The sequence below is a fragment of the Theropithecus gelada genome, chromosome 14 (assembly GCF_003255815.1).
Source record: "Theropithecus gelada isolate Dixy chromosome 14, Tgel_1.0, whole genome shotgun sequence".
In the NCBI taxonomy this organism is placed as follows: domain Eukaryota; kingdom Metazoa; phylum Chordata; class Mammalia; order Primates; family Cercopithecidae; genus Theropithecus; species Theropithecus gelada.
This window is the reverse complement of record NC_037682.1, coordinates 90,438,314-90,510,402: the sequence shown is the minus strand read 5'-3', so window position 1 is coordinate 90,510,402 and position 72,089 is coordinate 90,438,314.

Here is a 72,089-nt window from a genome sequence, read left to right as displayed (position 1 = left end):
ACTATCATTACTGTCAATGTTGTTCATCTCTATCTATCTCTTTTTAGTAATTTTCACTTTTTGTAATTTTCTTAACCACTCTACACCAAATTAATATAGTTTCTAATATTGATTTAAAACCTTTAAAGTTGTATCTTCCACATATATTTTCATTCTTCCAGGAACTGAAATTTTGTGTAAAGCAAGAATTTGATTTCTCATTCCGTCTCACCTTGATATGTATTACAATTTGTTCACAATGTGTTGAATAGTCCATAATTTCCCCCTATGTATGCATCGTTAATTCTGCTATCGATCAAGATTTCATGTATGAGTGGGTCTGTTAGCCCTACAAATTTCATCGGACAATTTATCAATTCCACAGTGTCTCCATTAATATAATTGATATGAGTTAGGGTAGTTCTCCCCACTAGTTTGTGCTTTTCTGGGAATGTCCCAGATATTCTTTACTCTCAGATGCATTTCTAATCAACTCTTGAAAATATAATCATGTACCACACAACCTTCTGGGGAACCACCAGGAGCAGAACTTTGTTCAGGCCCATGCAGCATCTAGGAGTTGCCCACAACCCTTGGAGATCCAGAGGGCGTGTGTTGCAGTGCACTCTCTTAGCTTTGACATCCACGGATAGCTTAAGGGTTAAACAGCTCAGTGGAGGGTCAGTGTGACAGCCTCTTGCACCCGCACCCAGGTCTTTGTCTAGTGTCCGGGAGGAATGAGATTGCATGAACAAATTGGAGGGTGGTGAATGCAGACTATTTTATTGAGTGGTGGAAGTGGCTCTCAGTGGGATCAGGATCTGGAAAGGGGATGGAGTGTGAACGTGGTCTTCCCTAGAGTTTGGCCATGCTTGGCTGAACTCCTCTCTGACCATAGTCACTGATGTCCAGCTCCTTATTCTCAATGTTCAGATGCTTCTTTTCTTCTCTCCTTCTCTCCCACACCACCCCACTGACAGTGGAGCTTGGGGTTTTCATGGGTTCACGATGGAGTTGGGGTGGGCCAGGGGGGTGTTGGAAAAGGCAACATTCGGGCAGGAAAACAGTAATACTTGTTTCCACTTTGGGCTGCGTGTCCCAGTTTGAGAGTGGGGCTTCACCAGGGACCCTGCCTTCTTCTACACAGTATTTCCCTGCCTACTGTCCATATCATAGAGACACACATTTTAATAACAAACAAAATTGATATGAATACAAGTCAAAATTCACAAGTACATAATAAAGACTTTTCCTATTCCTCTGTTAGATAAGTTAAGGCATAAAATCAGTAGAGACATAGAAGCTTTGAAAAGCACAAGTAACAAAAGTCACCCAAGACAGTGCTCCTTAAAGTAGCCAGGCTACTACCTATTTGTAATATGAAGTGAAAAATGAAACACATCAGAACCAATCAATGTATTATTCTTGATACAAAAAAGGAAAAATGTCCTGGCCTGTGCACCCACTTACTGGCAGCCACCATTCTACTTTCTGTCTCTATGAATTTGACTACTTTAGATACGCATGTAAAAAGAATGATACAATGTTTATCCTTTCATGACTGGCTTCTCTCACTTAGCATATGTCTTCAGCTTTCATCCATGTTGTAGCGTGTGTCAGAATTCCTTTCTTTTTTGAGACCAAATAATATTCCATGACATGTACATATACCACATTTTGTTTATCTGTCTGTTTGTCAATGGGTATTTAGATTGCTTCCACTTTTTGGCTATTGTGAATATGCTGCCTTGCCTTCAGTTTTTGTGGGTGTTTATCAAGAAGTAGAATTGCTCGATATTACATATTCTTAATTGCATCCTTTTAAGCATTCTAATTTTATTTTCTAAATAGACTTGTTTACAGTTTTGTAGTAAAAGATGCAACAGCATTTGTCCTGACCTCTGCACCCACTCACTGGCATGCTCCCCTTCCTGCAAGGAGTTGAAAGCTCTGGACTAAGTAAGCGAGCCAAGCCCTTTGCGAGTACTGCACAGGGGTCAAGGGAACCATCCTGTTTCAACTACATTTAGAATTAACATCTACTCCTGGTGAAGTGGGCAATGACCACCTTTAATTCAGTGTCCTTCTTTCTTTTTTTTTTTTTTTTTTGAGATGGAGTCTTGCTGGAGTGCAGTGGCATGATCTTGGCTCACTGCAAGCTCCGCCTCCCGGGTTCACGCCATTCTCCTGCCTCAGCCTCCCAAGTAACTGGGACTACAGGCACCTGCCACCATGCCCAGCTAATTTTTTGTGTATGTATATGTGTGTGTGTGTGTGTGTGTGTGTATATATATATATATTTTTTTTTTAGTAGAGACAGGGTTTCACCGTGTTAACCAGGATAGTCTCGATCTCCGGACCTCATGAACCACCCACCTCAGCCTCCCGAAGTGCATTGGTGCCAACAGTTTTTATTAATTGGCTTAGAAATTGACTGCTATAATTTTATTCTTCAGCTTATATCTACTTTCTGTTTCTTTATGTTAAATACGTATCTTCTAAACAAAACATAATTGAAATTTTAACATTTAATTCAGTCTGATAATGCTATTAAATTATAAAATTAAGACTGCATTTTTGCTATTATTAGTATGTCTAAATTTGTTTCAATCATCTAATTTTACAGTGATTTGTTAGGCAGCAATAGATAAGTTATATGTAACAGTAATTTGCTGACAGTTATAATTATTGTTTCATAAGGTCAACATTTGTTTAGATTTGTCCACGTTTACCATTCTTGTGCAGCTCTTTGTCTTACCTCTAAGTCTTTCTTTCTGGGAAAACGTTTCTGCTTATGGAAGTATATGTTTTCAAGTATATGTTTTCTGTTTTAGTTTACTGATAATTGCACTATTTCATCCTAAAAATTGAAAGGTAGTTTGTTGGATTGCCATTTAATTTAACAGTGTCTTTCTCTTATAATTTTAAAATAGCACATTGAGATCATCTGCCTCTTTGCATTTATAAATTAAACATTTATAGGTAAATTTTTTCCCACTGGCTGCTATTAAAATCTTCTCTTTTCTTTTTTTGATATTCTGAGTTGTCTAATGATAATCTAGGTATAGATTTCTTGTTATATTTCCTGATCAGAATGATTTTGCTCCCTGAGCCTATAGATGTATATATGCCTTTTTTGTTCAAAACAAATAAAACAGCAAAAAAGCACGTCCTTAATTTATCTTTTTAAAAATATCTTAGAAACGCCATAACACTTATTTTACCTTCTCACTTTATGATCCATGTCTCTTAACTTCACCTTCATATTTTATGTCTTTGTCACATTGTACTGCATTCTGCATAATTTCTTCAGAAACAACATTCAGTTCACTCCTTTTCTACTCAGCTATATATCACCTTCCATTTAATAAGTATTAGACATTAATTATAATTTTGACTTTTTTTCCTTTAAATGTTTTACCAGTTCCTTTTTATAAATTTTCATATACATATCTTACCCTTTGGCAGACTTTTCCCCTTACTTGTGATTTTGATTTCTTCTACTTTTTTTTTTTTTCTTGGTCAGGAACATTTACACTAGATCTGGTATAATACTTCAAAATTTTAATTTTTTATGGATCTCATTCCAGTTTTAATTCTGCCTGTTCTTGTTCATGATCCATGTATATTTTGCTTTCTCTTTTTGTATTATTAATTTATTGTGAAGTCTAGTTTGTCCTAAGTTTATCTGACAAAGTTTTGAGGCTCAATTGAATTTTTGTTGTTGCTGTTTTAGTTTTTGTTTGTTTGTTTGTTTTTCTACTTCAGATAGGATTGGAGTTTATGCCTATTTCAGTTGCAGTGTTTGAAGGCACCACCAAAATAGGTCTAATTTGCATAAAATTATAGACTTTTGGCTAGTTTTACTTGCTCGGAACATGAAAATAGAGTGAATTGCACCCCCAAGCTAATGTGAGGCACATCTTATTATTCAAATTCTTAAAATCACCTTTTATAATTTTCCCTACCCACCCAGTCACATCTAAAACACACATATTTTGTTTTTATTTGTTTCTTTGTTTGTCTTTTCTCTGAGTATGAAAATAGTCAAGAAACTGACCTTTTTGGTCTAAATCAGATGTATTGCATTGTGTAGATGTAAGGCTTTATCTCTAAAAAGACTTAGGTCTCGAGGCCATTAAAACTAAAGTTCCAGGCTATTGGTGAAGCATTATTGACTCTAACGTCTGCTGTCTTGTGTTTCTATTAAGTCTTTCAGCTACAAAAGAGTTTCCCTCTTGTCAGTTCATCCACAGAATTAAAAAAATTGTTACAATATTTGTTCCAACATTTTAGTGTTTGTTGTATCCAGTACATTTGATAATGTTTGATTTCTGATTTTGCAAGAAACAGAGTCCAAGACTTTGAAGCTTTTAAGATAAGTAATGATATACTCCGCTGCATATTTTCAGAAAATCAATATGGCAATGTTAATAGAAAATGACTTGGAAAAAGAAATAAAAATTAGATTCAGGAGTTTCCACAAATTTCAAAAAAATGATGAAAGCAAAAGCTTAAGTACTATATATTTTGTGACTTAGGTGATTTGTAAGTGTAGATAGTGAATCCAAAATAGTTTTTTAAAAGTTTGGAGAATAAGGCTAGAAAAGAGAAAGAAGAGAGTGTGAATAAAATAATATGGTAAGTTAGACATTCTAGATATTTGTTTTAGATGGATTCTATCCTCTCCATAAACTTTGCAATGAGGAAATCTATGGAGATGTAAAGTAGTAGAGTTAGGACAATATGGATGTTATATCCCAGTTACTCTAAAGACTGTTTTAGCAAACTAACTAGAGATTAATTTAAAAGTAATGGTACTTCCCCAAGGCCTAGTCAAGGTTGCATGAAAGAAATGTGTTGTAGATTTGTTTAGGTCACTGTCATGCTTTCTCCTCTTTGTAATTCAGTAGTCATTGCAATAGAGTAAAATCAGGAAAATATGAAAGTAAATAGGGTCATATTTTAATATCAGAAATTGTTAAGGTAGAAATGTCAAGGTTAAAAGGAAGTGAAGCCTCCAATCATAGACCACGACATTGAATTGTACAAGCTTAGTTTAACAATAATGTATTTGCAGTTGAAGAGTTTGTGTCCAGCTGTACACCTAGCCTGAGTGAACAATGTAAAGGTTAAAATTAGTCTGGGGAATACAATTACTCTTATATTTTATTAAGCATAATAATAACCTAACATTCTACATTTTACATTTAAGGTACTAAGATCTCTTGTTAAAATTCCGAATGATTTAGGTGATAAAAAGCAATAAAATCTTAAAAGTCTTAATTTCTTTAGTTAGTTATTATGAATTAGGGTCATGAAAACATGGCAAATAGGAGTTCAGAGAAAAGGAGTTCCCTAGCAAGACAGAAGTTCTCTTGTCTAATAGACGGCTTATATGAAAATATTGAATTAATAAAGAATGTTTTCCAATAAATAGACTTACATGAAGACATGTTTTGCATTATAATCATAGGAGGTCTGCTTATAAAATAAAACTTTTAGTCACATTTGCACATAATACACATTCTCACTCTCTCTAATACTCAATTTAATTTATTCAGGAGTTGGGGAATTATGTATTTTCCAAGTAGTGTTTTAAATTTCCTTCAATGCATCTTGTAAATCTCAAAAATCAAAACTTCTCTACCAATGCCTAATGAAAGCTTCAGGTGGACTAGAGCTTTTTTGGTTTTGCAGAAGAAAAACAGAATTAAAGTTCTAGTAGGGTAAGATTTAGATATGATTCCAAGTTCTCGCCTAAGCAAACTGAAGGTAAAATGACCAAAGCATTGACTAAATGAGAAGCTGAACAGAAGTTTGATAACTCATGAAAAGAGAAAACTTAACTAGAATAAAACTTCCTAGAAGGATCAGAATTATGTATCTAGATAAGAATACAGAGCCAAGGACGAAGAAGCATGTGAAAATAAATATTAACACAAGTGCTATCGTATGTAGCTTTACTTTGGGAACTTGTAGACTCTTAGGGCTTTTTGATGTTTTTCTTGATTCAGTAGAATTTCTCTTTTATCTGTGAAATTTGAGTTCAAGCAAGGAGTTAAATCCCAGCCTAAATATTTTAATTTGCAAATGCAATGATAGTTACCACTGAAAGAATAAAATTGTCACTAAATAAACTCCTCTACATTAGGCCAGGTTTAATTTTGTATTAATTCACTTATTTTATCATATATTTACTTGACAAGTTATATTTTTATATACTAATAGAGTATAACATGATGTTTTGATGTATGTATACATTTTGGAATAGCTAAATCAATCTATTTATTACCTCACATACATTTTTAGCAGTGAGTACACTTAAAATCTACTGTCTTATTAATTTTCAAGTATACACTGTTACGTGACTACAGTCACCATAAAATACAATAGATTTCTTGAACATATTCCTTCTAAATAAATTTTTAATCCTTTGACCAATTTCTTGAACATATTCCTTCTAACTAAATTTTTAATCCTTTGACCAATATCTCCCCAATCCCCATACCCTCTAGCTTCTTGTAAAAATCATTCTACTCTCTGCCTTTACGAATTCAGTGTTTTTAGAATCCACATATCAGTGAGATCATGCTATATTTCTTTTTCTATGCCTGGATTATTTCACTTAGAACAATGATCTTCAGGTTTATCCATGTTGTCACAAATGATGGGGTTTTCTTCTTTATTATGACTGAACTGTGTTCCATTGTGTATATGTACACATACCACATATTTGCTTGATTCATTCATCTGATGATGGATACTTAAGTTGATTTCATAGTTGGCTATTGTGTATACTGCTGCAATAAACATGGGTGTTTAGACATCTATTTAACATACTAATTTCATATTCTTTGGATAACATACCTGATAAAGGAACTGCTGGATCATATGGTAGTTCTATTTATAGGTTTGTTTAGGAAATTCCATACTGTTTTCAATGATAAAAGTTCTAATTTATATTCCCACCAACAGTGTACAAAGGTTCCCTTTCCTCAACATTATCACCAAAATTGATTATTTATCTTGTTGATAATAGTAGTTATAATAGGTGTGAGGTGACATCTTGTTGTTTTAAATTTATATTTCCTGATGATTGAACATTGTTTACTATGCCTGTAGGCCATTTGTATGTCTTCTAGTGAGAAATATTTATTCAGATATTTTGTCCATTTTTTTAGTTGTGTTGTTTTCTTGCTATTGAGTTGTTCAAAATTCTTATATATTTTGGATAGTAACCCCTTAACAAGTGCATGACTTGCAAATATGTTATTCCATTCCGTAGGCTGTTTTTTCACTCTGTTGATTGTTCCCTTTGCTGTGCAGAAGGCTTGTAGTTTGGGTAATCCCGTTTGTCTATTTTTCCTTTTTCACTTGTGCTTTTTGGGTCATATTAAAAAAAATCATTGCTCAGACCAGTATCATGGAGCTTTTCCCCTATGTTTTCTTTCAGTAGTGTTACAGTTTTAGGTCTTATGTTTACGTCTTTAATCCAATTTGAGTAGATTTGAGTACATATTATCAGATAAGCATATAATTTTATTCCTTATATGTGGACATCCAGTTGTCCGACACTACTTATTGAAGAGACTGTCATTTCCAAGTACGTGATCTTGACACCTTTTTTTAAACATCAGTTGAGTATAAATGTGTGGGCTTATTTCTAGGCTTTCTGTTTTGGTAACAATACCATGCTCTTTTGATTACTATAGCTTTGAGGTAGATTTTGAAATAAAGTAGTGTGATTCTTTGGCTTTGTTATTTTGTTCAATATTGGTTTAGCTATTAGGGTATTTTGTGGTGCAACATAAATTTTAGAATTGTTTTTTCGATCTCTGTGAAAAATTTCATTGGAATTTTGATAGAAATGGCATTAATCTGTAGATCACTTTGGGCAGTATGGACATTTTTTACAATATTACTTCTTCTAATCTATGAACACAGTGTATCTTTTTAATTATTTGCGTCTTCTTCAATGTTTTAAATCAATGTTTTACAGTTTTTAGTATATAGATCTTTCACTCCCTTTTTTCAAGTTATCACTACCTATTGTATTTTTTTGTATAGCTATTGGACATAGAGTTGTTTTCTTGATTAAATTTCGGATAGTTAGTGTATAGAAACACTATTGATTTTTCTATGTTAATTTTGTATCCTGCTACTTTATTGAATTTGTTTGTTGTGTCATTTCCTGGGACACAGGCATACAGGTAGCTACAGCATCTCCAGGTTTTGGCATGCAGGCAAGCTCTCTTTGGCAGCTGAGCTACTGACTGGGGTGTGAGCACACTCAGAGAGACATTGGCTCTGGGGCCAGGGGTAAAAATTGGTTTGCTATGGTGATAGCTTTGGTTTCTGAGGCATAGAAGGGCACAGTGAAGCCACAAATCTCGAGTCTTAAGTGTGGGAACTTGCAGTATAGCTAATACTCAGGGGGTCAGTGGCATGCATGAGGTTGGGAGAGGTGGTGGCTTGAGTCCTGGAGTGGCACAGGAGTGGAGTCTTACTGCTTCTTGAAGGGTGGGGTATGCAGCCACATTTTCCTCTCTAGCGCTCTCTAAGAATGGCTGTTGTTTACCTCAGTGGCAAAGCATGTTAGTGTTGTCTGTGGAGCAGAACACTGGGAATGATGGTGGCTCCCACCACATTTCTGATGCCAATAGCCTCTGTCTTTTGTCTTTATCCCTGTTGTCTCCTGGAGTCTCAGGTATTCCAGTCTCACCAACGATCCTTTCTTTGTGAAAATTCTGGTTCCACTGTATTGTTGCAGATTCATAAATGTGCCCAGGAACCCTCGCTGGGCTATTCTGGCTTGTGGATATCTGTCTATATTTGTTTTTGTTTTGTTTTGTTTTGTTTATTATGAGAGGATAAAGGCTGACACTTCACCATCTTGGTAATGTCACTGGCTCCATCATTTTTTGTTGTTGTTATTCTTCATATCAGAATGTGCTGAACATCTTCCTGTGGCTGCAGGGTGCTAATTTATCTGAGGGCGTGAAAATAATATGAAGCATAGATTTTCAAACTTACTAGTGTTCTTTTGTTCAAGCTTTGAAATTAATGGCAAAAACTTGATTTAGAGAATGTTTGATCAAGTAAGATAAAAAAGAGGGTAATCAGACTTAAAAAGCTTGCATGTACCTGTTACCAGAAAATGATATTCTCCAACTCCTGCTGCCTTTTTGTGATTTCCTATATATCTGCCAGAAATATTCTCTTTTGTAATTGCAGTTTAAATCATTTGTGCAATGATTATTTATAGCACACAGATTTATTATTTTTTCACTGATGATGAAGGCAATGCTTCATGACAAAATGTTTGAAAGAAAAAAGGAATAACTAAAATCAGAGCTGAACTGAGAGAAATGCAAATGTGAAAACAACACAAAATATCAGTAAACCCAAAAGTTAGTTTCTTGAAAGAATAAATAAGGTTGATAGATCACCAACCAGATTAATAAAGAAACAAGCGAGAAGACCCAAACAAACACAATCCGAAATGACAAACGGAACATTACCACTTACCCCACAATAGTAGTAATAATAATAATAATAATAATAATAATAATAGGCCGGGCGCGGTGGCTCAAGCCTGTAATCCCAGCACTTTGGGAGGCCGAGGCGGGTGGATCACGAGGTCAGGAGATCAAGACCATCCGGGCTAACACGGTGAAACCCCGTCTCTACTAAAAATACAAAAAATTAGCCAGGCGTGGTGGCGGGCGCCTGTAGTCCCAGCTACTCGGAGGCTGAGGCAGGAGAATGGCGTGAACCTGGGAGGCGGAGCTTGCAGTGAGCCGAGATCGCGCCACTGCACTCCAGCCTGGGTGACACAGCGCGAGACTCCCTCTCAAAAAAAAAAAAAAATTAAAAAAAAAAAAAATAATAATAATAATAAAAACACCCTCAGAGACTCTTCCAGACACTACAATGCACACAAACTAAAAAGCCTAGAATAATAGATACATTCCTGGAAGTATACAACTTCCCAAACTTATTCTATAGGAATAGCATCATTCCGATAACAAAACCTTGCAGAGAAACAATGAAAAAATAAAACTTCAGACCAATATCCCTCATTAACATACTTGCAAAAATCGTCAACAAAATACTAGCAAACAGAATCTAGCAGTTCATCAAAAAGCTAATACACCAGCCGGGCATGGTGGCTCATGTCTGTAATCCCAGCACTTTGGGAAGCTGAGGCGGGTGGATCACTTGAGGTCGGGAGTTTGAGACCAGCCTGATCAACATGGAGAAACCTTGTCTCTACTAAAAATATCAAATTAGCTGGGCATAGTGGTTCATGCCTGTAATCTCAGCTACTAGGAAGGCTGAGGCAGGAGACTTGCTTGAACCTGAGAGGCGAAGGCTGTGGTGAGCCGAGATTGTGCCATTGCTCTCCAGCCTGGGCAACAAGAGCAAAACTCTATCTCAAAAAAAAAAAAAAAAAAAAAAAGGCTGATACACCATGACTGAATAGCCTTTATTCCTGGGATGCAAAGCTGGTTCAGCATGTACAAATGAATAAATGTTCTTTATCACATAAACAGAACTAAAAACAAAAATGACATGATCATTTCAATACACACAGAAAAAGTTTTCAACAAAATTCACCATACATTCCTGTTGAAAACCCTCAAGTAACTAGGCATCTAAGGAATATAACACAAAATAATAAAAGCCATCTATAACAAACCCACATCCAACATCATACTGAATGAGTAAAAGCTGGAAGCATTCCCCTTGAGAACCAGAACAAGAAAAGGATGCCCACTCTCACCACTTGTATACAACATAGTTCTGCAAATCATAGCCAGAGCAATCAGGCAAGAGAAAGAAATAAAGACATTGAAATAGGAAGAGAGGAAATGAAACTCTGTCTCTTCACAGATAATATGATTCTATGCCTAGAATACCACATAGTCTTTGCCCGAAGGCTCCTATATCTGATAAACAACTTCAGCAAAATTTTATGAAACAAAACCGATGTACAAAAATAAGTAGCATTTTTTATACACCAATAACATCCCAACTGAGAGCCAAATCAAGAATGTGATCCCATTCACAGCCACAAAAAAATAAAATAAAATAAAATACCTAAAAATACAGCCAACCAGGGAAGTCAAATATCTCTACAATGAGAATTACAAAACCCTTCTGAAAAAATCAGAGGCAACACACACAAAAAAAACAGAAAAACATGCCATGCTCATGGACAGGAAGAAAAATATTGCTAAAATGAGAATACTTCCCAAAACAATTTATGGAATTAATGAGATTCCTATCAAACTATCAATGACGTTTTCACAAAATTAGAAAAAAATAATTCTGAAATTCATATGGAACCAAAAAAGATCATGAAAAGACAAAGAAATCCCAAGCCAAAACAACAAAGCCAGAAGTATCACACTACTTGAATTCAAAGTATTCTACAAGGCTACAGTAACCAAATAGCATGTGGTCCTGGTACGAAAACAGACACACAGACCAAAGGAACATGTTAGAAAACCCAGAAAAAAAGTTGCACGCCTACAACCATCTGATCTTCCACAAAGGTGACAATAACAAGCAATGGGGAAAGGACTTCCTATTCAATCAATGACTCTGGGATAACTCACTAGCTATGTGCAGAAGATTGAAACTGGACCCCTTCCTTTCACCATGTACAAAAATCAACTGAAGATGTATTAAAGACTTAAATATGAACCTAAAACTACAAAAACCCTAGATGAAAACCTAGGAAATACCATTCTGTACATAGGCCCTGGCAAATGTTTCATGACAAAGTCTCCAGAAACAACTACAACAAAAAACTTGATAAGTGGGATTTAATTAAACTAAAGAGCTTCTGCAGAGCAAAAGAAACTAACAACACAGTAAGCAATCTACGGAATGGGAGAAAGTATTTGCAAACTATGCATCCAACAAACTTCTAATATGTACAATTTCTACAGAATGTAACAACAAGAGAAAAAACCATTAGCAAATGGATAAAGGACATGAACAGACACTTCTCAAAAGAAGACATACACACAGCCAGTGCACATATGGAAAAATGTTCAACATTACGAATTAATATAGAAATGCACATCAAAACCACAATGAGATACCATCTCACACCAGTCAGAATGGCTATACTGAAAACAAAGAAGGCTGGGCATGGTGGCTCACGCCTGTTATCCCAGAACTTTGGGAGGCCAAGGCAGGTGGATCTGAGGCTGATCAGAAGTTCAATACAGCCTGGTCAACATGGTGAAACCCCGTCACTACTAAATATACAAAAACTAGCCGGATGTGGTGGCAGGCACCTGTAATCCCAGCTACTTAGGAGGCTGAGGCAGGAGAATTGCTTGAACCCAAGAGGCAGAGGTTGCAGAGAGCCAAGATAGTGCCATTGCACTCCAGCCTGGACAACAAGAATGAAACTTTGTCTCCAAAAAAAAAAAAAAAAAAAAAAGCAAAAAAACAAAACAAAACAAAAAAATATTTAGAAGTAACAGATGGTGGTTTCAGAGAAAGGGAATGTTTATATACCACTGGTGAAAATGTAAATTAGTTCAGCCACTTTGGGAAGCAGTTTGGAGATTTCTCAAAGAACTATTTAAAACAGAACTACCATTTGACCCATCAATCCCATTATTGAGTATATATCCAAAGGAATATAAATTGTTCTATCATGAAGACATATGTACTTGTATATTCATTGCAGCACTGTTCACAATAGCAGAGACATGGAATCAACCTATGTGCTCATCAATGGTGAAGAGAATAAAGAAAATGTTGTACATATATGCCATGGAATACTCTGCAGCCATAGCAAATAATAAAATCATGTCCTTTGCCGCAACTCGGATGCAGCTGGAGGTGATTCATATCCTAAGCAAATTAACATGGGAATAGAAAACCAGATACCACATGTTCTCACTTACAAGTGGGAGGTAAACATCACGTACACAGGGATACAAGGAAGGGAACAATAGACAATAGGGTCTACTTGAAGGTGGAGGGTGGTAGGAGGGTGAAGATCAAAATATTACCCGTTTGTTACTATGCTGACTACCTGGGTGACAAAATAATTTGTAAACCAAACCCCTAGTGACACAAAATGTACCTGTGTAACAAATCTGCACGTGTACTCTCTGAACCTAAAAGTTGGAAAAAAACAACAAAAAAACAAAACTCTAAGAAACAAAAGAAATATTTTAGAAGAGAAGAAGACAGATTTTTTGTTGTTGCTGTTATCAGTTGCCTACATATTTGCATACAATCATGACTGTATTATTTCTCAATAAGATGAAGGTAAAGATTAAGAAAAACTACATAGTATACTTCTAAGAGTCTCAGTATTGTATTTCACCATATTTAGTTACACTGAGAAGTGTATTTAAACATGTCTACCCTTTACGTATATCATAATGACTTCCAACAAAATAAACTGAGCATAACCTAAAGGGTTTTAATAAATGACTTCTCTTTTTTCATACTCCTGTATCCAAGTGCAGGGAATAGACAGATAACATAAGGATTGAGTCCAAAGTATTCCAGATGGCCAGCATCATTTTTACAATTCACAACTTCTAATTTATATAAACAGAATCACAATAAGGTCAAACTAATCAGCGTTTTAGTTTAGTGTTTGTTTAGCATTTTGTTTTTGTTAATTTAATCGATTGATAGGCACATGAAGCATATGTTCCACTCTTTTTATTATTTTTTAAAGGCACCTGAGAAATCAAAGATGGCCAACATATCAATATCTTTAACACTATCTGGTTTTTAAAATGTTTAATATTCCTATTTTCTTCCAATGTGTTTTACTATGGAAAGGTATCATGCAACGTCACTTCTTAGTGCAACAACTGACTCATGTTGCTCTCTTCTGGGTTGTCATCTGTTGTGCATTGGAACTCAGAAGTAACTCTAAAATGTCACACTAGTTAGGGAGAGGTTTTAAGGTAAAAAGGAGAAAAAATTACATTAAAACATGTCAGAGAGAAGAGAAGAAAAAATTTAAATCCCTTATCCTTGCATTATTTTATGAGCATGCAAAGGCCTGGTGCATTTGCTAGATAAATTTAGTGAGTGGGTTTGTATTCAAGTGAACTGGTACTTTCCCACTCCCCTGTTGGTCTCCCTTCTCATGAGTTAAATATAGAAGCAACTTCTTCAGTGCAATAAACTTAAACTCTGACATCAGGAAATCTGGATTTTTGTGGCAGCTATTGATAGTTGTTTGAACATGTCAACTGCCAAATACTTAGAGCCACTGGGCCCAAGTGAAGACACACTTTCCACTCCTGGCATACTGGAAGCCACAACTTTCATGAAAATCTGAGTTTGGTACAACACCCTTAATGGGCTGAAGGTGTTGGACCAAACCCAATCATACTTCCTGTTTTATAATAATTTTCACAGGGTACATCCACCCCCTCATTTGTAAATGCTTCTTTCTCTGTTCTTCATGTTCAAGCAAACCAATGGGCTTATCAAATAAAAAGGAATTGGTTCACTTAAAAGATAAAAGAGTCACCTAGTTAATCACATCCTTACGTAAGTGCCCACAGGGGGAAAAATGCAGAAGCATATCACAATCATAATACAAGACCTAACATCTGGATACACACATTTTTTGAATATAATTGAATACACACACACACACACACACACCTCACTACACCAGATATTACTTAAACATCATTCAATACTTGTTGCATTCAGATATGCATTAGATGTTTTTTCTTCTCAATTTGTTGTTGGATCTTAAGTATGCACTACATAGATTTTGCTGAATCACAAGCAAAAATAAAAGCTATGGATAACAAGCAAAAGAGTCCAAATATAAAACAGAAAAAAAAAAAAAAAAAAAAAAAACACTTGATAAGCCCAGTGGCCTACTTGAGCACACAGAACCAAAAGAAATATTTATTAACATCTCTCCTCCTCCTTTCAACCTTATAATAAATACAGTACCAACAAAAATTCAACAGCTGAAATCTTGTTGCTCATTCAAGTTTGCTTGGTTACCGAGGTTTCCAGCATATATTAGCCTTTAAACTCATGAATCTCAGTAGGAGAATAAACTTACAATTTGATTAACATGCACTCGGGTTTTCTGTTTAGCAAAAGATGGCTACATACCTCTGGCTGATACATAACCTGTCATTCCAGAAACTCCCTTCAATTCTCAATTAGAACATTTAATGTTAATTTTGTGAGAGGACTTTCTATGGGTAAAGTTGTACTTCTTGCAATTAACTTATCAAGTCATTGCTATGTGTCAGGAGGTAATCTTTGCTGATTATCTATAAATTGAAAAGTACAGTTTTAGGTATCTTTAGGATGGGAGAGTGATATTCAGAAGAGAAAGATAACTGGTGAGAGTTAACTGTGATTAAAAGGAAATAACTGTATCACAATCACACTTTTTGAAAGAGCAAACTAGTGCTTTTTTCAAATTACTAATCCCAGCTACACCCTATACCATAGATAAAATAATTTCATTATTCTGTCTCTTCCTCTCTCTTATCCATAGATGCAAACGCATGCACGCGTGCACATGCGCACACACACAATTTTTGCATAGGTTATATATATTGAGAGAAAAGAAAAAGGAGCTATTTAAAATAGCAGCTATTGACTTTTGGGAAGTTAATTAATTACAGTATTACATCAATTTTAAGAAGTGGAATTTAAAAAATTAGATCTCTTTAATAAATGACATTTTACAATAGCTGTCAGCCAAATGGCTATAGTATTACAGTTTTTATTCCTGATAGCATAACCAGACAATTGTACTCTCAAAAATTCAGTAATCAAAGCACTTAAGAATGATGAGTTTAAATAGGAGTACTGTTTGTTTCTGAAAACCTCCAATAGGATACTTTGAAAAGAAAACCACAACTTCAAAAGTTTGCAGATTTATCAGGATCTTGGAAGAATATCTTTTAGACTTATACTGTGTAGTAGTGAATATTGAGCACTTAAAATGTGGCTAGTATAAATTAAGACAATTTATAAGTTAAAAATACAGAATGTCAAAATACAGTACATAATAGTACTTAAAAATAACATAAATATTTCAGTACAACTTTTTAATATATATTACATGTTGAAATGATAAAATATTGAATAAATTTGCTTAAGTAAAATATATCATAAAATGAATCCCATCTGTTTTACACTTTTATATTTAGTAATAAGAAAACTTAAAATTACACACATAGCTCCCATTATATTTCTATTGCACAGTTGCTTTAGACTATATGGATCATTTTTTGCAACACTGCTGCATCAGAAATATTTTGATGGGCCAAAGGATATTATATGGAAAATATAGACATTGATGGCTGTGAGCCAAATAATAATTCTGAAGATTCTGAATGTGAAAGTAATTTTTGAAAAAAATTTTTTACCTTAAGGGTTTGCTAAGTATGGTCCTTGATCTAAATCCATCTTCCACTTATTTTAATAAATAGATGTTTACTTGAACACAGACATATATATGAGTTTACATATTGTCTATGGCTGTTTATGTTTTACAATGGCAGTTTTGAGGAGTTGTAATGGAGTCATTATGGCTGCACACCAAAGTATATTTACTATGACTCATCACAGAAAATGTTTGCTGGATTCTGCCTTAAACAATTGATTTTGTTTATATTTTACTTTTTTATATTTGCATAGAAATGATACAACTGTATGTAAACACATAAGTAGATAATGAATCCTAAATAATAAAATATGATTAGGCAATTATTTCATCAGCATTTTTATGTTAGGTCTTATAAAACAATGTTTTGTGTAACTTCATGTCTGAGAATTAATTAATAATACTTATGTCAAGAAAAGATTACTTTCTATTTCTATAAATAAATATACAAGTTTTATTTGCTTAGTAAATACTTACTGAGACATTTATATATATTAAGCATTTTAAAATAAATACATAAAATAGATTTTAGGGAACAAGTTTCTACATTTCCAGAAACTTACAATCTAGAAGGAGAAAAGCAGAACACACAATTGCAGGGGGTTAAATGGCATGTAAATTAAAATGCAAGTGTAAGGAAAAGGGAGTTTCCTAAATTTGGTGATGGTTAATAACCTTAATGTCTCAGAAAGAACACTAGAAAAAATTCCAGTAGACTCAAAAACACTAGTATTGAATAAAAAGAAAATAAAAATGTATTAGAAAGTATGACATCAACAGCACAGGCAACGAAAGAAAAGATGGATAATTTGGTCTTTATAAACATTTTTTAAATTGTGTATTAAAACACTATTAACAGAATAAAAAGGCACCCCACAAAATAAGAAACCTATTTTTGCAAATCATGTATCTGATAATGGGTTAATATCAAAATATATAAAGGACTCAAAACTCAGTAAAATAAACAGTCTGATTTAAAAATAGGCAAAGGACTTGAATAAACATTTCTCCAAAAAATAAACACAAATATCCTATAAGCACATTAAAAGATACTCAAAATCATTGATCATTAGGGAAGGGCAAATCAAAAGTACAATGAGGAATCACCTTACACCAATGAGAATGTCTGCTACCAAGAGAAAAGAAAACATAAAATAGGTGTTGAAAAGACTATGGAGAAATTTGAAGCCTTGTAAACTACTGGTGAGGAGGTAAAATGGTACAGAAAGTTACGGAAAATAGTATAGTGGTTCCTCAACCTTTTAAAGTATAATTACCATGTGATCCAGCAATTCCACTTTTAGGTATGTAGTCATAAGATGTGAAAACCTGAGCTCAGAGGGATATTTGTACACTCATGTTCGTAGCGGCGTTAATCACAAGAGCTAGGATATGGATGCAGCCCAAGTTCCCACTGAAAAATGAATGGATAAGCAAAATGTGGTACATATATAGAATTGAATATGATTTATCCTTAAAAACAAAAACAATTCTGACATATTACAACATATATGAGCATGGAGAACATTAAACTAAGTAAAATAAAACAATCACAAAATAAAGTAATTACAGTTAAATCATAGAGAAATCATATAGAATGGTGGTTTCCAGAGGATGGTGGGAGTGGAAAATGGGCAGTTGTTATTTAATTGGTATGGAGTTTTAGTCTTGCAAGTTGAAAGGACTCTGGAGAGGAATGGTGATTATGTTTGCATGAAAATATGAATGTACTCAATACCACTGTACATTGTACACTTAGTAAAGGTTCAAAATAGCAAATGTTATTTTATGTGTTTTTACTACAATAAAAATGGAAAATATATATGGAAAAAAATGTGAGAATTTTTAACTATTTTAGAAAGCAGGAATATTTTCTAAGACTCAAAATCCATAAGGCATAACAAGGTTAATAAACTCAAATAGAAATTTAAATGGAGGCATTTTCTTAAAGAAAAATATTATACACAGTCTAAGAATGGTTGAAATTGGAAAAAATATTTACAGCTATTACTGTAAAAATAATTAAACAATGGGTAAATATTTACAACAATTTATAAAACAGTAAATACCCAAATGACCAATAAGTAAATGGAAACTTAAATAACTTTATTGGTCATAAGAAAAATGAAAATCAAAATCACAATCACAGTGTGCTTTAACTATCTATTTTCCTCAAGGACTAAATAGAAAAGACGAAATACACTAAGCATTGACAAGCATGCCAAAAAATTAAAAACTTCATACTATTAAAATTCTAGAAGAGAACTTCAGAAGAACCCTTCTATACATTGAGTTAGGAAAAAAAAAAATCCAAACAAAAAACCAAAAACAAAAACAAAAAAAAAAAAAAAAAAATTAAATAGGTAGGACTTTATTAAACTAAAGAGCTTCTGCACAGCAAAGAACAAACAGAAAACCAGTCAGCAGAATAAACAACCCACAGATTGGAAGAAAATCTTTATAATCTATACATACAACACAGGACTAATATTCAGAATCTATAGCGAACTCAAACAAATTAGCAAGAAAAAAACAAACAAATCTCAAACAAATCCCAGCACTTTGGGAGGCCTAGGTGGGCAGACTACCTGAGGTCAAGAGTTTGAGACCAGCCTGGCCAATATGGTGAAATCCCAACTCTACAAAACTACAAAAATTAGCTGGGTGTTGTGGCGGGTGCCTGTAATTACAAATATTCAGGAGGCTGCGGCAGGAGAATCACTTGAACTCGGGAGGCAGAGGTTGCAGTGAGCCGAGAATGTGCCATTGCACTCCAGCCTAGGCAACAAAGCGAGACTCTGTCTCAAAAAAAAAATAAAAATAAAAATAAAAAATAAAAAAGTGGGCTAAGGACATGAATAGACAATTCTTAAAAGAAGATATACAAATGACCAACACACATATGAAAAAAAACTCAACATCACTAATGATCAGGGAAATGCAAATCAAAACCGCAATACGATACCACCTTACTCCTGCAAGAATGACCATAATAAAAAAAATCACATATAATAATGTTGGCGTGGATGCAGTGAAAAGGGAATGTTTCTACACTGCTAGTAGAAATGTAAACTAGTAGAACCACTATGGGAAACAATGTGGAGATTCCTTAAAGAACTAAAAGTAGAACTACCATTTGATCCAGCAATCCTACTATTGTGTATCTACCCAGAGGAAAAAAAGCCATTATATGAAAAAGATACTTGCACATGCATGTTTATAGCAGCAAAATTCACAATTGCTAAAATATAGAGCCAGTCCAAATGTCCATCAAACAAAGAGTGGATAAAGAAATTGTGATATATATATATATATATATATATATATATACACACACACACACACATACACACACACACACACACACACACATACACACACAACAGAATACTACTCAGCTATAAAAATGAATGAATTAATGGCATTTGCAAACTGGATGGAACTGGAGACTATTATTCTAAGTGAAGCAACTCAGGAATGGAATCCAAACATCATATATTCTCACTCATAAGTGGGAGCTAAGCTATGAGGCTGCAAATGCATAAGAATGATACAATGGACTTTAGGGACTCAGGGGAAAGGGAAGGAGGTGATGTATAAAAGACCACAAATTAAATTCCGTATATACTGCTCAGGTGATGGGTGCACCAAAGTCTCACAAATCACCTCTAAAGAGCTTACTCATGTAACAAAATACCACTGGTTCCTTAAAAATCTATGGAAATAAAAAGGTTAAATAAACAAATAAATAAATAAACCTTCATACATTGTTGATGGGAGTTAAAATTAGTACAACCTGCCTTTATTTGTTTGGGCTGAGTAAACACAATACAACACAACACAACAAAACCATAACTGGCTGGTTAAACAACAGACATTTATTTTCTCACAGTTCTGGACACTAGATACATGATCAAGTGCCAGCAAGTTTAGTTTCTAGTGATGGCTTTTTTCCTGGATTTTAACAGTAGCCTTTTCACAAGGCCTTTTCTTGGTGAGTATGTCTGGAGACAGAAAAAGCAAGCTCTCTAGTGTCCCTGCTCATTAAGACACTAATTTTCTGTAAAATAAGGGCTCTACGCTTCTAATAATCCCAGATAACCTTCATTCCTTCCTTACACAAATACAACCACATTGGAGGTAAGGGCTCCAATGTATAAATTTTGAGGGTACACAACACACAATTTAGTTCAGTGCACAACCACCTTGAAAATTTTTTTGGCATTGCATAAAGAAGCAGATTGCAAATATTGTCTATGATTCAAAAATTCCACTTCTTAGTGTATACTCAATAGATAAACTTTCATTTCATTAAAAGTATACTTTAATTATTCAAGAAAGCAATTAATGATAATCCTAAACTATAAATTAACTGAAATGCCCATCAGCAGTAAATTAGACCAATGAATTTTGGTCTCTTCACATAATGGAATACTGTAACTCAATTACAATAAATTAGCTACCACAAAAAGCAAAATTTCAAGAAACTACAAATATAAATTCAGTGATAAATGAGAGCCAACTGAGTACATGTGATATGGTTCAACTTTTATGAGATCTGGAAGGTGTAAAAACAAATCTGTGATTCTAAGTGTCATCATAGTGCTTGTGATTCGGGTGGTAAGGGGAAGTTGATAAACCATGAACATTGATCTAAAACACCTGAGGTAGTGTTTAATATTGATGAAACATACACCACCACATCTAGTTCGTGAAAACTTTAAGTTCTACACATGTGATATAGGCAATTTGTTGTATTTATATGATATTTAAACAAAATTGTTTCTTTAATTGTTAATGCAGTAAAGAAATATTTTATGTTACACTGTACTTTGTGTTTAATTACTATGCATTCAAAATTGTTGATCCAATTTATTTCGGTCAATAGTAAAATTTTCATTAAGAAATAACATTATGAGGAGGTAGAGTAAGATGGTGGAAAAGAGCCCTCCAGTGAGTGCCCCTTTTCCCACATACACAAAGAAAGAACAATTTGAACAAATATCCATGTAATAAAATACATTCACAAAAGCTAGAAAACAAAATGAGGGATTATAGTACCTGGTTTTAGAAAAATAGTAAGAAAAGGCACATTGAAAAGGATAGAAAGGACAGTGTAACGCTGCCTACATAATCCCTGACCAGCCCCAGGAAGCACAGTGAAGAGAGAGACTCCCTCCACTTGATGGAGAGAAAGGAAAATGAGAGAGGGACTTTGGGAATCCAGTGCACTTTCTCCTGGTGTCCCTGCAGGCTCATTGATTTAGTGACCTCACATACTGTGAGATAATTTCATAAACAAGGTCTTAGGGCATCCTCCAGGGCTGAAACAGCAGCAGTGATCATTGACTTAGGAAACTAAACAGTCAGTACCCTATGAATTCCTGGAAAGTTCTTTGAAGAAGGACAGGTACAAACAAGGACAGACTGTGAAGACTGGAATAAATGTAAAATTCTTCAATGTTCAGACATTGATGTACACCCATAGGCATAAAGAATATTTAAGAAAATATGCCCTAGCCAAACATACTAAATAAAGTGCTAGCAACTTACCCTTAAGAGATGGAGATATGTGATCTGTCAGATGGGGACTTTAGAATAAGTATTTTAAGAAATTTGATGAACTTCAAGAAAGTACAGAGAAATCTTTCAGAAATTTATTAGAGAAATTTAAGAAAGAGATTAAAATGATTTTTAAGGTATCAAACATAATGAAAAATAGAACAAATAACTGAAAAATGCATTAGAGGGTCTCAATAGCAGAATATATCAAATAGGAGAAAGAATGTGTGAGCTTGAAGACAGGCAATTTGAAATATACAGTTAGAAGAGAACAAAACAGAACAAAGAAAGCTTATAAGATCTATGGCATAGCATCAAAAGAGCAAATTTAAGAGTTTCTGGCCTTCAAGAGGAAGTGAACAAAGGAAGGGTAGGGATAAAAATCTTACTCAAAGAGACAACTTTCTGAACCTAGAGAAACGTGTGTGTGTATATATATATATGTGTGTGTGTGTGTGTGTGTGTGTGTGTGTGTATGTACAGGAAGGTGAAAGATTGCCAGTCAAATTCCAACCAAAAAAAGACTACTTCAAGAGCATAATAATCAAACTCTCAAGGGTCAATGAAAAACACACGATTCTAAAATGAGCAGGAGAAAAGAAGGAAATAACATATAAAAAAGCTCCAATATGCCTGGAAGCAGACTTCTCAGAGGAAGGACAGGAGACAGTGAGACAACATTCAGAATGATGAAGTAAAATAAAACAACAACAACAACAAAAAAGAAACACCCCACCACAGATAATGCTGTATCTAAGAAATCTATCCTTCAGTCATGAACGAGAAATAAAGACTTTTCCAGGCAAAGAAAAGCTGAGGGAAACCATCACCACCAAACCTCTCTTACAAGTAAAAGCCAAAGTTCTTTATTCTGAAAGATAAAGATGATAAAGTGTATGAAGAAAACATCTGGCCGGGCGCGGTGGCTCAAGCCTGTAATCCCAGCACTTTGGGAGGCCGAGGCGGGTGGATCACGAGGTCAGGAGATCGAGACTATCCTGGCTAACATGGTGAAACCCCGTCTCTACTAAAAATACAAAAAACTAGCCGGGCGAGGTGGTGGGCGCCTGTAGTCTCAGCTACTTGAGAGGCTGAGGCGGGAGAATGGCGTGAACCCGGGAGGCGGAGCTTGCAGTGAGCCGAGATCGCGCCACTGCACTCCAGCCTGGGAGCACAGCGAGACTCCGTCTCAAAAAAAAAAAAAAAAAAAAAAAAAAAAAAAAAAAAAAAAAAAGAAAACATCTTCAGGGATACAGCTTACTAGTAAAAGTAAGTATATAAATTCAGAATACTCTCAGTGTAATTGTGGTGTGTATATCACTAATATCTTTACAGTATAAAGACTAAAAGGCAAAACTGTAATTATAAAAAAGACAATAATTGAACAGATAAACAATAGAAATATGTGAAAATTGAGACAAGTCAAGATGTAGGAGAAATGGAGTTAATGTAGAGGGTTTTTAAATAGTTTTTGTTTGTTTTCTTTATATTTTGTGATCAATGGTAAGTTGTCATTAGTTAAAAATAACTTGTTATAACTCTAAGATGTTTTCGGTAAGCCTCACTGTAACCACAAGGGACAACCTATTACTGTAGGGTACATCAAGAATAAAAAGGAAGAAAATAAACCAGATAAAATCACTTAAGCACAAAAGAAGACATAGGAAGAAAGAAGTTACAAAGCAACCAGGAAACAAGCAACAAAATGACAGTAGTAAGCCATTACCTATCAATAACAACCAATTAAAAGACACACAGTGATTGAATAGATTTGAAAAAAAAAAAAAAGACTCAACTATATGCTGCCTACAGAAAATTTACTTTACCTATAAATATGCAAATAAACTGAAAATGAAGGGATGAAAAGGGTATTCCATGCAAATTAAAACCTAAAAGAGCAGGAGTAACTGTACTTATAGCAGATAAAATAGACATGTAAAAAATGGTAAAAAATCAAAGAAGGTCATTATATAAAGATAAAAGAGTCAATATAGCAGTGGAATATAACGATTGCAAATATATATGCCCCCATCACTGGAGCACTTAAATATATAAAGCAATTATTAACAGACATAAGGAGAAAGATTGTCTGTAGTATAATAATAGTAGGGGACTTTCACATCCCATTTTCAGCAATGGACAGATTATCCATATCAAAAATCAGCCAATAAATATTGAAGTTAAACTGCTCTAGACAAAATGAACCTAACAAACATTTACATAACATCCCACCCAAAAGCTGCAGAATACCCACTTGTCTCATCAGCACATAGAATATTCTTTAGGATAGCCATATGTTATGCTACAAAATAAGCTTTAACCCATTTTTTAAAAATCAAAATTATGTCAAGAATCTTTTGTAACCACAATGGAATAACTAGAAATCAATCATAGGATAAGCTTTGAAACTATAAATATATGAAAATTAAACAATATGCTCTTGAACATATGCTCATGAGTAAATGAATAAATTAAAAAAGGAAACTTAAAATGTCTTTGAGTATTGGAAACACAAAATACCAAAACCTATGAAATGCAGTAAAAGCAGTTCTAAGTGGAAAGTTTGTAGCAGTAATCACTTACATTAAAAAAATATAAAGATCTTGAATAAATAACTATGCTTCACCTCCAGGAAGTAGAAAATCAAGGCAAAAACCTAAAACAAGGAGAGGAAAATTTATAATAAAGCTTAAAGCAGAAATAAATACAATAGAGACTAAAAAATATACAAGGTATCAACAAAATGAAAAGCTGGGTTTTAAACAGATAAAATTGACTGAAAATATCTATGAGTAAACTTAATCAAGGAACTGAAAGATCCCTGCAATGAAAACTATAAAACATTAGTAAAAGAAACTGAAGACATAAAGAAATAAAGAAATCCCACATGTTCATGAAATGGAAGAATTAATATTGATATAAAGGCCATATTGCTCAAAGTGATCTACTGATTCAATATAATCCTTATATAAAAATCTTAAACTTTATATTGAAAATACAAAAGACCCCAGATAGCCAAAGCAATTTTGAGCAAAAAGAACAAGAATGAAAGTATCGCCCTACCTGACTTCAAATTATATTATGAACATATAGTAATAAAGCTGCATGATACAGGCATCAAAATAGGCATATAGACCCATGGAACAGAATAGAGAAACCATAAATAAATCCATACATTTACTGACAACTGATTTTCAACAAAGGTACCAACAACAAACATTGAAGAAATAACAGTCACTCAAAAAATAGTGCTGGAAAAACTGGATATTCACAAGCAAAGGAATGAAACGAGACCCCAATCTCTCAGAGTAAACAAAAATCCATTCTAAATGGATTAAAAACTTAAATGTGACATCCAAAACTAAGAAACTATTAGTAAATAACAAGAGAAATGCTTCATGGAATTGGACTGGGGAAGAAATTATCGGCTAAGACTACACAAAAGCACATGCAGCAAAAGCAAAAACAGACATATGGAATTACTACCAAATTATTAACTATGACATTATTACAAACTAAAAAGTGTCTCCACAGGAAAAGAAACAAACAACAGAGGGAAGAGACAACCTACAGAATGAGAGAAAATACATGCAAAATATACATCTGGTAAGGAATTAATATCCACAACGTATAAGGCACCCAAATAACTCAACAGCAAAAAACCAAAAACAATCCAATTAAACAAGGGCAAAAACTCCTAACAGACATTTATCAAAGAAGACATAAAAAATGGCCAACAGGTATGTACAAAATTCTCAAAATTGTCAGTCACCAGGGAAATGCAAATCATAACCACAATGAGATAGGACTTTACTCCTGTTAAATTTGCTATTATCAAAAATATAAAGGATAAGAATTGTTGGTGAGAATGTAGTGAAAAAGAAACACTTCCACACCACTGGTGGGAATGTAAATTATTATAGTCATTAGAAAAAAACAGTAAAGAGGTTCCTCAAAACCTCTTTATTTTTATTTTAAAAATAAAACTACCATATGATTCAGCCATCCCATTAGTGGGAATATATTCAACGAAAATAAAATCAATATGACAAAGAGCTACTTTACTCCCACATTTATTGCTTCACTGTTTACAATAGCCAAGATATAGAATCAACCTAAGTGCTCATCCACAGATTAATAGATAAAGATATACATGTATATTTGGAGACGGAATCTTGCTCTGTCACCTAGACTTCAGTGCAGTGGCGCAATCTCAGCTCACTACAACCTCTATCTCCTGGATTCAATCAATTCTCCTGCTTCAGCCTCCTGAGTAGCTGGGGCTACAGATGTGAGCCACCATGCCCAGTTAATTTTTACATTTTTGGTAGATGGGGCTCTACTAAATATATGTATATATATATATGTATGGACCACAAAACACTATTCAACCGTAAAACAGAATGAAATCCTGTCAATTGCTTCAACATGGATGAACCTGGAGGACATTATGTTAAATGAAATAAGCCAGGCACAGAAAGACAAACACCACATGATTTCATTCATAAAACTGATCTCATAGAAGTAGAAAGTAGAGGCCAAGTGTGGTGGCTCAAACCTATAATCCCAGCATTTTGGGAGGCCAAGGCTGGTGGATCACCTGAGGTTAGGAGTTCGAGACCAGCCTGAGCAACATGGTGAAGCCCCGTATCTACTAAAAATAAAAAAAATTAGCTGGGCATGGTGGTGCACACCTGTAGTCCCAGCTACTCAAGTGGCTGAGGGAGGAGAATCGCTTGAACCTGGGGGGTGTAAGTTGCAGTGAGCTGAGATGGTGCCACCGCACTCCAGCCTAGGTGACAGAGTGAGACTCCATCTCCCTAAGAAAAAAAAAGAAAAAGTGGAGAGTAGAATGGCGGTTACCAGAAGGTGAGGAGGAGAGAATGAAAGGGGACTGGAGAGAGGTTGGCAGACAGATACGAAGTTATAGTTAAACAGGAAGAATATGTTGTGGTGTTCTATTACACAGTAGGGTGACTATAGCCAATAACAATGTCATATTTATATTAAGATTCCTAGAAGAGAAGATTTTGAACGTTTCCACTGTAAAGAAATGATAAATGTATAAAGTAATAGATATGGTAATTGCCCTGACTTGGTCATTATACAATCTATGCATCACACTAACCCCAGTAAATATGTACAATTATAAGTCAATTTTAAATGAAACTTTAAAAAGATACAAAAGAACATTATGACTCTCAATAAAAATAAATGCTAGCTTTGGACTCATTTAAAGTTCCATTAAATTTGTGTTAATGGTATTTTCATAAGCACAAAATGGATTACACAGATAAAGGAAACAGTCAAGTATAATACAAATGTAAAAATCAAGCAATATTTTATAAAGTAGAAAAAGATGGAGTAACTGATATGGTAACCTAAGTAACAGCAAGAATACTGTAATCAATAAAATTATATTGCAGAATGCCACAAATAGGAGAAAATTACAGAAGCCAGGTATCACTGTAGATAATAGTAAACTTGGGGAAGATAATCATAAATAATTTCTGACTATATGAGAAGCCAGACTTCAGGACACTCCAAGCAGCATGGAATTCCCCATCTGCTTCTTATTTCAAAACCATAAGAAGTAGGTTTATCTGGTGAAAGGTTATACAGAATTATTCTAGTCATTTTGGAACTATGCTTAACTGAGTACTATAAAACTCTACGAGAATAAAAAGTAATAAAATAAAGGTCTACATCCTGAAGTGTGGGATCTCATCACTATTGATACCACTTAGCTCTCAGAAAAGTTGGAAAACCAGGATTATACCACATAGCAATATACTAGAAGATTTATCTTTCAGAAAGTAAATAAGAAAAATGCAAATACATATTATAACTGGATCTTATACAATGAGGAGTCTAGCCAGATGATGAGACTTATCCTTGTACTAGACCCCACACATAAACATAAAATGTTAGAACTCCCCTTTTTTTTCTTGGCACTACATCCCCAAATATAAACAGACACCAAAGGATCCTCAAATATGTGACAAAATTTCTAACCTTAATAATAGTAATAATAAAATACCAAAAATAAAGCCCTCACCGGAATTGATGTGTGTATATGTGCCTTTAAGTTTTGAGGAGATAAGATAGTCAACTGAATTTGTAATATAGAATGTTGGAGTCAAAGGAAGAACACAGAGAAAGTCCATAGTATAGACTAAAATGCATATATATCCTTTTGATTCTTTCATTGAATAAGAATTAATGCCTACACATTACAAAATTCAACAATGCTAGGCAAAGAACAAGAGAACTGTAACATCAATGAATACCAGAGCACACAAAAGATCAGGAGATGTTCAACTGCCCATTAGATTAGAGAGATCACATTGAGTACCTGGCCCATTCTCTGGATACCCAGAGATCACAGTACCTTATCCTTGCTAGAGTAAAAATTATTCAACAGCTGCCAATAAAATGATCAAGCTGGTTCTCAATGAAATTAAATGCTTTTCAATACAAATTTTAACATTCTTAATTCAGGGTGGCATTATTTATATACTCAAAACATAATATTCACATGAATGAGATAATGAAATTAGCAAACAGTTTCCAGTAGCCCTTAGAAATATGCTTAAAGATTTAAAGGAAATTATGAACATAGGAGGAGAGAATTAAAACACTTAAATAAAGAAACAAATGAAATATAACTTCTAATATATTGGAATGACACCAGTAGCTAGTGCTGTATTGGAAACAGAACATTGAATTCCGCTACTGGCAGATTGTGTGTGTGACTGTATGTGTGTGAAGCATAATATTCAACAGTGATTGTGACTACTGTTATTTTACCTAGATCTACTATTACATTGGGCCCACTGTGATGTACATCAACAAAATAGATGCCTTGGGCCATATGTTTTACAATAAGAAAACTCATGACTGGACAAAGATATACCTGACAATGCTATAGAAAGTCCAAAGCCTTCTAAGACCATGCTTAGCAGTAAAAACAGAAAGAACAGTTTAAGTGGAGCCTCCTGCTGTCTAAATTTTACAAAAAAAAAAAGTGAGTAAGATTGGTGAAATAAAAACTATATCCAGCACCGTCTCTACAAAGGGGATCTGTGAAATGTTTACAGCTTTTCAGGCAGAAGTGAAGTAATGGGAGCTACATTAGAAGGTGCTGAAAATAGACACTGAATAGTGCCAATTTACAATATCCACTGCCCCAAATCTCAAAAATAATCTTATTTTCATCCCTCCCAGGAAAATACTTTGGGATATACTTTATCAAATGAGAAACAAACAAAGAGAAATATTCATGGCGTTATAAGACAAAAAAAAATAACATAGCGGAAATGATAAGGAAATTCCCATGATTATGTTGAAGGGAGATCCTATTAAACATAGAGAGGAAACAGTCAGATTGAAGTGGAAAGACAAAGACCCAAGAAGAGATGTCTCAAAGAAGTGTTTTAATACGATTCGGATATTACCTCAGAGAAAATAAAAGGTAGCATAAGAAAATAAATATACCCAAAGTGTCAAATGTAACTGATATGTGACTAATATTTATGTAGTCACAATAATATATAACCTAGGGGTTGATTTGACTAAAATATCTGATGTAATCCCTATGTGTGCAAAGAAAAAGGGAAGTGTTTTTTTGTTTTGTTTTGTTTTTTGGAATGGGTGTCAGGGAACTGACTATTCATCTTGTATAAAGGGAAGCCAAAGGAATTCTAAATCAGAGAAGTCAAGTAATGACAATACAAAGATACTATTGAAAACATGGAAATAAACCTCTAAAAAGTAGTTAAAAGTGTGGAATGCTATTGTCTACATAGAACAAGAAACCCAGAGGAAATGGGCTGGAGATTATTGATTATTAGGAGAAAATGGTCTAGTGGGAAGGATGAATTCAGACTCTGACATATAGGAGGAAGGTGGCATAATCTGTGGGACCTTGTGCAAAATGAAAATGCCCTTGTGGTTGTGGGTCCCTGTGTGAATGCAGAGTTCATTTGTCTATGAAGCAAACCCAGACCAATACTTTGAATTCTCTCTGGTGTTTTGTTAAGCATCCAGTTGTATAGTTTTGCCTAGAACTCAGGGAGAAGAACTAAGGAGGATCATACATTGTAATGAAATCAGTATACAAGCAAGAGTTAAACCTAGGAGAACAAATAAAATCTCCTTGGAAAGTATTTGGTAGATAAAGAAGAGAAAAAAATCTAAAGAAGAATCCTAAGAACAACATAATTCATTTTACCCTGATGGTTTCTAGGAAAATCAATTTTGTGTAGAGTAAAATATTCCTCCTCTGGCCTTATGGTCTTTTTATTGGATCTGCTGTTCACAACTCTTAACTTTAAACTTCTCTTTGGCTTTGAATTTAGGCACATTTTCAGATAACCTCTTAACTGCCTCATGTTTTCATAAACATCTTAGAAAATGACTACTGTTTTATAGAAAACATGAATATTTATGAATTTTTAAAGTACATGACATTCTTTTAGATAAATGCCTAATAAAAGAAAATTTATAATTACCATACATTTACAACACAATTTCCGTAAACAGAGACAAATTCATGAAGAAATTACAAATAAGAAAACTAAGGGGTGAGAGGAGGGGGGAACCCTACATATTATCTTTCATGCTTTCTTTTTTGTAAAATACAGAAAGTTTATTTTTATATTATGGTAATTTTTAAAATAACCTTCAATTGTGTTTTATTATGATTTCTTACTTTAAAACAAATCAATTTTTATACTTTACTGTATATGGCTTACACAAGTTAAAAAAGTATGTAATTTTCTAAAAGAGTATTACTGGTGAATTTTCTGCTATTATATTTACTTACTGTAGATTAACATGTCTGAACCTTGGCACTTTTGGCATTTAGGGCCAGAAAATTCTTCATGTGCAAGAGACAATGTAGGATGCACTTAGGGTTGTAATGTTTAGCAGCATCCCTGACCTTTATCCATTTGATGTCAGTAACATCCTCCACCAACCCCAAGTTGTGATAATTAAAAATGTCTCCAGACATTTGTACTCTGGAAGAGAAAATTGTTCTTGTCTGAGAACCACTGTTCTACATTTAAGAAAAATTTCAGGTCTACTCAGAATTAAAATCAAACTATTAGGATAAAAATCACTATAACATGATTTATAATCCATTTTGGGTATTTATATGAATGCTTATTAATATTTTGTGAATTATAATATGAGGTTTTTTCTTTTACTATGAGTGACTATAGCTCTTCTATATTAGAAATAACACTGGTAATAGTTCTTGCTGGGCTGCAAATGAATAACAGAAATTAAGTAGTGGTATTGAGCAAAGGGTATGATTTATATATATATATTTTTTTAAGCAGAAGCTTGCTAGTAAAACATTAAATTAACTTGATTCTCCTTCCTGCAGGCCTTTGTGAATCTTTCAAATTAGTTAAGTGATTTAGGGTTGGAAAGAAGAGACACGAATGGAAACAGCATCTTCTTTTCAGCAGTTTTGGAAATCAGGACCCCAGTATTTCTTAGAATTGAGAGGTACAGGAACCACTTTAGTGAGTGTCATCTGGGGTATCAAGGAAATGGTGAATTACATGTTTATTCAGTATTACATTTCCAACTCAAAGGATGACAGTATTACATTTCCCACTCAAAGGATAAAACTTTATCAATTGTCATCAAACAACATAAAGTGCCCTTAAATGAGATCGCATTGAGCCCAGTCAACAAGTATTTTTGATACAACAGATAACAAATACTCTGAATTAAGCTTGTATTTATGTAGTCAAGAAACAATAAAATCACTGTGGATGGAACAGAATAATAGAGGGAAAAACTGAAGGCAACTCTTCCTCTTAATAATTGCTAGGACTAGTTTGGATAAACAAAAATGAAAGCAAGAGACTAATTGAGGATGCTTCAAAATTAAGGCTTAAGGGTGATCAATTTACTGGGTAAATGGTGGTACTATTTATTCAGATAAAGCACACTAGTAGAAAAAAGAGAAATACAATATCTTGGCCTGAGCAATTGGGTGAATGGTGTTGCAGCTTAATGAGATAGGAATCCCTAGTGTAGGAGGTGTAATTGACAAAACAGGTAATCAATTGTATACCTTTGGGAACTTTTAAGTTAGATACACTGATCAGAAATTCAAGTGGAGATTTCAACTAGTCAGCTGAATACAGTATAAGGTTCTGAAAGGTAGGTAGGAGGTCAGAGCTGGAGATTAAAATTTACCAGTCACTATTATATGACTAGTATTTAAAGTAGAGGAAGTAGGTAATGAGCTTACCTAGGGAGTGAATATGTTTCTAAATGGGAACATGACACAATCCTAAGGCTTTCCACTGCTTCAAGTTGAGGAAATGGGAAAAAACAAACTAAGCAAAGATGATTGAGAAGGTGCTACCACCGAAGTAAAAAGAAAATTCAAGAGAATGTGTTATATCTGAAGCCAAGTGAATAAAAGGAAAGTTTATAAAAAGAAGTGCGGAGCTGGGTTAGAGATGAAATAAGACACAGATTGGTGACTGAAAAAAAGATACATATGCTGTATTTTAAACGAATAAAGTTGCTTTCTATTATCCCCTTGTCCAAGGTTATAGCCTTATAAGAAACAATTATCATATAATGATCTTGCTACTATAAAACTAATTTCCTATTTCAGCATTGATGTGAACATATTTAGTTGATTGAAAGGGATGGAGGAAATACAGGCATAATTTTTTTGTAATGGGTTGAGTCTAGAGAGGCTACCTCTCATAAGAAATAATAAAACCTGAAATGAAAGTTCACAGAAGACTCCAAAAATCTATAACTCAGACACATGGGGATTAGAATTTGTGCTACGTATGGGTAATATAAACCCCGATAAATGTATAGCTTTGGTTATATTCAACAATTTGTGTTAGATGATGTCAATGTAAAAACGTATTGAAATTTACTATCTATAGTCTTAGTATTTTTCCTCTTACAAAAAGTACATCTATATAGGAACAACCAATTTAATAATTTATCTGTAATTAAAACTCTAATACAACAAAATTTACAATAAGAAAAAAATATGGTTTGTGAATTCACAAAGTTTAAGTGCAGAGGCTTATTAAAGGAATCTGGGACTTCAGCACTAGGTTGTGGCTCCACTGTCTGAAGAAATTAATTCTTCAATATCATGTATCAGGTAAATGCTAAAATATCTTTTGAACCATGTTGACAAAAATTGAGCTACAGGCAGCATAGGGTGACAACATAGGCAATTTTCTACCTGTCCTGCTGAAAAACAAGCATGCAAATTATTTAGTTTGATGTTTCCTTGTTAAAAAAGAAGTTGAATCAAAAGTAGAATTCATAAATTCTAACAATTATTTACTGGACTTTTGCTATGTTTCAGATATTTTGCTATATTTATGATCAAAATTGAGTTTGAAGTAGTATGTAACATAGGAATGCTTTCTGATCATTTGCAATTCATAAAGAATAGACATGACCTACAGACAAGATTAGCATACTTAAGGAATTAATTATTATTACATTTGCTTCTCTTCATTGAGTCCATCCTAAAAGCCAACCACTGGTAATTCTTACACGTATTACCTCATTGAATCATCATAACAATCCTGCAAGATAATTACACTCATTTATAAATGTGAAACTAAGGCTATGTGACTTTAATGAGGTCATTTCACTAAGACATTAAAGTGTTTCAATAAGGTAGAAGTAATGATTTTGTCAAAGCTGCTGAGAGTTCAAGTAAGAGTAAAACATATAAATGATTAAAGTGGGAAAAATGGTAGTCACTGATAAAGCTGAAAAGATGGTGTTGGTAGAGTCAATCATTGGTGAACTTTCTAAGAATGGTACATTTAGTGTCAGGATAGTAGTTAAATAGAATAAAAATTAAATAGAATGGCTTCAGTAGAGAGTAAATACCTAATTGGAGATAATTAACAACAGAATAGGACACAGAGAATTAAAAGCAGTAAGTATAAACAACTTTCCTGGCAATTGCCTATAAGATGGGATAGATAATCTGTCAATTGTCTAAAATAATAGTGCAAGGGAGTGAGGAAGGAAAACAGGGTCTGGAGGCAGGGAACATAAGGCCAATTCACACTTCAGCTGTAACAGGAAATATCCCCATAGGGTATAGACCAAGTAAACGACTGTGTAACTTTACTTCATCTTCTCCATTTACATAGGGCATACCTCAAGTAACCAATGGAATCCTAGGGGGTATTTAAACTTCCAAAAATTCTGTAACGGGGCTTTTGAGCTCGTATGCTTGGGCCCACTCTCACACTGTGGAACGTAGTTTCATTTTTACTAAATCTCTTCATTCCTTCCTTGCTTTGTGCATTTTGTCCAATTCTTTGTTCAACACGCCAAGAACACGGACACCCTTCGCTGTTAACATATTTTTGCGAGCTAGCTAGGAGGAAGAGGTAAGCCCAAAGTTTGGGATTTATTCTTCTCCTTTCTCCTTCTCCTTTCTGCTCCAAACAGGGGAATCTCTTTCTCTCTCTTTTCCTTTCCAACCTGGGACTCGGTGGGCAGCGCCTAAACATAGAAGCAACTGCAGGTTTCTGGCCATGGTCAGTGAAACTAAGGGGTTTCCACGGGCAAAGCCTAACCACCACTGCCCAATTTGCTTAAGGAATCTGGGTCTTTTTCATTTTTTTACTCCTTTGTCTCTCTCTGTCTCTTTTTTTTTTTTTTTTTTTTTTTCAGTCTTTCAATGACTGTTTTCTAGTGGCTCCTTGGAAATTGAGGACAATTGGCTGAGGTCACTCCCCGGAATTGCCTGAAGGCCTAAGAACAAATGGGAATAATTGCCCTGCCAGAAGAGGAAAGGGCTTTCTAAAATTTTTTTCCATACATGGTCCCTGATTCCTAGGCGTGGCGCAGCTTGGAGCAAACTCCTACCTGTTTCAGGTGACTCAAACCTTCTTTTCTTATGCTAAATTCCTCCCTTCCCCTATTCAACTGGCTAAGGGCAAAGGAAACCCACCAAGCCCCCCCCCCACTCCCTTCCTATCATTAAAGTTCATGGAATGGGAAGCCTGGGAAAGCGTGGCCTTATCAAATTACAAGGATGCTAAAAGTCTGGGATTACACCCAGGTAACATAGTAGGCTCTGGAGGGAATGCATGCAAACTGGCACCGGTGCCCACCTAAGGCCAAGAGACATCTGGAACTCTTAAGACTCAACCCCATAGGAGGCTACTCGGGGGCATCATCCGGACCTCAAACTCTCCAGAGAAGATGCTCTCTGCAGAGGTTCTGAGGTATAGTAATGAGGGCTCCTTAGAATTTTCTCTCGCAGTTGCAATGTTGCTTGGCTCCAAAATTGTTTAGAATCTGAAGTTTACTGTCTAATGGGAAAGTGGGATGGCATTGCATGTATCCATGCTTTTGTGCTGCTGTTCTAAGCAGGGTTCCTGGTTAACATGTAACACCCTCCTTTGGGACTCTTTGGCCCCAGCGCTCCTGGGAGTCTGAGGAGTTTAGCCTTTAAACATCAAACTGCCACGGATACCGCTTTACCTGAAATTTTGGTTCACAGCCTTCCTTATATTATCCACTGGGGCAAAGTAAAACCGGCAAGCTTGTATTGCTATCTCATGGCTAACATTCCAAGCTATTGGATCTTTGAATATGTGCATATACATACCCAGATGTGTTTCCTTTTACCTACACTTATTGTTACGTGTTGTGTCTACCAAATTGGCTTATAGAGAGCATTCATAACTTAAGTAAATAAGCAATTTTCAAGTTCAAGTGACCTAAGTATAACTTTACTAAACAAGCTAGCTTTAACATTATTGGTGGAATACAAATTGAAAGACCTTCGGAATTGTCAGCACACATATTTTTTCTGAATTTTATGTTTATCTTTGCTAGATAGTTTAAAATGTCAGTGTTAATTAAGCCGGGAGATGCTTGGGGCAAGCCTGCCTCCCATTTTACTCAAAGTCTCACTGAGATAAATCCATGTCTGACTGCTTCCTTCAAAAAGACTAATCAGAAACTCAAAAGAATGCAATCATTTGTCTCTCACCTATGACCTGAAAGCCCCCCAGCACCCCCGTCCTTGCCTCAAGTTGTCCCGCCTTTCCAGACCAAACTAATGTTTAATGTTTTACATATGTGGATTGATGTCTCATGTCTCCCTTGTTAAAAGTAAAAATTAAGTACAGTGAATGGGATAAATGTTTTAAGTAAACTTTTTGGGTAAATTAAAATCTTAAAGTTATTTTTGATACTCATTTGACATCTGAGTCATTTCCAATTAAGAAAGGGTTGTGATAGGGGAAATATGTTTCTAAAATTGTGGGATTTTTCTTATCTATAAATGCCCATATCTGACAGTTCAGGACTTCTTGCTTTTTAGGGTTTCACTAAAGTTTTAGGTTACTAAAGATAAAAATTTTAGTTGACATGTAATTCTGTATACAAAATGCACCAGAAAGCATTGTTATTAGTGGAAAAAATAATAATTTTGTCTAATTCAGAAGTTATCTAAAAGTTAGATCAAATTACAGATTTGAAAATGTTATTTATGAAACTAGTAAGGAATCATTAAGTAGGGGAGAAAGATGTGGAAAGAGTTTAAATAATAAAATATTATTTAAAGCCTGATAGAGAATTAGAGACATTTGGCTAATAAATATTTTCATAGTTAAAGCTTTTAGTCTTAAAGTAAAATAAGAAATATTGTAAACAAAGACATTGACAGTTTGGCAACTTTTTTTAAGACAGTTAAGCATGAAGATGAACTTAGTGTGGAACCAAATTTCACATCCATGCTTGCATTGCTTCACACTATGTTTCCTCGTTTGCATGGAGAGAGCTAGAGTACTAATTGGTCATGTGCCTAAGGTGAATTTCTTGATTACACAGGATGTATGATGATATTAGTAAACTTAAGAATAGTAAATTGTATATCAGGAATAAGATATTCAATATGTGGGGTTTTGGAGGCCTTAGATAACACTGTACCCTCCAGGATAAATTGCATAAGGAAATTGAGGGTTGGTTTTCTGTTTATTTGTTTTTGCTTCTATTTTTAATTCTCTTGCTCTTTATTCTTCTCTGGCTTTAGCTTGTGTATCCATATATATAAAACCATGGTGCTTTTTAGTTTCTAGTGGAAGGCTTTTATTTCGTTCTGCAAATAGTTATTTTGTTTTCTATGCATTTCTGGCAAGTCATCATCCATTCCTTTTATCTGGAATTCCTAAGCTACCTTTGTCAGGCTGCAGGCATTAATGGAGCACACCAGCTTTTTATCCTTAAACTAACTTCTTGGATTTTAGGCTTCCTTATATGTTAAGTGTGTTTAGTATAATGTTACAAATAGAATTTAAGTCACATCTCTCTTTTGGCCTAGTTTCTCCAAAATTTGTAAACTATCTATGTGTATTCTTAATTCATGGCAATGTGTTTGTTTGCATATTGTCAAGCAGGGTCTCCAGGGCTGCCCAGGGAGAGAGAACCCACAAACCTAGCACGTCGGCAAAAGGGTTAAGAATTTCTTACCAGTCAGTCTCTGGCATCTTTCTCTCTGTGCAAACTGGTTAATTTCCTCTGCAAAGTTTTAAATTAATGGTTTAATAATAATAAGAGATTAAATCAAGTATTTTGTCAGAAAAGCAGAAAGTGTAATGCCTTTTACTTCATGTGGCTTTAGCAATCCTTGGGAAATAAAGATGGTTTTCAACATTATTGGTAAAATACAAATGTCTTTAAAATGTAAACATGTGGTCTAAATTTGTTCAAATATTAGGTTTGCTAAATGCTTTAAGGTTATAAACTGCTTTTTTGACTTTTAAAATTTGTTTAACTTGTCTGCTTTTCAACTAGGTAAGACTTGGGGTCATGTGGAGTTGGCCACACCCGTACCTATGCTGGAAACAATCAAGCCTTATCAAAACATGACTTACTAGGCCTTCCATTAAAATTCTCCATTATAACATGCAATTAAGACTACTAAAAACAGTTTTACATGCAAAGTGTGTAAGAACGGTAGAATGTGTGCGTTGCTTTTTTTTTTTTTTAAGGTTATAAAAGGTTTTTGCTTCTTTAAAATTTGAGTCATCACTTTGGCAAAATAAATAATTTATGGTAATCTAGAATTCTAAAATCAAACTTCAGTTTCAAAATTGTCTTTCATAAGGCCTGGCTTTCTGGATGAGGGCCCCTGAAAACATCTAGAAGAAAAGTAAACAGGATTATTTTATGTGTTTAGCTACATGGGTTTGCCAAAATGATGTTCAATCTTCTTTAGGTTATATTTTTGTGAATAATACTAATACATATTCCTAAACTGTATTAGGATTTCTAAAATTCTAATGCTTAAGTATATGCTGTCAATTATAATTATAGTTATTGTGTTAAGTTATTGTAAACCACAAATAACCAAATTTCCTTGTCAGTGCTATGCAGCTAATTTGGAAAAACCACTGGTATCCAAGAGGATATACGACAAATGTTAATTAAGCTCACAGAGAAACAGGATGGCCACTTTGTCCTTCCTGAGTCCTTAAAGTTTTTATTATTAAAAGTTCTGCATTCCATGACTCATCATGGAAAAGATACAATGATCCAGATTGAATACTTTGGTGTAGTGATTTACAAATTATGAGAATAGTTTATAACCAATGCTTGATTCCGTATTCCTGGAAAAACAAAGCTTCAGGTACATCTGATCACCTGGTGGGACATTTAAACATTTTATAAAGGAATTTCATTCCATTGTTATTTTCAATGCATGTTTTCTGGTTGTATAAAAGCTTTCCCATGGAAGAGGGCTGATGTTATAAAAGCAGATTATTATGCTATAGTGTATTTTCTCCAGGTAAAAAAGCTTTTTATGGTTTGGATCTTCTGAGAACATTGGAGAAAGACTGTCCTTGCCATCCACATTACAACAAAACTTCATTCAGGACCTTGGGCTTTCAGTTCATGGTCTTGCAACTGAGAAGGGTCCCTCCACACTTTTGGAACTGTGCACCCATTGGAACCCTTGAGGTAAAACTAACCAGGGAAATTTCTCCCAAGGAGAAGACACCATCCTTGTGAACAGTTTTTCCCAAGTTCACAGATTAAGACTTCCACTGTCATGAAACTCTTATCTTTGAATGTTTTTTCTTGTTTGTGTCTCTGTGAACAATAGAAGTGGAAAAGGTGTCGGTTGTGTGCACTTACGGGGTATACTTTTATTTGTGAAGGAGTTTGCAGCCTGCCTTATACATGGGTAACCTTATACTTTGATAGATAAAGGATAAAGGCCCAATGTAGGTAAGATACTTTAATGGTACATGTGTTGCCTCATAATCAGTCAAAAACAAAACATTGGTTCACTCCTCTTAACCCACATCATGGGTGAAAGGGAACATTGCCAGAAGGCCTTCACTCTTCTGAAAGGGCCTCATTTGTGAGGTCCTTTTTCCATGGTTTAAAATGAAAAAAAGCAATGATCAGAAATGTACCCCTCATGATAGGTTTTGTAGCAAATTCTACTGTAGAGGCTACAGTCACACAACAGACTTTAAATTCTCTTGTGAAAGCTATGCTAAATAATAGAATTAGCTAAACAGAAAAAGTTACCTGTGCAGCTGCTGGCATTTGTAGCCTATGGGGAAATACATCAAGTGAAGATTATAGAAACTCAGTGGTAGGAGATTGATGAAGAAATTGCTTAGTCAAGTGAGTAAACTCTTTAGTTTAATTTTAGGAGGTTTGGTTTATGGGACCTTGGGTAAGGAGCATACACCAAACGCTTGGTATTATCCTCCCAATAGTCTTAATAATAGTCTCCCTGGTGTGCTATATTCTCTCAAAGGTTTTAAATGTTTGTATGCAGCCATCTCTAGAATGTCATATGGTCTCTCTTCAACTGGAATAACAAGAGCTGAAAGAAACGTGCAACTATGAGGACATTGTAACTTATGAATGACATGCTGAGACCAGAAACCCAAAATGATATGGTAACTGAGAGTGGGGCTAAGGCCATAAGTTTTAGTCACACTCTCGTCTAAGTGAGAACCTGACCAAAAAAGGGGAATTTTTTTAAACAAAATTATGAGAGGTCATTGTTTTGGATTGAGCTCATGCACTAGGCCCCAACAAACCAAACCAAACCAAAATGGAGTTGCTCATGCTAAGACTTTAAGGAAACACATGGATTCTGGAACAGACCAGGGTTTGTTTTTTTTTCTTCTGCAAATCTCTATAACAAACATCTCTGGCATCATAGGTATCCACCCCCTGAAGTTCCCATGAAATCTTTTAACCAAATTCATTTCCTCTCTCCTAGAGACCATCGAGCTTCAGATGATCACTCAACAAAGGCTCCAGCAAGTTCCAAGTGAAGACACCACCCCTGGCCATCAAGGAGCTACCCTGCCTCTACTAGACACAGCAGGGTGAGCGTTCCATGATCCCCAATAGGTAGGGACTGCACTCCGAGTCAGCACGAAGCAGTTACAGAAAAAAGACCATTGGCCCCTCTGCCTCCCATAAAGATTTATGGGGATCACATCTCTCAGCAGGGAGATGAGGCAGGAAAATGAGGTCTGGAGGCAGGGAACATAAGGCTGATTCACATTTCAGCTATGATAGGAAATATCCTCTCCATAGCGCACAGGCCAAGTAAATGACTTTGTAACTTTACCTCATCCTCTCTATTTACACAGAGTGTACCTCAAGTAACCAATGGAATCCTCTAGGGGGTATTTAAACTTCGCAACATTCCATAACGGAGCCTTTGAGCCCCTATTGCTCAGGCCCGCTTCCACACTGTGACTGTGGAGTGTACTTTCATTTTGAATAAATCCCTTAATTCCTGTCTTGCTTTTTTTTTTTTTCTTCTTTTTAGATGGAGTTTTGCTCTTGTTGCCTCGGCTGGAGTGCAGTGGCGTGATCTCGGCTCACTGCAACCTCCGCCTCTCAGGTTCAAGTGATTCTCCTGCCTAAGCCTCCCAAGTAGCTGGGATTACAGGCATGCACCACCATACCCAGATAATTTTTGTATTTTTAGTACAGACGGGGTTTCACCATGTTGATCAGGCTGGTCCTGAACTCCTGACCTTGGGTGATCCACCTGCCTTGGCCTCCCAAAGTACTGGGATTATAGGTGTGAGCTACCATGCCCGGACTTTCCTTGCTTTGTTTGTGCCTTTTGTATAATTCTCTGTTCAAGATGCCAGGAACCTGGATACCCTCTACTGTTAACAGGAGTGTTTTACAAAACTGAAGAATTATTTTGTGTTTATGCTAAATTTAATGTGTGTGGTAGAAAAGAAAAATGGTGATTTAAAAGGAAAGGGTATAATAGCTAGAATGAAATCTTTGAGTAACCAGATGCAATGGGATATAGGGAACAATTTAAATGTGAACTTAGGAAGCAGAAAAGTTTTTATCTTTGAAAAAAAGAGGAAAAACCAACTATATAGGGACCTATCAAAATGGAGATAGCTTTTTTATGAACAATGGGGTTGCTTTTGTTTTCTTAGAGAAGTAAGATAATTGACTAAGAGTTAAATACTGAGCAGGGATAGGGTTTTTTTGTTTTTTTGTTTTTGTTTTTAAATATTACACCTTTATCAGAGTAAGAAAGTAAACCTACCAGGATAATATTTATAGTTTAGAAAGCTTACTTAAAAGCTGTGGCTTTAAAATTTCAGTCACCATCATTGTGTTTTTACAAATGAATTCATCAAGGTTGGTGTAGGCCTTGTTGCTGTATTCTACAGTTTACATTAAAATTTTAGTTTAGGCTGGGCAAGGTGGCTCACGCCTATAATCCCAGCACCTTGGGAGGCCAAGGTGGGTGGATCACAATGTCATGAGTTCGAGACCAGCCTGGCCAACACGGTGAAACACCGTCTCTAGTAAAAATACAAAAATTAGCTGGGTGTGGTGGCGGGCACCTGTAATCCCAGTTACTTGGGTGGCTGAGGCAGGAGAATCACTTGGAACCGGAAGGTGGAGGTTGCGGTGAGCTGAGATTATGCCACTGCACTCCAGCCTGGGTGAAAGAGGGAAAATCCTTCTCAAAAAAAAAAAAATAGTTTAAATATAGTTGTTTCTATAAGTAAAAAAGGCCACTGAAATAAGAATACTTTCAATTAATTAAATGGCTATAGTAACAGTCTATAAAATCAAGTGGTTTAAAGATAGAAGAGAGGACATAGGTAATGGTGGATAATGACTGAAAGTCGCCAGAAGTTTGAAAAAAAATTGACGTGGGAGAAAGATTAAAAGATAGCTTGAAAGTTAGGTGGTGTTATTAACAGAGTGAGACACTTAAATTATGAATTTCAGAGGTGGTATACCTATATTTTGTTGTCAGTAAATAGCAAATCACCAAATGAGGAATAAGAGGCTGAGGTTAAGAGAAGGAAAAGGTCTTTGGAAATGAGGAATTGAAAAGAACACAGACACCACATGTTTGTTATATCTTCTCCATCGATATTGAAGTCATAATGAATGACTTCAACCTAATTGGACATGTTAAGTGAGAAGAGAGGAATACAATGTGTAAGTGGGTAATACAAAGGGGGAGGAGACACAGAGAGCAAGCAGCACATCTTTGGGTTATGTGGCACATAACGTGTAGGAGAAAAATAGAAGCATCACCTTCAGAAGCTGGGACCCAGTGTCTTCACTTGGCAGCCTGAATTCAGTTATACTAAGAACAAAAAGAACTTTGAAGAATGAATATAGGAGATATTATAGCTAGTATATTATGACTTCCTGAAGGCATGCTGTAATTTTTTTGGATATATGTATCTCCCAGATACGTAAATGATAGGGTCTGGTAAGACAATAAAAAAAAAATGTAGAGTTATACGAGATAAGATCATGATGAATGACCTAGAACGTTTATAATTCTAATGGTAAGATATAAAAACATATGTAAAAGATGATGGTCTGAATGGCCACTTAGAGGGATTAGTTTATTTTACTCTTTTAGCATGTTTTTAAATAAATCATTAGTGCTAAGGCAGGGGCAAGAGCAGACACTTAAGCATGTGGGTGGGTGCAGGAAGACAGGAAGCCAGTAACAGTGAAGAAGAGAACAAGTGTGGTATTAACAAGGCCAAGAGCCCATATCATCCAAAGTAGTAGTGATGCCAAAATAGTACTGACTTGATGATTTCTTGCCAAGTTATTTTCCTAAAGTTGCCCATCTTATGCATAGAATTCCAACATTGAAAATGAACTGCTTTCCCATATATAGGTGGGCTCATTAATGCACCATTTTTCTCTATGCCTTGCCAACAACTTTTTACCAATATTTGAGGACAGAGTGGCCTTTGCTGGGGATACTAGAGTAATGAAGAAGTAACTCATATAATTCAATTTCCATGTTCTTCTAAGCCCTTTTACTAGAGTGCCAGTGAACTGCTGTTCTAGATAATCACCATAACATTCATTGTCATCTTGCTATCTTGCCCAGTGGCAAATTTGTATTAAAAATACAAACATATTGAGATATGTACAGTTAATAATTAATGCTATAGCATATACTATAATTACTATGCAAATCAAAAGTTTCTCGCTTATTAGATAAGTTTTTAATTAACATTTTTCTCTAAAAATTTTAACTCTTTTACAAAATAAATACAGTTATCTCTTAGCATTCACCAGGAATTTGAACCAATACCTACCATGGATGTCAGAGTCTGCAGATCCTTATCTCTTAAGTCAGCCCCCTGCTTCTGCAGGTTCCACATCTGCAAGTTCAAGCAAATGCTGATCAGAAGTATGTATTTAGTCCACAGTTGGTTGAATCCATGGATGTAGCACCCATAGATACAGAGGGCTAATGTAAATGATGAAATAGTGTTATTTTAATGGCATACCATTTAAAAGAAACATAATATTTAGTTTGTGACTGTATTAGGATGCTCTAGAGGGACAGAACTAATAGGATAGATAAATATAGGAAGAAGAGTTTATTAAGGAGTATTGACTCATATGAGCACAAAGTGAAGTCCCACAATAGGCCATCTGCAGACTGAGGAGAAAGGCAGCCAGTCTGCGTCCCAAAACCTCAGAACTAGGGAAGCCAACAGTGCAGCCTTAAGTCTGGCTGAAGGCTGGAGATCCCCTGGCAAATCACTGGTATAAGTCCAGGAGTCTAAGAGCTGAAGGACTTGGAGTCTGATGTTCTAGTGCAGGAAGCATCCATCACTGGAGAAACATGTTGGTTAGAAGACTCAGCAAGTCTGCTTTATTCTAGCTGCAATGCCAATTATTAAATGGTGCCCACCGAGACTGAGCATGGGTCTACCTCTCCCAGTTCTCTGACTCAAATGTTAATCTCTTTCGGCAACACCCTCACAGACACATTCAGGAACAATACTTGACATCCTTCAATCCAATCAAGTTGACACTTAATACTAACCATCACAATGTTGACTACAACTATCTTCAAAATGATCAATTTATATTTGAGTAAAAATATTGGATCACAGACTGAGCACGGTGGCTCACATTTGTAATCCCAGCACTTTGGGAGGCCGAGGCGGGTGGATCACCTGAAGTCAGGAGTTCGAGACAAACCTGTCCAACATGGTGAAACCCTGTCTCTACCAAAAATATAAAAATTAGCCGGGTGTGGTGGTGAGCACCTGTAATCCCAGCTACTCAGGGGGCTGAGGCAGGAGAATTGCTTGAACACAGGAGGCGGAGGTTGCAGTGAGCCAAGATCATGACACTGCACTCCAGCCTGGGTGACAGAGCAAGACTTTGTCTCAAAAAAAAAAAAAAAAAAGGATCGCTTAGGGTTTTTTTGTTATCAGTAGTCTATAATTTGAATTAATAGCATTTACTTAATGAGTGGGACTGTTACTTTTATGTGTCAACTTGACTCGCCCAAGTGATGTCTGTTTAGTTGGTATTCCTGGGTGTGTCTGTGAAACCAGTCCAATTGTCTCATAAAACTAGTGATTATGGTTTCTTTTGAACAAACATAGAAACTGATCCTCCCAGACTTAAAACTTAAAGTTACATTTTTCTTATCTGAGTTCCTTTTTCAGGAAACCAATCATCAGGTCTACCAGATATGAAGGAACTATAAGTTCCAATTTTAATTGGTCAGGGAGATGGATTTGAGACTGATATCCCATTCTCCTCCGCTGTGGAACCCAAATAAAGGCTTCTTACCTGGCAATATTCTTCATCTCAATGATGGTGAAGTGAGCATCAGAACCTAGACTGAATCCCTGGCGTATTGATAAGAGCTGTGAAAATATTTTAGAAGAGATTAGCATTTGAATTGGAAGAATGAGTAAATAAGATCACCCTCACCAATGTGGGTGGGCACCATTCAATCTGTTGATGCCCTAAATAATAAAAAGACAAAGGGTGAATTTCTACTCTTTCATTCTTTTATGCCTTTGGTCAGGTCATTGGCGCTTCTGGTTAATGGATCTTCAGAATCAGACTTACACCAACACCCTCAGGTTCTGTTCTCTGTAGAATTCTGACTTAATACAATCAGTGATTTAATATAACTAGGAGAATACTTTAACAAATTTAAATTTATTTACATCTTGATTAATGAACACAGGTTTTTTTTCTTGTTATTGTTTTACTTTGCGAAAGTCAAAATGGAGTCACTTCTGTTAAAAACAAAACAAAACAAAGCTAGTCATGGTGGGTTATACCTATAATCACAGATGTTTGGGAGGCTGAGGCTGGAGGATTGCTTGAAGCCAGGACTTCGAGACCAGAGTGGGCAACAAAGTGAGACCTATCTCTAATAAAAATTTTCAAAAAGTAAGCCTGGCATGGTGGCATATGTTTATAGTCCCAGCTACTTGGGAGGCTGAGAAAGGAGGATCACTTGAGCCTAGGAGTTGGAGTCTGCAGTGAGCTTGATCATACCTATGTACAGCCACAGACTTTAGCCTGGATAACAGAGTAAGATCCTGTCTCAAAAGAAAACAAAAACAGAAACAAAAAACCCCAACCAAATAAGCAAACAAAACCTTGAAAAATTAAAATGAACTCCAGGAAGGCCACAAATGGAAGGTTCTCAGACACAAATGTCTGCAGCAAAAACTATCACAAAAAAAAAAAATCACAAAAAATTCTGGAAAAACCACAACCTTGTACAAAGGCCATGTCAACCTTACACCAAAAAATAATTTGTCTGTGAGGACATCTGCTCAGCAACTTCCTGTTCAACCTTTGACTGACACCAAACTTGCTACTGATTCTTGTGGGCAAGGATAATCTCAAAACAATTATGTAATCCTCCTCATTTTTCCTCTAAAAACATTTGTCTTTCTTTACCTCCCTGAAATGCACATACTTTATTATGGCACCTGCCATTCAAATGCAGTGCCTATTCTCAGGTAAATAACATTTTCTTTTAGAAATAACATTTCTAAAATGTTACAATAACAATATTTACAATGACAAATTTGTTCTTTTCAATCAGTTTTGCATCCAATTGATTCTGTTTTTATAGTTAAAATATGTAACAAATATAAATTTCTACTTATAAATAAATGCAAATAAATTCATTCTAAATAATTTCTACTTATAAGTAAATGCAAATGATTTCATTCTAAATAATTTGCCTTATCTAGCTATGTAAACAACTGTGAAAGCTCAGAAATAATATAGCATTAATTTTTCCATTAAAATGTATAAAATTTGTTAGACCATAAAGCTCAGAGAAAATGGACTTCAGACATAAGAGCATTCAAAATGAATTATAATATAACTTACAAGAAAATTTTTAAACATTCTAATTTTTATTATTGGTTTTATATTATTTAATGCAGTGATTGGCCTAAATTGGTCTTAATTTAAGTGTGTGGGACGTGTGTTATGATTAAGTATCCACTTTTACATTTTTATATTAGCAGATATGTACAGTTTGGAGTTATAACATTTGCATATTTACAAAAAAATTAAAATATATGCTCAGAAGTGACATCATTTTATCACTCACACCCTATGCTTCTGAGCATATAACTATTAGTCATATCTGTGCTGACTTCTGTGTTGGGTGACCTGATAGGAGTCTTTGTAGAGAGTTTCAGGTCCATCTTGGGTTCTCCACTTCACTGTCAGGTATTAGAAGTCAAAGTTCCTCCAGTGTTAGGTGATATATCATTTGTTATTGACTGAATTACAGCCTTAATATGTATTAAAGAGGAACAGCTTAGAAGAATACCCTTTACTCTTCTCGTTTGATAATGTTTTTAACTTTTATTACTATATAGGGTCTGTATGATGGTATGTATAATTTTGACATTCAACTGGGGAAGTTAAGGTTTACTTGTTAAAGTTAAAGCAACAAGTTGTCTCATAGAGTTTGGAAAGGTAAACTATAAATACATAAGTAAAGAAATACACATAATTTGTTATAGACAAATTTTATATGGGTATACAGAGAAATTTTTCACCTAAATTCATACATTTTCTTCTAAGTCACCATTTAATTTGACAACTTCTCCCAGTGTGTCTGACCAAGAAGTTATTTTGCACAACACTGGTTTAAATGATTATGTGTGCTATTTTATCATTACAACAGCTTTTACTTCAATTCTATTATTGTTCTTGATTTGCTGATAAGAAAACTAAACCTCACATGAGTAAAGTAACTTGCAGGGGGTACAGAGATAGATTCATGCACTAGCTCTATCTTACTTTTTGGCTAACTTCATGCTTTAGGCATTATGAAGTATTTTAAAACATGAAAATGATCTGTTTTGTGGTATATCTATTAGCCCCACTCATAAATTTATGCTTAAAGTTATAATGAACTTAATCTACTAGTTTATCCCTTTTTATCATCACCTTTTACACGATAATTTCACACTGAGAAAATTAAAGGAAAAAGTGTTTTAATTAGTTTAACATATGGGTTTGTTTTGTCACTTATCCTTACACATTGTGAGAGAGAGAAGACAGTAACTATTCTATGAAAACCACTCCTATGAATAAAAGCTGCTTAAGAAAGGAGAAGTTTAATCCCAGTTCTTATATACATGTAGGATAACCACATATCTTCAAAATGTTGTTTACTTCAAGCATCTGGCAGCACTAAGCCTAAAAAATGAAACACTGCAAAGAGCTTTTCAACTGTCATAAATTAAAACACAATGCAACAAGGCATATAAAGTAATCATGAGGTCAATAAAATGTTCTATTTTAAGTTCCAGAAGCCCAGACCATAAGTTCTAGGTTTTCAGAAGACAGGAATTTTTTTTTTTTTTTTAATAAAAAACATGTTATATACTGGTCTAACTGTTATAACACTGGTCTCCAGTGGACCGCTTCACCAAAAATTGTGAAAGAAAAAGAAATGCTTGAGAGATTTAAATACAGAGTTGTTTGAAAATAGTCCAATAAATAATTGAAAAAGTTCCAGCAACCATAGAGGTGGATTATAATTAAATTAATTAACAAATTAATCTATTAAATAGGTAAAAATATTTCAGTTAGAGATAAAATTTGAAGGACATATCAAATTTCATAGTAGATAACAATTTGTCTAATCTAATAAAAATATTGGTGTTACAGAATTAAAATTGCATTGGAGAAGTTATTTTAAGAACACTAATGAGGAACTTAATGAAAATAAAATTCCATAGCTTAATTGAAATTGTTTCTATGAACTAGTTTTTGACCTATTGTGTTCATTTTAGTTCTTTGATCGAGTTAGAATTACTGGATTAATTTCTTCCTAGAAAACAGGTTTAATGTAAGAATATAAAGTATGTAAATAGAAGTAGCATATATCTTTAATATATATAGAAAACATTATCCTTGATTTTTTAGAAAATGATTAACTCACAATTAAATCTACAGGTCAGAATTGCTTTGATGTACAAGAAACCTTCAAAACTACTTTAAGATGTAAATGCTATTGTATGTAATCCAATAACTAGATAAGTTTCTATATTTCTTTAACCTTTTAAAACACTTCTGTCCTCTAGTCTACCCCATTTGTTAAACTCATGTTTTTCCTTTATGCTACTCAAACCTGTGTCTTTTATGAAATCTTCTCTGTTACTTCTGGTCTCAGTTATTTATGACACCGTCAGTTATTCTATTGTCATTTATGTGTACATATGAATTAATAATTGTTTTGGTCTATTTTTGGGGAGGAGTGTTTAGTTTTTTAAAATATTTATTTAAAATGTTATTATTTGACAATAATAATTGTGAAATAGCCAGGAAAAAAAAAATACCACATGATTTAACTTATATCCAGAATCTTAAGAAGTCAAATTTATAGAAGTAGAGAGTAGATTGGTGGTTGCCAGAGGCTGGGGTTTGGGGTGTGGAATGGGGAAATGTTTACCAATAGGTAAAAAGTTTCAGTTAGACCAGAGGAATGTTTTACAGATCTGTTACATGTTACTCTATTTTAATAACTTAGTTTCAGGCCCTTTCCCACCATTTGGTGGTAAATAATTTTAGGGCAATGTACACATCCTATTTATTATTATTAACTAAAATATGTAACATAGTTGTTTGGCATATAGTAGACACCCTCTGATTAATGAATGGGTTCAAGCAAACTTTGTAAGGTATTTTATTGCCAACAGTTATGTTTCAATGTACCAGATAATCTTCTAAAACCTGCATAAGCACACACGTGCATGCATATACACACACACTGTAACAATGTTATATTCCTGTATATTTCTGTTCTGTGATTATTCCCATATTCCAGATGAAAAAACAAAGGCACACAAAGAATACAAAGAATGTGTAACTTTCCAGCAGACATGCTGCTAATAAATGGCAGGCTGGGAACAAGATTTGGGCAGTTTACCTCCCAAGTGCATGTTCTTTGTTCTACATTATATGACTGCCCTGTTGAAATGCTTTTAAGCATTCATTGATAAATTGGTACATTAAAATTGCATTACCTCCTGTCATTGTCATTCTTTTCATTGGAAATGACAGCATCTCGCCTTATACTAGTTTAATAAAATACAATATAATAAATAGGCTTACAAAACTTTAAAAAAGATAATTTTGTTTTTTTAAAAAAACTATGTACTCAATCACTTCATAAAACAATTGCACAAATCAGTCTCTAATCTCACTTCCTCACTCTGCTTTCTATTCTGATGTATTCATTATTAGATGCCTCTCTATGTTCTTAAAATAACTCCCCAGCAGCTGTAAGCTACAAATGCTCTTTTCACCAGAACTATAAGACGGAATTAGTGCCTCCCGCCTACAATTCCAACAAAGTTCCTAGGGAAAGCATCACATCAATTTCTTATCAATGACCCATGAAAAGAGAGTTTTGTTTCCTTTTTGGTCATGTAAAACTCCTTGTCCCATCACCTGAAATTAATGATGTGAATGAGAGATGGTTGTTTTCCAAAGATGGTGACCAGAAAACAAACAAAACCTTATGTTAATAAACAATGTGAAAAGGTTAGTTTGTAAAAGATGTATGACATTAAATACTTTGTTCCTAGGCTGGGCACAGTGGCTCAAGCCTGTAATCCCGGCACTTTGGGAGGCCAAGGTGGGCAGATCACTAGAGGCCAGGAGTTCAAAATCAGACTGGCCAACATGGTGAAACCACATCTCTACTAAAAATACAAAAAATTACACAGGTCTGGTTGTGTCCACCTGTAATCCCAGCTACTCAGGAGGCTGAGGCATGAGAATAACTTGAACCCAAAGGCAGAGGTGGCAGTGGGCTGAGATGGCACCAGTGCACTCCAGCTTGGGCAACAGAGCAAGACTCTGTCTCAAAAAAATTATATACACACACACACACACACACACACACATACATATATGTGTGTATATATATGTATAAATATGTATATATTCATGTGTACATATATATGTATATATATGGTTATAGTTATAGTTCATTTTGAATCTACCCTTTGCTCTCAATTATAAATGTGAGCAGATGACCCCTTGAAAACCCCTTGAAATACACAGGGCAGTTCACTATGTTATGCTTTCTTCAGCATGGGCTCAGTACTTTCACAGTCTAGCCTTAAAAATCTAACAACTAAAACAACTACAAAAACTAAAAACAATCATAGTTGCAATATAGTAAGTACTATACTAGTACTGTGGCAAAAATGCTTTCAGTTAACAAAGAAAGAATTAGTTAATTTTATAAATGCTTCACAGGGGTGTGGGATTTTGAGCTAAACCTTGAAAACTAAGTATTTATTTGTTTATTGTATTTGTTTTCATTGTGTCAGAATGAAGAGAACAGAATTTAAGGAGAACAAATAATAAAAAGCTTTTAAGCATTCATTGATAAATTGGTACATTAAAATTGCAATACCTCCTGTCATTGTCATTCTTTTCATTGGAAATGACAGAATCTCACCTTATACTAGTTTAATAAAATACAATAAACAAATGCCTTGAGATCAAGATTTTATGACTTCTTAGACAATATTCTACCATAAATAAAAAGGAGGGTGCAGTAGGAGGTGAGATTGGATCTACAGGTGGAAGCCAGTAGCTTGTTTGAGGTCTTAGTAATTTTTTGTTGTTGTTGTTAATGAGTTTTGAAATAGGGATACTATTTCTAGACAGTTATCAGGCAAACTAAAGGATATGACTGGGACTTGTTTAAGTTTTTATTGTAAAGACAGATAAAAAGAAAAAAGTGGAGGAGAGAGGAAGAAGAGAAAAAAAAAAGAAGGAAGAAAATGAAGAAAGGAAGGAAAAGTAGATTCACAAAATCCTGATACTATTACTTTATTTATTCAAATTACTTGTAATTTGAAGTGGAACTTCTGCCTTTATATGTGAGACAAAAAGCTTTTATTTACTGAAAAGCCTATGGAGAGTGTCAAAATGAGTGTCAAGTTAATATTACTTTGGAAACCCCAGTCCTTATTTTCCCTGTACCACCTTAATTCATTGCAGACCAATTAATTTTAACCTGGAGAATTTAGGTATTAGCATTTTTAACCAGTATGAATAATGTAGACATTGTTTGTATGTGAAATAATATCATAAAACTTATAAATACCTACCAAATTAATAATGTGATATTCACTGCATAGTAAGAAGATCAGGCAGTGATATGGTTTGGCTCTGTGTTTACCCATATCTCATCTTGAATTTTAGTTACTATTATCCTCAAATGTCATAGGAGGAACCCGGTGGGAGGTAATTTAATCGTGGGTGCGGTAACCCTCAAGCTGTTCTCATGATATCTGATAGTTTGATATGGGGCTTTTCCCTCTTTTCTTGGCACTTATCTTTCCTGCCACCTTGTGAAGAAACATGGGTTTTCTTCTCCTTCTGCCATGACTGTAAGTTTTCTGAGGCCTCCCCAGCCATGCAGAACTGTGAGTCAATAAAATCCCTCTCCTTTATAAATCACCCAGTCTTTGGATATTTTTTCATAGCAGCGTAAGAAAGAACTAATACAGGCAGATTCCAAAATCTCTAATTAAGATATTATCCTTATAGAAAGCAACCTCCAAAAAGGTCCTCTATAATCCATGCCTTCTGTTTTCGACACATTTAATTAATCCTTTACCCTTGAGTGTGGGCTGGAATTAGTGACTTAATTATAATGAACTCAATATGATAAAAGGGGTGAGATTGAGTTACAATAAAATAGATGACTTCTGTTTTTCTTACTATCTCCATTTCCCATTATTTGTTCCGAGAAAAGCAAGTTACCATGTTTTGTGTAACGTGAGAGAGAGAGAGACCCACATGGTAAGGATGTCTTCTACCAATAGTCTTGCCAAAAGTCACTTCAATAAGTTGGAATGCGAATCCTTCCTCAGTTGAGCTTTGAGATGACTGCAGCCCTGGTGAAAACCTAAACTGTGGCTTCCTGAGAGGCCTTGAGCTAGGTGAACCTAGCCTAGCAGCACCTAAATTCCTGACCAACAGAAACTATGAAAACATAAATGCTTGTTGGTTTTAAGCTGCTAAATATTGTTGGTTTTTATGATCTGATCTCTACCTACGAAGATACCCATCATATTGGATTCAGGCCCATCCTAAAAACCTCACTGTACTTTAATTACCTCTGTAAAGGCCCTGTTTACAAATACAGTCACATTTTGAGGTACTGAAGGTGAGGGTTTCAACATATGAATTTTGAGGGGGCACACTGGAGCCAATAAGAATGGAACAACAGATAATGAAAATGCCTTTCTTACGAGATGCCAATAATGACATTCATGCTTCCCCCCCCGAACCCCCCCGCCACGACTCTGTGTGTTTATCTATTTGCTCTTGGCCAAGGACTAAAAATGGTCCTCACTTAGCCAAATGAAGTACCAAATCCATAATCAGTGTGTGGCAAGAAACATTTGGATACATACAGTAGGAATGGCTTTGGGCAATGACAAACTCAGAAGGCCATAGAGAAACAAAGGGTTGAAAACCTTGCCATTTTGGAAATTGAATGCTTTTTCCTACTAAAGACACTATGATGTGATTTTTTTCATAAAATCTTTTTTAAATTTTTTAGTTTTTTTAAATTATGCTTTATGTTCTAGGGCACATGTCCACCACGTGCAGGTTTGTTACATATGTATACATGTGACATGTTGGTGTGCTGCACCCATTAACTCCTCATTTATATTAGGTATATCTCCTAATGCTATGCCTTCCTCCTCCCTCCACCCTACAACAGCCCCGGTGTGTGAAGTTCCCCTTCCCATGTCCAAGTATTCTCATTGTTCAACTCCCACCTATGAGTGAGAACATGTGGTGTTTGGTTTTCTGTTCTTGTGATAGTTTGCTGAGAATGATGGTTTCCAGTTGCATCCATGTCCCTACAAAGGACATGAACTCATCCTTTTTGATGGTTGCATAGTATTCCATGGTGTATATGTGCCATATTTTCTTAATCCAGTCTGTCATTGATGAACATTTCGGTTGATTCCAAGTCTTTCCTATTGTGAATAGAGTCGCAATAAACATACATGTGCATGTGTCTTTATAGCAGCATGATTTATAATCCTTTGGCTATATACCCAGTAATGGGATGGCTGGATCAAATGGTATTTCTAGTTCTAGATCCTTGAGGAATCACCACACTGTCTTCCACAATGGTTGAACTAGTTTACAATCCCACCAACAGTGTAAAAGTGTTCCTATTTCTCCACATCCTCTCCAGCACCTGTTATTTCCTGACTTTTTAAAGATTGCCATTCTAACTGGTGTGAGATGGTATCTCACTGTGGTTTTCATTTGCATTTCTCTGATGGCAAGTGATGATGAGCATTTTTTCATGTGTCTGTTGGCTGCATAAATGTCTTCTTTTGAGAAGTGTCTGTTCATATCCTTTGCCCACTTTCTGATGGGGTTGTTTTTTTCTTGTAAATTTGAGTTCTTTGTAGGTTCTGGATATTATCCCTTTGCCAGATGAGTAGATTGAAAAATTTTCTCCCATTCTGTAGGTTGCTTGTTCACTCTGATGGTAGTTTATTTTACTGTGCAGAAGTTCTTTAGTTTAACTAGATCCCGTTTGTCAATTTTGGCTTTTGTTGCCATTGCTTTTGGTGTTTTGGACATGAAGTCCTTGCCTACGCCTATGTCCTGAATGTTATTGACTAGGTTTTCTTCTAGGGTTTTTATGGTTTTTGGTCTAACATTTAAGTCTCTAAACCATCTTGAATTAATTTTTATATAAGGTGTAAGGAAGGAATCCAGTTTCAGCTTTCTACTTATAGCTAGCCAGTTTTCCCAGCACCGTTTATTAAATAAGGAATCTTTCCCTGTTTCTTGTTTTTGTCAAGTTTGTCAAAGATCAGATGGTTGTAGATGTGTGGTATTATTTCTGAGGGCTCTGTTCTGTTCCATTGGCCTATATCTCTGTTTTGGTATCAGTACCATGCTGTTTTGGTTACCGTAGCCTTGTAGTATAGTTTGAAGTCAGGTAGTGTGATGCCTCCAGCTTTGTTCTTTTGGCTTAGGATTGTCTTGGCAATGCAGGCTCTTTTTTGGGTCCATAGGAACTTTAGAGTAGTTTTTTTCCAGTTCTGTGAAGAAAGTCATTGATAGCTTAATGAGGATGGTATTGAATCTATAAATTACCTTGTGCAGCATGGTCATTTTCATGATACTAATTCCTCCTATCCATGAGCATGGTATGTTCTTCCATTTTTTGTGTCCTCTTTGATTTCACTGAGCAGTGGTTTGTGGTTCTCCTTGAAGAGGTCCTTCACATCCCTTGTAAGTTGGATTCCTAGGTATTTTATTCTCTTTGAAGCAATTGTGAATGGGAGTTCACTCATGATTTGGCTCTGTTTGTTATTGGTGTATAAGAATGCCTGTGATTTTTGCACATTTATTTTGTATCCTGAGACTTTGCTGAAGTTGCTTATCAGCTTAAGGAGATTTAGGGCAGAGATGATGGGGTGTTCTAAACATACAATCATGTCATCTGCAAACGGGGGCAATTTGACTTCCTCTTTTCCTAATTGAATACCCTTTATTTCTTTCTCCTGCCTGATTGCCCTGGCCAGAACTTCCAAAACGATGTTAAATAGGAGTGGTGAGAGAGGTCTTCCCTGTCATGTGCCAGTTTTCAAAGGGAATCCTTACAGTTTTTGCCCATTCAGTATGAGATGGGCTGTGGGTTTGTCATAAATAGCTCTTATTATTTTGAGATACGTTCCATCAATACCAAATTTATTGAGAGTTTTTAGTATGCAGGGCTGTTGAATTTTGTCAAAGGCCTTTTCTGCATCTATTGAGATAATCATGTGGTTTTTGTCTTTGGTTCTGTTTATATGCTGGATTATGTTTATTGATTTGCATATACTGAACCAGCCTTGCATCTTTTCAATGTGTTTGCTCTTGCTTCTCTAGTTCTTTTAATTGCGATGTTAGAGTGTCAATTTTAGATCTTTCCTGCTTTCTCTTGTGGGCATTTAGTGCTATAATTTTCCCTCCACACACTGCTTTAAATGTATTCCAGAGATTCTGGTCTTTTGTATATTTATTTTCATTGGTTTCAAAGAACATCTTTATTTCTGCCTTTTTTTCGTTATGTACCCAGTAGTCATTCAGGAGCAGGTTGTTCAGTTTCCATGTAGTTGAGCAGTTTTGATTGGGTTTCTTAATCCTGAGTTCTAATTTGATTGCACTGTGGTGTGAGAGACAGTTTGTTGTGATTTCTGTTCTTTTACATTTGCAGAAGAGTGCTTTACTTCCAACTATGTGGTCAATTTTAGAATAAGTGTGATGTGGTGCTAAGAAGAATATATATTCTGTTGATTTGGGGTGGAGAGTTCTGTAGATGTCTATTAGGTCTGCTTGGTGCAGAGCTGAGTTCAATTCCTAGAAATCCTTGTTAACCTTCTGTCTTCCTGATCTGTGTAATATTGACAGTGGTTTGTTAAAATCTCCCATTATTATTGAGTGGGAGTCTAAGTCTCTTTGTAAGCATCTAAGGACTTGCTTTATGAATCTGGGCACTCTGTATTGGGTGCATATATATTTAGGATAGTTAGCTCTTCTTGTTGAATTGATCCCTTTACCATTATGTAATGGCCTTCTTTGTCTCTTTTGATCTTTTTTGGTTTAAAATCTGTTTCATTAAAGACTAGGATTGTCACTCCTGCCTTTTTTTTGTTTTCCATTTGCTTGGTAGATCTTCCTCCATCACTTTATTTTGAGCCTATATGTGTCTCTGCATGTGAGATGGGTCTCCTGAATACAGCAAACTGATGGGTCTTAACTCTTTATCCAATTTGCCAGTCTGTGTCTTTTAATTGGAGGATTTAGCCCCTTTACATTTAAGGTTAATATTGTTATGTGTGAACTTGATCCTGTCATTATGATGTTAGCTGGTTATTTTGCTCATTATTTGATGCAGTTTCTTCCTGGCATCGATGGTCTTTACATTTTGGCATGTTTTTGCAGTGTCTGGTACTGGTTGTTCCTTTCCATGTTTAGTGCTTCCTTCAGGATCTCTTGTAGGGCAGGCCTGGTGGTGACAAAATCTCTCAGCATTTGCTTGTCTGTAACAGATTTTATTTCTCCTTCACTTAAAGCTTAGTTTGGCTGAATATGAAATTCTGGGTTGAAAATTCTTTTCTTTAATAATGTTGAACATTGGCTCCCACTCTCTTCTGGCTTGTAGAGTTTCTGCTGAGAGATCCACTGTTAGTCTGATGGGCTTCCCTTTGTGCATAACCTGACCTTTCTCTCTGGCTGCCCTTAACATTTTTTCTTCATTTCAACCTTGGTGAATCTGACAATTATGTGTCTTGGAGTTGCTCTTCTCGAGGAGTATCTTTGTGGTCTTCTCTGTATTTCCTGCAGTTCAATGTTGGCCTGCCTTGCTAGGTTGGGGAAGTTCTCCTGGAAAATATCCTGAAGAGTGTTTTCCAACTTGGTTCCATACTCCCCATCACTTTCAGGTACAGCAATCAGACATAGATTTGGTCTTTTCACATGGTCCCATATTTCTTGGAGGCTTTGTTCATTTCTTTTTACTCTTTTTTCTCTCAACTTCTCTTCTCACTTCAATTCATTCATTTGATCTTCAATCACTGATACCCTTTCTTCCAGTTGATTGAATTGGTTACTGAAGTTTGTGTATTCGTCACGTAGTTCTTGTGCCATGGTTTTCAGCTCTATCAGGTCATTGAAGGATTTCTCTACATTGGTTATTCTAGTTAGTCATTCATCAAATCTTTTTTCAAGGTTTTTAGCTTCTTTGTGATGGGTTTGAACTTCCTCCTTTAGCTCGGAGAAATTTGATCGTATGAAGCCTTCTTCTCTCAATTCGTCATAGTCATTCTCTGTCCAGCTTTGTTCTGTTGCTGGCGAGGAGCTGCGTTCCTTTGGAAGGGGAGAGGTGCTCTGATTTTTAGAATTTTCAGCTTTTCTGCTCTGTTTTTTCCCCATCTTTTTGGTTTTATCTACCTTTGGTCTTTTATGATGATGATGTACAGATGGGGTTTTGGTGTGGATGTCCTTTCTGTTTGTTAGTTTTCCTTCTACCAGTCAGGACCCTCAGCTGCAGGTCTGTTGGAGTTTGCTGGAGGTCCACTCCAGACCCTGTTTGCCTGGGTATCAGCAGTGCAGGTTGCAGAAGAGTGAATATTGCTGAACAGCAAATGTTGCTGCCTAATCGTTCCTTTGGAATCTTGTCTCAGAGGGGTACCCGGCCGTGTGAGGTGTCAGGTGTCAGTCTGCCCCTAGTGGGGGGTGTCTCCCAGTTAGGTAGTCGGGGATCAGGGACCCACTCAAGCAGGCAGTCTGTCCATTCTCAGATCTCAAACTTCATGCTAGGAGAACCACTACTCTCTTCAAAACTGTCAGACAGGGACATTTAAATCTGCAGAAGTTTGTGCTACCTTTTGTTTGGCTATGCCCTGTCCCCCGAAGTGGAGTCTACAGAAGTACTCAGGCCTCCTTGAGCTGTGGTGGGCTCCACCCAGTTTGAGCTTCCCAGCTGCTTTGTTTACCTATTCCAGCCTCAGCCATGGTGGGCACCCCTCCCCTAGCCTCGCTGCTGCCTTGCAGTTAAATCTCAGACTGCTGTGCTAGCAATGAGGGAGGCTCTGTAGGTGTGGGTCCCTCTAAGCCAGGTGCCGGATATAATCTCCTGGTGTGCCATTTGCTAAGACCCTTGGTAAAGTACAGTATTACTGTGGGAGTGACCCAATTTTCCAGGTGTTGTGTGTCATGGTTTTCTTGGCTAGGAAAGGAAATTCCCGTCCCCCTTGCACTTCCTGGGTGAGGTGATGCCTCTCCCTGCTTCGGCTCTCGCTCAGTGGGCTGCACCCACTGTACTGCACCCACTGTCCAACACACCACAGTGAGAGGAACCTGGTACCTCAGTTGGAATTGCAGAAATCACACATCTTCTGTGTCACTCATGCTGGGAGATGGAGGCTGGAGATGGAACTGTTCCTATTTGGCCATCTTCCTTTTTTTTTTTTTCTTTTTTTGAGACAGAGTCTCACTCTGTCGCCCAGGCTGGAGTACAGTGGCTCGATCTCAGCTCACGGCAGCCTCTGGTCCCTGGATTCAAATGATTCTCCTGACTCAGCTTCCCTGAGTGTGCAGATATCTGATGTCTCTTTCTCAGTGTCTTGATCTCTGCTTATGAAGACACTCATCATATTGGATTCAGGCCCACCCTAACAACCTCACTGTACTTTAATTATCTCTATAAAGGCTGTAGTTACAAATACAGTCACATTTTGAGGTACTGAAGGTTAGGGTTTCAACATATGAATTTTGAGGGGGCACACTGGAGCCAATAAGAAGATAGTAGACAAATGTTCAGGTTTCTTTTTGTTTTTAATCATTAGGCCATACTGAGCCATTTAGTTCATATGCTTCCCTATATCTGTTCAATGAAAGAGGGCAGTTTGTAGTCTTAGTTCAGATCCAGACTTAGCCTTACTTCTCAATTATCTTTACAGTATGATGAATGAGTCATATTAATTAACAACATTTGTAGAGAACCAAGTTTGTTCAAAACACATACTTACTCAAGCATTAGAGCTAGAGCAAATATATTACTCTCTCTTTTTAAACAATTGTTACTGGAGATTTTGACAAAATCAAGATGCTGATGCAGTATTTCTGACATGCTAATTTGTTTGTAGTTTCATATGTCTATACACAGCTACCTAAAATAAATATATCCTTTCTATGTCCTGTGTTTACTTGGTAGAAAACACGTGAGAAGAACACAATCCAAGAAGAAAAATTGTATTGTTGTATATTTATAGGTAAATTATATATATCCTTTTCTACTTATTTCTCTTTAGGCTTTGAAATGGTTTGGGGGTTGAAGAGACTTGATGTCTGATCCTGATTTGATTATTTATAAATTGTATAGTCTTTAACAAGTAACTTCATTTCTCTGAATATCTATTTTAAAATTGTTTTGTAAAATAATTTAACATACATGATATGTTGTGATTTAATATGCTATATGTATAATTATATAAAATAGATAATATACACACATATACCTTATATAATATGTAGATATATGTATGCACATATATGAATATATCATATATATTTTAACATATTATAGTCATGTATAAAAATGCATTGTGATACAATTAGTGAAAATAAAAAGCCTATAACTCCCATTTTCCTAGTAGAATTAATAAAGCATTTTCTATTCTCCAGAAAATACTGCCTTGATATGCTAAGTAGAGAAGCAATATATTTAAGAATCATTAATCTTGATTAGCTTTATTTTCCACCAGAAAGTTGTTCAAATGACCTTACCTATGCAAATGATGCCTAATTATTCCCACTAAAGGATCTAAGTTCAATTATCTGGTATTTTGGAGTTCAGCCAGTGTGTTTTGTCCCAAATATTTCAAACCTTCAAGAACTCATTTAACGTGTCTTTTAACAAAATGCCCCTTATGGCACCTAGAATTTATAGAACTGGTGATATAACTTAATTTGTAATTTACTGTGTTTTGCCTTATCAACATTTCTTAATTATGGCTTCACTTTCAGCTAAATTGGTATAATCAGAGGTCCTGCCTAAAGTAGCAGTACAACTTTAAAACTAGAATATAATTAAATGAAAATCATGAACGTGACTGTCTCTAATATGATTTGGCTGTGTCCCCACCCAAATCTCATCTTGAGTTGCAGCTCCCATAATCCCCATGTGTTATGGGAAGGACCTGATGAGAAGTAACTGAATCATGGGGGTTGATTTTTCCCATGCTGTTCTCATGACAGTGAATAAGTCTCACAAGATCTGATGATTTTATAAAGGGCAGTTCCCCTGCATACACTCTCTTGCCTGCTGCCATGTAAGACATACCTTTACTCCTCCTTCACCTTCAACCATGATTGTGAGGCCTCCCCAGCCATGTGGAACTGTGAGTCCATTAAGCTTCTTTTTCTTTATAAATTACCCAGTCTTGGTATGTCTTTATTCACAACAGGAGAATGGACTAATACGGTCTCACAAAATAAAATAAAGATATACAATTTACAAATCCAATCATATTTAATGGTTCTGGCATATTGTTGATCTTCAGCATCAGCAGTTAACACCAGGGTCTGAGCTAGGGATGGAACATTGAAGTCTTAAAAATGCATACCAGTTGTGTGGATGTTTTTAGATTTTGGACATATATGTGTTTGTGTGTGCATGTGTGTGCATGTGTGTACGTGTGTGTGTGTGTGTGTAGAGGATGGAAAACAAAAATTCTTATGTGTTAACAATAGACATTCATGGCTTTACATGCACCGTTATTAGGTATTAATAGTATAAATAGTAACATGTTAGCCTCAGTTATGTCATATTTGAACTTGAGACAACAATAGTGCCTGCTTTTCAATCAGAATTAAGTGTGGTGCTTTAAAAAAATGTTTAGCACAGTATTTTCTACAGGAATTATTTAAATACCGTACCATGATTATTGATGTTTATCATCCTTCTTAAGATCAGCTAATGCTTACCTTTATTCCATGAAGCATATCCTGAAGAAGCATAAAGTTGCTGAGCACACTTAAGAGTTCACCAAGTACAAACACACAAAATATACCAACTTCTTTAGGACCACTTGATGCCCTTAAGGATTCAAATAAAAAAAAAAGCAACTACTGAAAATAAACAACTCTCAATTCCTTTAAGCCAATGTTTTGGCACTGGTTTTGTAAAATACAGACAATTATACTGTTGCCAACCCAATAGATAATTTTGCATAAAAATTTTGTGCCTCCTTAGCATTTCTTCTAAATCCAAGAACTGCTCAAAGATTGTATAGTAGATGCCAAAATACTTTGTAATCAGCTTTGATTTCACTCTCCTAAAAATAATGCTGTTACTGAGATTAGTAACAATGAAATAGGATTCAGGAGAAGTTGTTTCTTGCCAGATAAAAGATTACAACTAAAAGCTCTTAAATCTCTGCAATGTATTTCATGTATTTGGATTATCAATTTATACTTTCCTTTAGGAGAACACATAATACAACGTTATTTGTTTTTTTTTTACAGAAAAATCAATCTCATCATGTCTTATTGTCATTTTGTAGCTTACTGTGACAGGCAGAAGAATGTCCCAACAAAGATGTCCATTCCCTAATCCTCACAACCTTTGAGTAGGTTACACTACCGAAGGAAATTTGTGGATGCATTTCATATGCCTAGTGTTCCTTTATTGGAATGTTAAGCATATGGGAGCTATTTATATTCTACTGCTCAAGGCCATCCCCAAGGTTGGATTTTTCACTCATACAAAAATTCAAAAAAATTGCAACCTCAGGCATGGGTTAAGGTGGTGGACTAGGTGTAGGGAAATTATCCTGGTGGACCCAATCTAATACTAGGAGCCCTTAAAAATCCAAGAGATTTTTTTTTTTTTTTTTTTTTTTTTTTTAACTCAAACCAGAGAAGCAGGGAGTTAGAAGGAAGATCAGAGAGATATGAGTCATGTGAAGGACTTGACCCATGCTGCTGGCTTTGATGATGAAGGAAGGTAAACATAAGCCATGGAATGTGGGTAGCATCTAAAAGCTTTGAGTCTTCCCTTTGCCTACAGCCAGCAAATGGAAACTTTATTCTTACAATAACATAAACCGAAGTCTGCCAACCACCTAAATAAACTTGAAAGGGATTCATCCCCAGAGCATCCAAAGAGAAGCACAGCCATAGTGACACCTTGATTTCTGCTTTGTGAAACCTAGAGCAGAGAATGAGAAAAGTTATGCTGTGCCCAGACTTCTGACCTACAAAATGTGAGACAATAATGGATGTTAGTTTAAACTGCTGAATTTGTGGTCATTTGGTATGGCAATAACAGAAAATAAATACATTTATTTTATTTCCTTTTCTGCATCCATGATGCAAATATTTATGAAGTCAGAATTTGGTAGAATAATAGGGGCTTCTGTTTCCATTTTATTTACTTGTTTTTTTTATTTTTATTTTTTGAGATAGGGTGTATTAGTCCATTTCACACTACTATAAAAATACAATCATGGAAGACGGTAAGGAGGAAGAAGTATGTTCTTCACAGGATAGTAGGAAAAAGAAAGCAAGCAAAAGGGAGAAGAGCCCCTTATGAAACCATTAGATCTCGTGAGAACTCACTATCATGAGAACAGCCTGGGGGAAAGTGCCCCCATTATCCAATCACCTAGCACCAGGTCCCTCCGTCAACACATGGAATTACAGTTTAAGATGAGATTTGGGTTGGGGACAGAGCCAAGCCACATCACAGGGTCTTGCTCTGTTGCCCAGCCTGGAGTGCAGTGGTGTGGTCATGGCTCACTGTAGCCTCAGTCTTTTGGGCTCAAACAGTCTTCCCACCTCAGCCTCCTGAATAGCTGGGACTAGAGGTGCATGCCTCCACACCCAGATTTTTTTTTTTTTTTTAATTTTAGAGTTGGGGGTCTCACTACGTTGCCCTGGAAGGTCTTGAACTCTTAGGCTCAAGCAGTCATCCTGCCTCAGTCTCCAAAAATGTTGGGATTACATGCATGAGCCACCACACCCAGCCCATTTCCATTTATAAATGCCCATTTTTGCTTGATTTCTGGATATTGTTTAATTTTTTTCATTTTTCTAAAATACTTCATGTATTCCACAGATATTTCTTTATTTATTATATTTATAATAGTTTGGGCTAATTGGGCCTGTCAGAAATAGCATCGATCAAATCTCTATTGGAAAACATTTGCTTCATAGAAGCACTTACTTCTAAGATTCATGTCTGTAGCCTAAGCATGGCAGACATTTGGTGGTTCCCATGTCCCAAATTCTTGGTATTCATGTCCTTGTATGATCCTTTCCTTTTGATTGAAGTGAGACCTGTAGCTTCCTTACAAAAAATACAATATGATAAAGGTGATTGAATGTATGTAATTACATTACATATCAGACATGAACACAGCCCCAACCAGGACCTAGATTATAGGTTTATACAAACCTCAGAAAAGGAAAGAGCTAAGCTATGTTCAAATTCCTGACCCACAGAAACTGAGTTGATAAATGTGTATTGATTTAAACTGCTAAGTTTGTGATAAGATTGCTACACAGTAATAGATAGCTAATATAACATGTTTACTTTAATCAGAAGTAATGTCAGAAATGCCCCTTGCTGATACTGAAAAGCGCTCAGAAGGTGACGATCAGTAGAGATATTCATTAAGACAATTAAGTAGTTCCATCATGAATTTCCAAATCAACAGAGGTGGTAGTCAAATTTTCTAAATATAATTAATATGTGGTGTATTTTTATTTTCTTAGCAGCTGAGATGCCCATTATTTTTTATTGTATATGGTTTGTTTAGTACATGCTTTAACTCTCAGCAAGTTTTAAGGAGCCTCCAGGGACCCTTGAGCAGGTCTACCTTGAAGTTCTACAAAGCATATCAAAGCTATCCTGCTAAATAATTCAGAGAACAGGAGAAGTGGATCCAAAGACCACTTGGAGGAAGAAATAGAAAGGCCCAAAGACAGGAACTAGAAGGGCCTTGAGAAAAAAATACTTAATGAAAGATTTTTAAATGAAATTATATGTGTTTTCTATGACTTCACAAACATTCAGTAACTCCTTCAAAACTAAAGATAGGCTGGGTGTGGTGGCTCACCCCTGTAATCCCAGTACTTTGGGAGGCTGAGGCAGGCAGATCATGAGGTCAGGAGATTGAGAACATCCTGGCTAACAGTTAAACCCCGTCTCTACTAAAAATACAAAAAATTAGCTGGGTGTGGTGGTGGGTGCCTTTTATCCCAGCTACTTGGGAGGCTGAGGAAGAATCGCTTGAACCCAGGAGGCGGAGAGTACAGTGAGCTGAGACCGTGCTACTGCACTCCTGCCTGGTAACAGAGCGAGACTCCATCTCAAAAATTAATAATAATAAAATAAAATAGAAAAAAATACAAAATACAAAAATTAGCAAGGTGTGGTGGCAGGTGCCTGTAATCTCATTTACTCTGGAGGCTGGGGCAGGAGAATCGCTTGAACCTGGGAGGTGGAGGTTGCAGTGAGCTGAGATCATGCCACTGCATTCCAGCCTGGGTGTCAAAGTAAGACTCTGTTTAAAGATATATATATATATATATATAAATATATATATAAATATATCACATTTAATGTTTAAAGGATAAAAAAAAAAAAAAAAAACAACTGAATTCTTTCCTGCTAAGGTCAGGATGGAGGAAAGGACATTCACTTGGAGGTTCTAACTAATATAGTTAGTAATATAAATATATACACATGTATATTTGTCACTAACAACAACAAATGTGTTTTGAATATATTAGCTAAAATATTATATAATTGACATAAGAATTTTATCTGTAACACATTTTTAAATTTTTGTAATACAACATATGTATGTTATAATATGTTGCAAAGTGTATGTGTCTACCAGTTGTTTCCAAGCATTGATCAATTTTACTCCTATATTTTTCTTTCTAGTCTGAAGTAGTGTAATTAGTAAAGTTATTAACTTGATATCCATTATTATGCACTTAAAAACTTTCTGAAATTGTGCGTGTGATCCATCAACCATGAGCCATTTCAATACAGATGTAAATTTCCTCATCTTTGATTGGCTTATAGATACTGCCAAATATCTGCAGCGAAACTATTAGAAAAAGTTCAACATACACTCATGATTTATAAAAACAAAAACCAAACCCAAAACAAAAAGCATCAATCAGTAAACAGGAAATAAAAAAGAATTGTTTTACTTTTATAAAGAATATCCTACAGGTTGTGGAGGGAAACACAAACACTAACATCACACTTGATAGTTACTGACTGCAAATACTTTCCCCATATAATCAGGAAAAAGGCAAAAACAGTCATTCTCTTGTTTACCTTCAATGTGTTCTGAATTTCCTGCACTTTGCAATAGGGCAAAAAATTTCTAAAAGAGCAAGAAAATTGCAAATTATAGTGAGGGAAAGCAAAAATATGTTTGTCACAATTGTGGCAAACAATTGGACAGTTTACTTGATCAAGGGCAGGAAAGAACGTTTGGAGTGATAAAAATGTTTCCTATGTTGATTAGGGTAGTAGTTATACAAATGTACGCATTTGAGAAAACTCATCAAATTGTACATCTAAACTTGGTAAATTTTATTGCATGTAAATTATACTTTATCATAGCTAATTAAAAACGTAAAATTTTTCTCAACATCTTTCCCCAAAATAGAAACACAAAGCTCAACCACTCTATTTCTGGCTAATAATGTTAATTACTTTTTCTTGTTTACTTCTAATCCCAGCTATATTTGTTAACAAGTACTAAAATTACTTAGAATAGTGAAGAGTAGAGAGAATAAAATTGGTTTATATCTAACATATATAAGATATACATAATATGATATAATATATAATATATTATATATTAGATAATATATTACTAGCTATAAGTTAATAATATATACTATATATTCAAGATGTATTATTGGAGTTATCACTCAATATATCATTCTATATATAAATTGGAGATGTCTATATAGATATATATCTCCAATTACCTCTTAAGAGGTGTTCATTAGATTATGATACATACAGTCAGTTTAGTTATTTTGTGGTTATATAATATGCAGTTCGGGATGAAGAGTTGGGGGCTATATGATTCTTTGGTGTCTTATGTTTAAGTAAGAAGCTATTATGCCAAATAATAAAAGTGATCTGTAGAAGACTGTGATTTCAGTAAAAGCTCTCTTGGTTTTTATACTTACTTCTATTATTGAGGAGTGTCAAAGGCTTTATACACAATTCCTATCTGCAGAGAAAATTTATGCACCACTAAAAAGGGGAACTCTGGACTAGCTCCAAATTTTTATGTATTTATTTGTTTTTATGCTGGACAGTTTTAAAGATAACACAGTAAATAAGTTATAACAGAGTCAGGAAACCATGACCCGTGAGCTGGCCATCTGTTCTTGTTAATAAAGTTTTATTGTAATATATCCATGCCCGTTTGTTTATGTATTGTTTATGACTGCTTACATACTACAATGGCAGAGTTCAGTAGTGCTGACAGAAACTGTATGCCAACAAGTTTAAAATATTTTCTCTCTGGCTAACAAAAAACCAAATGATTGACCCCTGAGTTAGACCTCAAGGTAAAATGTAGTACATAACCCCTGCAAAGAGGCCTATTATGTGATATATCTCTCTCTAAGTATTCGGTGAGGAAATGCTCTTTTTCTTTTTTTCCACTTTAGAGAGACTATTTCAACATTGCCCACTTAGAAGGTCCTGTGAAATTTTACCACCCAGGGTCATAATTTTGCATGGCTAATGATAAATATACAATCCAATTCAGAGGCAGAGATTCTAAGACTGGATAAAGAAACAAGACCCAACTGCATGATGTCAAAAGGATACACACTTTCGCTTCAAAGATATAAATAGATTCAAAGTAAAAGCATAGACAAAAAGGATATATCTTGCAAACAGTAATAGGCTGAAGTGGCTATATTAATATCAGACAATACCGAATTTAAAACAAAAAATGATTAGAGATAAAGGACATTTATGATGATAAAACGAGCAATCTACCAAACAGGTAAAATAATTGCAAAGATATATGAACCTATCAAAATAGATGAGACAAAAACTGACAGAAATGGACAGAAAATGGACAATTCCACAATAAGAGTGAGAGATTTAAATGTCACACTTCCAAAAATTAATAAAAAAGGCAAAAGTCAACAAGAAACTGAAGAGGTGTATATCTCTATAAACCAACTAGACCTAACACTACACCCATCAACAGCAGAACATGCACACTTTTCAAGGGCAAATGAAACATTTTTCAGTACAGACCATATGCTACAACAAAAAACAAACCTCAATAAATTTAAAAAGAAACAATACAATATGTTCTCTGATTACAGAGGAATAAAATTTGAAATCAATAACAAAAATAAATTTGGAAAACTGACAAATATGTGCAAATTAAACAACACAGTCCTGAATACCACTGGGTCAAATAAGAAATCAAAAGAACAATTAAAATATACTCTGAGATGAATGAAACTGAAGATACAACACACTAAAATTAATGGTATGCATCTATCTGTTAGCAATGGTTAGAGGTAAATTCATACTGGCAAATGCTTATTTTTATTTAAGTAATTAATTATTATTTCAACAGCTTTTGGGCTACGGGTGTTTTTATGTTACATGGATGAATTACACAGTGGTATATTCTGAGATTTTAGTGTACCTGTCACCCAAGTAGTGTACATTGTATCTAATGTAGTTTTTATCCCTAGCCTCCTCCCATCCTACCCCTTATGAATCTCTAAAGTCCATTATATCCCTCTGTATTCCTTTGCATACTCATAGCTTAGCTTTCACTTATAAGTGAGAATATATCGTTTTTGATTTTTCACTCCTGTGTTATTTCACTTAGAATAATGGCCTCCATCTCCATCCAAGTTGCTGCAAAAGATATTTTGATCCTTTTACGTTATTTCAATCCTTTTAATGGCTGAGTAGTATTCCACGGTGTATATACCATATTTTCTTTATCCACTCATTAATCAATGGGCATTTTGGTTGATTCTACATTTTTGCAATTGTGAATTGTGCTGCTATAAACATACATGTGCAAGTGTCTTTTTTCATATAATGATTTTGTTTCCTTTGGGTAGATACCCAGTAGTGGGATTGCTAGATTGAATCTTCTAGTCCATTTCCTCTGACCTCTGGAACTCGAATAGAACACATGTTAAATTGTTAAAAATCTAGCAATTCAATCTAGCAATCCCACTACTGGGTATCTACCCAAAGAAAAAGAAAGTTCATGGCCGGGCGCAGTGGCTCACGTCTGTAATGCACGTCTTGGCCACTTTGGGAGGCCAAGGTGGGCGGATCACGAGGTCAGGAGTTTGAGACCACCCTGGCCAACACGGTGAAACGCTGTGTCTACTAAAAATACAAAAATTAGCCAGGCCTGGTAGCGCATGCCTGTAGTCCCAGCTACTCAGGAGGCTGAGGCAGAAGAATTGCTTGAACCCAGGAGGCAGAGGTTGCAGTGAGCTGAGATCGCACCACTGCACTCCAGCCTGGGTGACAGAGTGAGACTCTGTCTCAGAAAAAAGAAAAAAAGAAAAAAAGAAAGTCCACTGATAGCTCTTTAAGGAATCTCCATACTGTTTTCCATATAGTTTGTATTATAATAATTTACATTCCCACCAGCAGTGTATAAGCATTCCCTTTTCCCCAACATCCACGCCAAAATCTATTGTTTATAGACTTCTTAATAATGACTATTATTGCAGGAGTAAAGTAGTATCTCACTGTGGTTTTAATTTTTATTCCTCTGATAACTAGTAATAATGAGCATTTTTTTCATATGTTTATTGGCCATTTGCATATCTTTTGAGAGATATCTATTCATGTCCTTTGCTCACTTTTTAATGGTATTATTTGTTTTTATCTTCTTGCTGATTCATTTGAGTTTCTTATAGATACTAGATACTGATCTTGGTAAAATGCATAGTTTGAGAATATTTTCTCCCATTCCATGGGTTGTCTGTTTACTCTGCTGATTATTTTGCTGTACAGAAGTTTTTTATTTTAATTAGCTCTCATTTATTTATTTTTCTTTTATGATTTTGGCAGCTGATGCCAGGGAGAGGCCATTTCCTGATGGTCTACACCTGTTACACTAAAGTGTTAATTGAATGCAGATGCCAGGAAGAAGCAATTTCCTGGGTATGTGCATTAAAAGACAAAATGGTCAAGTATGACCACATGGGGGCACACCACAGGAAAAGAAAAGAAAGTCTCAGATGGGCAAGCATACAACTTCCTAAACACACTGCATGTGCTCACCTTCCAAGGAGAAGGAGGACACTGAGCATGTGGGCAGCCCACCTTAGGGAAGAATCATGGGAAAAGGGTCAGCCTATAAAGTCCTAAAGTCCTAGGATCAAGGGTAAACACCGCACGTGACCTTCACATGCCTTCTTGGGTCTCTTCCAAGCATACTTGTATTTCTTTCCTGTTCTAAAGCCTCTTAAAATAAACTTTCACTCCTGTTCTGAAACTTGCCTTGGCCTCTTTTTCTGCCTTATGCCCCTCAGTTGAATTATTTCTTCTGAGGGGGTAAGCATTGAGGTTGCTGCAGACTCACACAGATCCACCACTGTTAACTCGGATACCTTCCACCAGTAACATGCTTGGTGCTGTCTGACTTGGATATTTGCCACCAGTAACACCACATCAGTGCTGATTTTGTGATTGCCTGTCACAAGATGGTGCAGGCTGGTTTGTTTTCTTAGTAATTAGACATTTTTGTCAGCAGGCCCTTCTCCTGTGGGCTAAACCTATGTATATTAATTCAGACCTGACTATTCTCTGTGGGCCAGTCTAAAGAAGATTAGCATATCTTTCAAGATTCAAATTCTCCAATCATCTGTATAAGCAATAAAGTTGTTCTTTTTTCGCTGTTATATTTCTCAACTGATTACAGATTTGAAAGAAGCCTCCAAGAGTTGTTGAATAATTTTTAACAATTTAACATGTGTTCTATTCGAGTTCCAGAAGTCAGAGAAAATGGACTAGGAGATACATTTGAAGAGATAATGACCAACAATTTTATGAAATTACTGAAAGCTACCAGGGTCAAGAATTCATATATATGCATGTGTGTACCCTATAGCACATCAAATTCTTTTCTAGAGGTATTGACAAAACAACTGTGCAAAAGTATGATAAAATTTATACACAAGAATGCTCATAGTAGCACTTTTAATAGCAAACCAACACTGAAAAAACCTAAATGACCAACAGGAAGAAAGTGAATGGTTAGATTGCCGTACATTCTTGCAATGGAACAATATACAACAACAAACAGAAAACTGTTGTGTGAAAAAAAGCGTATCAAAAAATGGATCAAAATATTTAGATATAATTTATGAAAAATGAATCTTCTGTGTTGACAATAAGTACAGTGTTTTTCCTCTTCAGGAGAGGGTGATTGACTAAACTTTGTCATAAAGATGACTGTATAGTCATGTTTTTATGCTTTTTGTATATATGTTATAATTCAATAAAAAGTTTATTTTTGCATACATTTACTTATTCTCTTCCTTTGTATTTATGCTAGCTAAAAATTATATATTTTATTTTGATATTAGTAAAAAAAAACTTTGGCCTTTATTGATAGATTTATTGTTGGTTTTCTAATTCATTTGGTTTCTGCTTTATCTTCATTTATCTCTTCTGCATTCTTACTTTATTTCTAATTGCCTTTTAATATCTGAAATGGAAATTTTATATATATATAAATATATATATAGAGAGAGTATAAAAGAGTTTTCCTGTCCTTTAGAGATGATATTAACAGTTTAGTTTAGTCCGCTGTTTCATTAAAAATCAATATTTCAGTAAGAGGTTGTAGTAAAATGGCTCTTAAGTTTCAAGAGATTATTTTCTTCTTAATATGTCATAAGTTATTTTTCCCACTAATTTATAACTTGTAACTTTCTTATAAGTTTAATTCTGCCTTGATGAGAGGAAAATCTTCCATTACTTGTTCAAATCAAAGCAGATTCCAAGCAAGGTTTTCCTGCCATTTCCCAGATTTCTAGGATCTGCAAGCTTTTATTAGGCTAGAGAAAACTAAGAACATTTGAACTGGAGTGTTTCATTTGGAGGTATTAGATGAAAAAAAAAATCAAGATATAAAATAGTCATACTTAGCTAAATAAGCTCCAGATGATATGGTTTGGATTTGTGTCCCCACCCAAATCTCATATTGAATTGTAATCCCCAGTGTTGGAGAAAAGGCCTGATGGAAGGTGACTGGATCATGGGAGCAGACATGGCCCTTGCTGTTCTCATGATAGTCAGTGAGTTCTCTTGAGATCTAGTTGTTCAAAAGTATGTAGCACTGCCCACTGCCCCCTTCTCTCTTCCTCCATCTCCAATCATGTAAGACATGCTTGCTTCCCCTTCACCTTCCATCATGATCATAAGTTTCCTGAGGCCTCCTCAGCCATGTATCCTATAGAACTTGCAGAACCGTGAACCAATTAAACCTCTTTTCTTTATAAATTACCTAGTCTCAGGTAGTTCTTTATAGCCATGTGAGAAGACCAGAGTCTTAATTATAAGTTTGTAATTTTTCATGGTCATGATTCAAAGAAAAAATTCAGACACTTAAAA